The sequence below is a fragment of the Mesoplodon mirus genome (genome assembly GCF_964341445.2).
Source record: "Mesoplodon mirus genome assembly, chromosome: 15".
Classification (NCBI taxonomy): domain Eukaryota; kingdom Metazoa; phylum Chordata; class Mammalia; order Artiodactyla; family Ziphiidae; genus Mesoplodon; species Mesoplodon mirus.
In genome coordinates, this window is record NC_138991.1 from 25191782 (window position 1) to 25263870 (window position 72089).

Consider the following 72089-nt stretch of genomic DNA (forward strand, 5'->3'; position numbering starts at 1 on the left):
GGGCTAGAGCTCCCTAAGAGCAACCATTGCTGAGAAGTAGCTAAGAAGTTAAGTAGCTAAGAATTCACCACAGACCCCACCCTTCCCTATCGTCTCATAGAATCTGAGGCTAAGTAGTTCTGTTGTCAGTTATTGTTGCCCTTGCAATGATTTCTACATCCCACACCTTTATCATAAAGGGTAGTCTCAGAGAGTCAGAGTTCAGTGTTTCAAGTAAAAGAAGAGAGAATATATCTTTGTAGATGCCAAGACAATTCCTTTGCCTTTAATAGGCAGAATGAATCTACGTCAAAAGCCTAACCCAGGCCAGACCCTATTCTCTCATTCACAGGACCTGCTGGCAATCCCTGGCCTAGAGAGAGAAGAGAAGAGGGACACAGTGAGAGAGTGATCAGACAGGGAGAGCGACAGGGGGCGTTGCCAGGGAAGAGACTTCTAAGGAGAGCGTGATCAGCAACGTCTAATGGTGACAGAAGTTGTGTTAGACAGGCATGACAGGTCTGTGACAAGGGTTTGCGTACACAAGGCCACACACACATCCACGTGCAAAGAAGAGTGCACAAGCCCACGAGCACACAGGCACATTCATGCACACATTACACCAGAGCATGCATGCAGGCCATTTACACTCATGGTGTACCTCCCTCTGCACACCCAGAGACATGTGCACGCACACATAAAGAAGAATGTGATCAACGGGTGTGCACACATAAGCGTGCATGAGAACACACACATGCAGGCACGTGGACACATGCCCTCAGGCACAAAGACATATGTGTCTGCTCAGACACAGGCCCACGTGTGTTCCCAGAGCCTCCCGAATCTGTGCACCCTCCCAGGGATCCACGCTCACACCTAATGAAGCCCTGCCAGTTCCAAACCAGCAACTCGTAACTAAATAAATATGATAAACATCTCATCTCCCCTCCAGATGGCTCCTCACGCACACCCACTCCTGCCGCTCGGAGAGATGGCACATTCTATGCCAATAAATCCTCCTGTTTGAAAACATTTGCCTTCTTAATTGGCCCATTTATGGATAAAATATGTTTCTGGGTAGTGATCTGCCAGAACGGGATGCAGAGATGCCCGCCTGCCCAGGGCTCGGCCTGGAGACAGGCCTTGGAGCTGAGGGTGCACCTCCGCCCCGGCCTGCAGAGAGGGCCAGCTTGACCCTCTCAGAGATAAGGCCCAAAGGGGCAGGCTTCTCTCCCAGTGGCTCTTTCCTCCCTGTGCTCGAGTTCTTTCGTTGGGTTCACATTTTTTTGGGGGGGGACCACGCCGCACTTGTGGGACCTTGATTCCCCAACGTGAGATCTTAGTTCCCCAATCAGGGATCGAACCCGGACCCTCGGCAGTGAAAGTACGGAGTCCTAAGCACCGGACCCCCAGGGAATTCCCTGGGTTCACATTTATTGGGCTTACTGCACACGGCACTGTCCTTAGAAGAATACTCTGCTTCCCACTTTCTTGTCTCTGGCAGGGCATCTGTGAAGGTGTAAGGACTGTGACCACACCCCATAGTAGGGTGAAGGGTGGTTCCCCAAAAGATATGTCCACATCCAAACCCCCAGAACCTATGAACGTGACCGTGTTTGGGAAAAGGGTCTTTGCAGATGTAACTAAATGAAGGATCTTAAGATGATATCCCCCTTCGATTACCCAAGTGGGCCCTAAATCCAATGGCAAGTGTCCCATAAGAGCCAGGAGAAGACACATACGGAGGGGAAGGTGTTAAAGGGCCAGTCTGTGGCTCAGTGGCCCAGGTCAGAGTGGGTAGACAGTTTGACTCGCCCACTGTGTGACCTTGGCCACGTCAATCCCCCTCTCTGAGCCTCCGTTTTCTCATCTGTAAAATGGGGGACATAATAACAGCCACTCCTAGGCTTATTGTGAGGACTGATGGAAATAAAATGCACAAGGCCCTTAGCAGCACACCAAGCACCCAGTAAGTGCTTAATAAATGCCGGCTGGTGTTAAATTGAGCTTAGGGACCAGTGAGAGGGAGCACATAGCCTCTGGCCATGGAAGGTCACTTTATGACCAACATGAGGCCAAGATGACAGCGGAGTGGCCCGAGGCAGGCTAGTCCCCTGATAGATGGGGCTGTGGCCCTGCCCCTGTGCTCACCTTAAGCATCCTCCCCAAGGGACACCCAATCCTCTGCTCATGACACCCCAGCCGCTGTGCTGAGAGCTGAGAGGTGGCCAAGAGGGATCTGCATGGCCTGGGACAGGGAGAAGGCAGGCTCCCCCTGCTGACACGCAGCCCACCTTTCCTGGCGGGGTGCAGTAGGTGCTCAGAAGAGGCAGCCTCAGTGACTTTCTCTCCCCTCTTCATGGGCACATCACCTGGATTTATAACCAATGTGACAGCTAAGAGTTCAGAGTCTGGCTGATATGAACAGATCTTATCATTAACCACGAGGGGTTGGCTAAGGTTAAATGTAGGAAGAAAAGGAAAGTGGCAATATTGTCACCAAACCAGATCCATTGAGCTCTCATCGTTCTGCAGAGACATGACCATGTGGGACCCAAGGTCAGGGCTCTGGTCCCACCCACCGCCCCACAGCAGGCAAAGCAGCCAGCTACACTTTTATCATATAATGGGCTACCCTCATTGGACTAAATGATTCTGTTACCAAAAAAATTGGAAACCCCCTGTCCAAATAATTATTTGGACCATGAAATAATTAATTATTTCATCAATTAATTCATTTATTTAGCTAGCAAGTATGGAGACCTACTAAGTGCACGCACACAGTGGTGCTGAGCACAAGAATACAGTGGCCTCTGCCCTCATGGAACTTAGGGTATGGAGGGAGAGACAGACATCAGACAAGTAAATGTAATGCCTCTAAGATGATGAGAGTGAGGCGGGACTTGTGTGGAGTTATGAGAATATGGAGCTGGAGAGCCAGGGGTGGGAGAAGCAGGCCAGGCAGAAGGGCCTCCCCACTCTTAAGGATAAGAGGCAGGCAGGGGAGCTACCACACCTGGCCTAGATATTAAGAGGTACCCCTGGCAGCTGAGTGGAGAATGGTTCGTAGGGGATCAGGGAGACAGGGAAGCCAGTGAGGAGGCAGCGACAAGCAAGCGATGCTGGTGGCCTGGACCAGAGCCAGGGCATCTTCGTCGGTGTGCAACCTGTGCAACCGCACAGGGCCCTCACCCGACGGGCCCCACACTTGGTTTAATACTCTGCTGTCACTGTCTTGAAAGTGTTAATAATGTTTGAACAAGGAGCCCCGTATTTTCATGTTGCATGGCCCCTGCAAATTACATAGAGGGTCCTGACCAAAGCAGAGAAAGGATCTTTCTTAAATACTCAGAGTCATAAACCTTTTTGCACTGGTATGCTGGAGCGGGCTTGTACCATCTCGGAGAGCCAATTTTTCAATTTTGAGGAATTTTGTTGTCTTGTTGGTAGCCTGAAATTGGCCTTGGTGGGAGTATTTACATCATGGAAATCAGCAAACATTACAAATCAAAGCCTTATTTTTTTGAAGACATTTCTTCATCAGCAGTTCCCAGAGTGTGTCCAAGGCCCACGTTGGCAGTGTGCTAAAAATATAGTTTCTGGGCACCCCTTATTCCAGAGTCTCCTGAAGCTGGAGGGCCAGGGCAGGAAGGCTGGGGCCCTCCACAGAGGGTCCACAAGCTTCACAGGAAGGAGAGGCAGAGGAAACCGGGTTTGTGGGGTTGAAAAAGTTAATTCGCCTGAGGTGGGAGTGTGCGGGTCCAGCTTCAGTTCAAGAACTGAAGTCCTGGGCCTGGGACCCATCCCCGCCTTCCCACGTGGAGGCCAAGCCCAAGGAGGAGGTGTCACTCATAGGGCTGACCTCCTTTACAGGACTCCTGGGCGAGGGCAGGGACCAACAGAGCGACCTCCTAGAGGACGAGGGAGCAGCGCACGCCTGCCGCACCTCCTCACCCGCCCGGTCCCTGGGGCTCAGTAGATAATGACTATTATTATTACGATGGTTGTGGTTATAATGCCCCCACCCACCCACCAACCCCAGTATCCCCGCGTCCGTCTCTCTCATCAGACCCCAGAAAGCAGGCAGGTGGGGATGGCTGGGGTGGGGGGAGATTCTAAGCCCATGCTCATCCCACCTCCCCCACCCCAGCTCCTCTCGCCCTTCCCTCCAAGGGCGCAGACCACCTGGGAAGAGCCCATCCCCTCCCAGAGGTTCCAGCGGAGCGCGGTGCCTCACTTCCTGGGAGATGGCGCCACCTGCAGGCACCCGGGAACGCGGCAGCGTCGGTCCCTCAAACCGGGAAGGAAGGGGAGGGAAGGACCCCACTCTCTTTGGGGGCCGGGGCTCCTGCGCTGGACCACAGCATCACACTGCTTACTGGATGGCGTGGTAGCAACGTTTCCCAAAAAGTGTTCGGTGGAAACTACACCCTGATCGAGAAGTTTGGAAAACGCCCCCTGGAGATTCTCCGTGCACATTCGCCCTGAAGTCTGACGAGTTAACCCTTCAGTTCCCTAACATGAACGCTGAGGCCATGGGAAAGTCATTCTTTCTAGGCCTCAGTTTCCTCATCTGCAGAATGGAAGTGAGGGTGTTACATTAGAAGAGATTACCTCACAGGCTAAGTGGGATTCTCAGACTTTAATGAAAAAGATAATCACTTGGAAGCATGTTTAAAATGCAATTTCCAGAGCCCCACTCCCCAAGACATTCTGATCCACGCAGGAGCCGGCATATGGAATTGGTCCTGGGAGATTCTGATGAATCTCTGATGAGATGTTCTGCCAACGCCAGCGGGAGAAACGCTGCCGAGAGAGTGAGCCTCAAGGAAGCTGGAAAAGCAGGCAGGGGCCTGCCAGAGCACTCCTAGAATGTGCAGGCTGTGACTCCGTCCAGAGGGCAGCGGAAGCCACAGGAGTGACGGCTTTTTTTTTTTTTTTTTTTTTTTTTTGTGGTACGCGGGCCTCTCACTGTTGTGGCCTCTCCCATTGTGGAGCACAGGCTCCGGACGCGCAGGCTCAGCGGCCATGGCTCACGGGCCCAGCCGCTCCGCAGCATGTGGGATCCTCCCGGACCGGGGCACGAACCCGTGTCCCCTGCATCGGCAGGCGGACTCCCAACCACTGCGCCACCAGGGAAGCCCCTTGACGGCTTTTTAGAAAGATCACATTGGCTCTGGCTACTATAAAGAAAGGATTAGTGGGGGTCGGGCAGAGACATCAGAGAGCTAACTGTTAAAGTTGCCCAGATGAGATTCAGTGGTGTCCTGGACCAAATGGAGCGGAAGAAAGGGGACAGATTTCAGAGGTAAATCTTTTGACTACTTTGGAAGACAGGAAGAATACATTGGAGGTGCTGATTGTTTACTTCTTATCACAGCGTTTTAAAACCTCAAGGGGTTGTACTTCCCTGGTGGTCCAGTGGTAAAGAATCTACCTTCCGATGCAGGGGATGCAGGTTCGATCCCTGGTCAGGGAACTAAGATCCCACATGCCGCGGGAGCAACTAAGCCGACGTACCACAACTAGAGAGCGGGCGCGCCGCAACGAAGATCCCGCGTGCCACAGCTAAGACCGGACACAGCCAAATAAATAATAAATCAATAAATAAAACCTCAAGGGGTTGTGTGTTTATTATGCACACAATATATTATGTACACTATATACCACTCAGTGTGTGCATGTGTATATATAGATATAGATGATACAGACATAGATAGATATAGATATATAAATATAGATATGGCATGTACTCAAAAAAATTTTCTCTGGATGGGGATTCAGAGACCGGAGGAGTTAATTCAATACCTGGCACATACTAAGTGCTCTGTGTTAGCTCTCATGGCAGATTGTGCCCCCCAAAGAGGGCCCAAATGTTATCTCCTGTGCCTCGTGCTCTATTTTTCTCTTTTTCTTTTTTTAAAATTTTTATTGGAGTATAGTTTATTTACAATGTTGTGTTAGTTTTAGGTGTACAGCAAAGTGAATCAGTTATACATATACAATATCTGCTCTTTTTTTTAGGTTCTTTTCCCATATAGGCCATATCAGAGTATTGAGGAGAGTTCCCTGTGCTATACAGTAGGTCCTTATTAGTTCTCTATTTTATATATCATAGTGTGTATATGTCAATCCCAAGCTCCCAATTTATCCCTCCCTCCCTCCCTCATGCTCTTTTAGAACTAAGCCTGCCCTCACTGGATGGTGGAGTTCCCCTCCCCTTAAACCTGGGTGGGTCTGCAATTCATTTGTAACCAGTAAAACACAGTGACTCCGCATGACTTCCAAGACTAGGTCATAAAGGTGAGGCACCTCCACAGGACAACTACTCTTAGAGCCCTGAGCTCGGACTACATTGAGGTCTGCATGCTGTGAGGAGGCTCAAGCCGCATGGAGAAGCCACACATACCATGCCACTGAAGAGGCCTCCAGACGGTCCAGCTGTTGACGTCACCAGCCTCCGGGGCTTTGCAGGTGAAGCCCCAGTTACCATGGAACAGAGACAAGTCATCCCCATTGGGCCCTTCCTGTATTTCTGACCACAGAATCCGTGAACATAATGAAACAGTTGCTTTTCACAACTAAGTTTCAGGGTGGTTTATGTGAAGCAATAGATAAGCGGAAGTGCCATCGAATATACCATGGGATCCCTGTCCACACTTTCTGCAAGGGACCCAAGTGTCCCCCCCATAGCTGCCCAAGTGGAGGAGGAAGAGAAGGAAACAGAGGTAGTACTGGTGAGATGGTTTGGGGGAAAAGAGGTGGGGCCTCGGGGTGGGAAGGGAAAGCCAGCCCCAAAGGAGTCCCATCTTCAAAGCCCCTTGTGGAAGGAGCTTGCAGCCCAATTCCACTTGTATGATTCTGACCCCACAGCTCCATTCCAGGTCACCTGGATGATTCTAGATCCTGTTGCCTATGGCCTTTCTACTCTCAGTAGGAAGATTTCCAAGAGAGTTGGCCTCCTCTTTGGACCTCAGCACTTGGTCACATTCAGAGTGGCACCTTCTAAAGGAGACAGGGGAGTCCCTGCGAACCTACCTCTCCCCCACCAACATGGCAGGGAAGGGCTTGGGGTCTGGACTCTTGTGGCTCCGCGGCTCGCCAGCTCTGTGACCTTGGGCCAGTCACTTTATCCCTCTGAGTCTATTTTCTCAGCTGTAAAATAAGACAATGAGTGGTCCAGCCCTGAAACAGTTCTTGTGTGGCTTAAATGAGATGAAGCAGATTAAGCACCTGGTCTTAGTAAATGCTCCCTTAATGTTTGCCATTCTTTCAAGACTGTTGTTCTTGTTGAAAACCAAAAAGTCCAGGCAAGTAACATCAAGTAACATCACTGTGAGAAGGAGAACACACGTCTGCTTTCCCCTACTGCAGCCTAAGTTGTCCGGTGGGAATTTGGGTCCAGTTCAGCATGAGCCTCACAGAAATCTAGCCTGGAATGGGTGCAGAGTCTGGGCTGCGGGACCCAAAGATTTATGCTTCTATCCCAGCTCTACCTGCTTCCTCTGTTTATTGGGTAAGGCCAGGATGCAGCTTAGCAGGAAGGAAGGAAGCTGTTTCTGCAAGGTGGGTACCCAGGGCAGACAGGAAGAGACCTGGATGGGGAGACAGGGACTCAAGTCAAGTTCATGTCTTTTAGCTCTGCCTGTACTTGCTATAGGACTTGAAGTGCCTTGGCACCTCAGTTTCCTCATCTGTAATTCATTTCATAAATACTTACCAAAAGTCTATTGATTCTGTGTCATTGTCCCACTCAGACCCACAAGCAAGCCCAAGGTGGCCTCCAGGCCTTTGCACATGTTCTTGAAATCTATCCTCCTGGCTCTCTGTCTTTCACATCTTTTCCCTTGCTGAGTCCTTAGCACCCCTCAATCTTGGCTGAGAGAGTGCTTCCTCCCACAAGCCCTCCTGGGTCAGGTGCCCTCTTCTCAATTGGTTTCACTGCATTGATTATCCAGCCTGTGCTGGCAATGATGATGAAGAGGAGGATGGCGATGGCCAAATTTTCCCACCAAGAGCTTTATGAGAGCCGGCACAAAGGTGCCCAAAATACAGCTGTTGAATGAATGGCCTTCATAGCACAAGAAATTCATTAGCTTCTTCTCTCTGTCACTTATTAGCAGTGGAACCCAAAGCTTCTCTAAGCCTTGGTTTTCACATCTAGCAAATGGGGCTTGTAATACCTCACAGAGCTTCCAAAACCCTGCTGGGTGCTTTACAGGCCATGATCTCACAGCTGTATGAGGCAGCACAGTGGGTTGAATAGTGTCCCCTAAATTAATGTCCACATGGAACGTCACAATGTGACCTCATTTGGAAATAGGGTCTTTGCAGATGTAGTTAAGGGTCAAGATGAGATCACATTGAATTAGGGTGGACCCTAACGTGATGACAAGTGTCCTTGTGAGTGACAGAAAAGGACACACAGAGACAGGGAAGAAGGCCATGTGAAGATGGAGGCAGAGATTAGAGTGATGCAGCTATAAGCCAAGGAATGCTAGGAGCTACCTGAAGGTGGAAGAGATGAGGAAGGATCCTCCCTAGGCCTCTGGAGGAAGCGTGGCCCTGCTGATACCTCGATTTTGTACTTCTGACCTCTTGAACTGTAAGAGAATAAATTTCTATTGTTTTAAGGCACCTAGCTTGTGGTCATTTGTTACACCAGCCCTAGGAAACTAATACAGGCAGGTGTGTTATGATTTGCATTTTACAGATGAGAAAAACTGAGGCTGAGGCGTGAGGTCACCTCCCCAGGCTCACACAGTCCCTGGGCACTGCAAGGGCAGGATCTGAAGCTTGTGTGCCAGACTCCAGAGCCCTGTCCTCTTGGCATCTATAAACCTTGGCCTGCTGCTGCGGTGGTCTGTCCATACACCCACCCAGTGTCCAGAATTATACTCCACGGTACCGCTGCTTCTAAAAATGCCACACTCACTTCACTAAGGGAAATGGGAGGCAACCTAGAAAGCTTCTTCTCTACCCCTCCTCTGGCCCCCAAATCATTGCCTGAGCAACTGATTTTCTTTCCTCCTTTTCCCCTGCCCTCCCTCCCCTCCTTCCTTTCTCCCTTCCCTGCCTGATTCTTAAGGGCTGTGTAGACTCCTTACTCTCAGACACTCAAGATCCCAGTCCAGCCCCAACCTCTCCACTTCTACCTCCCACCTCTTCCCAAGCAAGCCCTTCCCGGAGTCAAATCCTCCTGAGGCAGCCCCTCAGCTCGCTGCCCCCTCATCTCCCTTCACAAGCTCCCCTGGGTCTAGAACTCCCCATGCCTCCCAGGCACACAAGCCCAAGTGCAAATTCCACCCCGTCCTGGCTAGGCAGTCCTCTCTGACCACACACATCATTCACACAAACGCCTTTGAGTACCTGACCTGTGCCAAGGAGATCCAGGAGGCAGGAAATGCAGTGACCTCACTGTCTGGGGAGTGAGTGGGGAATCACAAGAGCCGGGGTGGGGTGGGGGGGTGGGGGGAGCAAAGGAAGCAGCAAGCCCGCGCAGGATGAGGCGGGCTGTGTGCAGAGGAAGGCCCAGGGGCTGGAGCCTGCATAAAGGGGAGACACCGGGGGAGGTGAAACGGGGGCAGGTCACGGAGGGGCCACGTAAGCCATCCTGCCTTATCTCGTCCACTTGAGTGCTCCAAAGTGTAGCCCCAGCCCACCTACATCAGAATCACCCAAGGCGTTTGTTTAAATGCAAATTCTTGGGTCCCCACCCACCTCTGGGGATGGGGCCCAGGAGACTGAATTTTTAACAAGTTCCCTGGGTAATTCCAATATACGTTTAGTTTTCCAACCACAGAAGAGGAGAGGGTGGAGGCAGATTGAGGGGTTTGAAAGGAACCCGTCAGGATCCAATCTGCTTTTTAGAAGAAACTGAAGCACGTAATCTCCCGTCTGTCTGGTTTTAGGTGTCTGCCTCCAAGGCGGATACTTGATGCCACTTACTCAGCAACCATCCCCTCTTCTTCCTTCCTGGGTTTCTGGAGAAACCCACTTTAGTCCAGATATCAAGCGGGCAGTAACGGGCTCTGGGAAGGGAGGCCCCCAACTGCACCCCGAGTGGAGGATCCTGATTGGACCCCTTTGTCTGGTCCCCACTTTCCCAGATACCTTTGCAGCAAGAAGTGGCCATGTGACAATTATGGCCCATGAGACACAGGGGTAGTTTGTGTAGAGTCTTCTGGGAAAGGTTTGCCTCCTGCTAACCTGGGCGGAGGTGAAAGAAAACCTGGCTAGTGCTGATCCTCCTGCTTCTAGACCCCAGGTGTGTGATAAAGGACCATCTCATGACCAAGAGGCAGCAAAGCCGGATAAGGAAAAGCTAATGTTCATGGGGAACAGAGTAGAAGGATACAAAGAACCTGGTTCTTGGGCCTCCCTGGTGGCGCAGTGGTTGGGAGTCCGCCTGCCGATGCAGGGGATACGGGTTTGTGCCCCGGTCTGGGAGGATCCCATGTGCCGCGGAGCGGCTGGGCCCGTGGGCCATGGCCGCTGGGCCTGCGCGTCCGGAGCCTGTGCTCCGCAACGGGAGAGGCCACAGCAGTGAGAGGCCCGCATACCGCAAAAAGAAAAAAAAAAAAAAAAAAGAACCTGGTTCTTGAGGACACGGTTGAGCCACTGCTACAAATCCAGACCCCCCCCATGCCCCCACCACCCCCATCCAAACCCCCGGCCAACATAAGACTTTGTGTGTGTGTGAGGCCACACTACATGGCACGTGGGATGTTGGTTCCCCAACCAGGGATCGAACCCATGCCCCCTGCAGTGGAAGCACAGAGTCAACCACTGGACCTCCAGGGAAGTCCCCAACCTAAGACTTCTTGCCCTGAGATTATTAGAATATAAACATCTTGAGGGCAGGGCCTTGGTCTGTTGCACACACTCCCAGTGCCTTGAACAGTGCCTGGCAACAGGAGGTGCTCAATAAATAAGTTTTGAATGGATAAGTAAATGTCTTTACTGCTTACATCAGTTGAATCTTCTGTAGCTTGTAGCAAAGGAATCCTGATATGGTCGCTTCTCTCTCCAGCCTGAGAACCTCCAGAGAGCAGGAAAGGGACTGCGCATTACTGAACAGTGCATCCCACAGGCCCGGCACAAAGCCCACATCTAGTAGGATTAAGCAGCTGTTTCTCAGAGGAGCCCCAGACACTGCCCAAGAAGTAGCTTCAGGCCTGCCAGAGCTGGAGGCTTGGATGTGCCAGCTCCCCTCACCTATTCCTGGGGTGAGAAGCCCCTGAGGCGGTTGACGAGAAGAGCATAATGTCCACTCTACATTTCCCACACTAACTGATGCCTCTGGACCACCAACTGCAGGCTGAGAAGATGGAATCTGGCAGCAAACGTTGCCATTAGATTCTTGTTGAGGTGGAAAGAACTTCTGAGAACGTCCAGACCCAACATCCAGACAAGTCATGAATTTTCAAGCTACTGTGGTCAAGTCCTGATTCTAAGTGTGGCAGCCCTGGGAGGAGGACCAGTGAGGGGTGAGGGGCAGGGCAGGAGCAGCTTCTCAGACAGGACATCTGAAATGATCTGGTCCCACCCCGCTGTCTCACAGATGGGAAAATGTGATCCAGGGCAGGTGGACAGCTTGGCACCCAGTGAGCGATGGCGTGTTTAATTGTGAACTCAGGTTGCCTCTTTTTTTTTTTTTTTTTGACTTTTTTTTCTTATTTTTTTATTGAAGTAGAGTTGATTTACAGTGTTAATTTCTGCTGTACAGCAAAGTGACTCAGTTATACACATATATACATTCTTTTTTATATTCTTTTCCATTATGGTTTTTCCCAGGATATTGAATATAGGTCCCTGTGCTATACAGTAGGACCTTGTTGTTTATCAGGTTGGTTTTAATCTCAAGAGGTTTGGGGATGGGTACTGGAGGGCGATCCTCTCAATTCTGCCAATTTGCATGCAGAATTAGGGATGAATAGGCATAGATCCACTTTTCTGAAGGAGGGGGCCCACAGTGTTCATCAGATTCTTAAGGTAGTATAAGACTAAGGAAAACTAGAGACAGTGGAAGAGGCCGGGTCACAGTCACAGGGCAAGTCACAGCAGACCTGAGACTAGGACTTGTGCACTAGATTCTCAGTCACTGCCCTACGCTTCCACCCCACAGGAAAGGCACCAGATGGGCCTAGTCAGTGGGCACACCAATTTTTCCAACAGGTGGAGGGTCTGTTGTCCTGCTGGCATTGCCCATGGATGCTGACAGAGAACTAGGGAAGACCTTGGAGCCACACAAGAACAAACTCACTCCTGAACTGTGCCCAGAGGGTCCCCAAGCAAGGTGAAGGTCACAGATCCATGGCTTCTGGAACCTAAACACATTTCTAGTAAGACACGCTCTGCTCTTGGTTCAAATTGTTGATACACATCATGCTCAAGTTTTCCATGTTTCTACAGACTCCACTGGATACCACGCTGGCTTGCAAAGGGCCAACTCCCAAAGCAAATGACAGAATGATTAAACACAATGGCAAAGTATGAAAATTAATCGAGATATTTAATAGATGGTGCAAACCATAACTTCATCTGAATATAAATGTATGCACATGTTTCCAATGAGTTATCTCTCAGTTATCACAAACAGCAACAAGGACCTTAGAGCTATGTTAGAAAAATGTATAGCTGGAATTTAACAATCTCACACGCTCTCAGAAGAACACCATCCATTTCAAATCAGTGTCACAAACTCCAAAAAGACCAGGTGAGTGGGAGAGAGGAGTGGGCCAGGGTGGGAAACACGGGGGCCCGTACACACGTGATGGACAGAAATACAGCTCTTGAGGAACCAAAATCAGATGCATTATTACAACCAAGGACAAGGAAAAGCCTATGGCCTTAAAAAAATGATTCTTCTGCCAGTACCATACAAGACTTACAAAGAGATGTGCGACAAGTCAGCTGACATAAAAGGACAGAGGCTACATTTTCAGATCATTTCAACTGCAAACGGTCGACCCTTTCCATTGAGGTTCAGCAGTGGAGTTAGCGTAGTCCAGAAGCTCAATGTTGGATTTGCAAATACAGTTTATTTTACAGAAATTCAACATTATAAACAGCAGGCACCTCCCAGCCCCCCACCCCGCTCCCCCCAACCCGTACCGCTGGGTGCAGACCATGCTATGCAGAGTGAGCAGTGATGCAGCCCTACTGCTTTGGAGGGAGATTCGAGAGCGATGGAACCTGCCTGCACCACGGCCTGCCTGCCCCACACACGCATGTGCCTGCCCGCCTCGCAGGCCACCAGAGTCTGTCTGGGCCCAGCCCGCGCTGGACCAGTTAAATGGATCCAGCCCAGGTCTCCAATTCCTTCATGTCGTCGTCTTCCTCTTCCTTCTTCTTGGCTGTGTGAAGAGAGGAAAGGCTGTTTAGTTTAGGAAGGCTGGCTGCAGTGCTCGCCACACACTCTGGCTGGATGCCAGGGCTGCGCTACATGGTGTCTACAAAACAGCCCTGCCCCTGCAGCCAGCCTCATCTCCAGGCTATCAGCAGACTGCTTCTCTGTGCCTAAAAGCTGCAACATACAACTCCAGATAACCAGGCACACTTTCCCCAGCACCTCCCCTCCCCTGACACTGGAGCCAGACAAAGCGGGGAGGACTCTACACTGAGAGTCCATCAGGCTCCATGCATGGCCTCAGTCCCAGAGCATGCAAGGTCGGGGAGAGCGGGAAGAACCCCGGAAGAGCTCTAATCCCTGCCTGCCACCCGCTTCCACCTCAAGGGCTTAAGCCACCTCTATACACTGCTGGCAGCTTGCTGGACAGCCTCCGGACCCCCTCTGCCCTCACCCCACCCCAGGCAGCTGACTTGACTAGAGGGGCCACTTCCCCTTGATCTCTGGGAGAGTGAGGTGACACAGCCTGGTCACACCCCGCTCCCTGGCCTCTCTCTCCATGCCAAATCAAGCAGCTTCACCTTTTCTAGAAGTTCTGTGTGGAATACTTCTACCCAAGGGTGAAACAGTGCGGGGCGGCGGGAGGCGCGGGCAAGGAAGAAGGAAGGGAAGGTTTTATAGAACCAGGTTTCTAAAAAAGCCAAAGCTGTTTCCTTCCTACCGTGGCAACCTCTGAGGCCCCGGCTTTTACAGGTGTGCACAGCACAGGATACTAGACGGGGAGCAAGAGCTGTCAAACTCTCCCCTTGTTTGGTGACACAGGGAAAGTAATTCTACAATAATGGTTCTCAACTGGCTGTGACCCGCCCCACCCCCCAACATCTGGCAAACTCCGGTGACATTTTTGGTTGTCAAAACTTGGGGAGGGGGATGCTACTGGCATCTAGTGAGTAGAGGCCATGGGTGCTGCTAGACATCCACAGAGCACGGGACAGGGCCCCCTCCCAGTCCCCACCCAAAGAATGGTCTGGCTATGTCAACAGTGCCAAAGTTAAGAAACCCTGCTCTACAGAGAAACTAGGAAAGAGCAGGTGACACTGTCTTTAGGGCTGTCACAACAGATCCTATCTGGTTCTCAACTCTGGGCAACTCAGGACCCAAACTGAAGCCAACCAACCACAAGATTACCCACCACGTGGGTCATGGGTATGTCATGACCATGGCTAAGAAGTACTCACTGGGTTTTGATGGTAGGGATATAGAGGGAACATTTGGTAGAGGGACTGTTTCCGGTCCACTGATTTCCAGCAAATTCTTGTCTAGTTCCTCCTGTTCTAGTTCTTCTAATTCTGCCATGAGCTCATCCTGGTAAAAGCAAACACAAAAATGAGAGACAACCTGGGAATCCCAGCCCCTCCAGTGGTACCTCTTAGCTGATGGCTCAGCGGATGGCTCATTTTTTAAAAGCCCCACAGCCCCTCTGAGAAGGTCAGAGGGGAGATGAACTCCAGGTCCACACTCTGTGACTCAAACATCCTAAACATACTTCTACTGGTGAACGTAACACACTATGAGCTATTATTGCTGTCTACGTCTGGGGTCCCTGCACCAGGCTGTGAGCATCCTGAGAAAAGGGATTGTATTTTATCATTCCCATTTCTTTATCTCAGAACTGGGCGCACTGAGTGAATGTTCAGGAATGTCTGCTGAGTTGAAATGAACCTGACTAGTCCATCAAACTCCAGTCTGAAAACATGAAAACCCTGGTGCTGGGAGCCAAGGGTAAGAGCCACAGGCTGTTTCCTCAGCTATACAGTGGGAATCAGCACAAAGAATTAGGTTTGATGAAGAGAGCGTGACCTTCAGTGGACTCAAATCTAAGGCAGAATGAGGTACAGGGCCTGTAACTGTATTTTAAAAACCTAAGAGACCCAACGTTCTAATTGCCACAGCAGAAATTGGTAGGTGGCCAAGTTCCAGACGGATCCTTCAGGGGGGATCAGGTGTAAATGTTCCTTCCTTGGCTTCACCTTTATCTCCCATCAGAGTTGTCTGAGGGCAAATCCTGTAAACTTCTCCAGGGCATGGTGACCTCAGCTGTCCCAGCTCTGAGCCCAGGACTCACCATGGAAAGGTGCAGGTAACTACCTGTTGAAACCAATATTGACCTGAAGTCTGCTGAGGGGTCCCAACAAAGGTTCCTTTACTCCACCTAAGCTCCCCAAACAGTGAAAGCAGCCCTCAAAACCCAGAATTAGGGAGGGTTAATACCATGCCCTGTTTATGCTCAAGTCTCTGGAGGGACGAGAACTGGTGATTTCCAAACCACATATTCCCTGCCAGAGAGGCTTCAAGAGCACATCAGAGGCAGCCCAGGAATCATTTGTGAAGCCTGTGTGATCTGCACGAAACCACTCACCTCGTCAAACTCTTCTCCAAACCCTACAGGTTTTGAAATAGCTGTTGAAATCTCTTCTGCAAGTTCCTGCTGGTCAGCAATGTCCTGCATTAACTCATCAACTTTATCGATGTCCCTTTAAATGAAACAGACAGATGTCATGTTGGACAGTCTGTGTAAAGAGGGCCTGTGAGGCAGAAGCAGAAGCCCTGCTCCCCGCAATCTGCTGCCCAGCCCCAGTCCCACAATTACTCCCTCTGAGGAATTCCTTTTTTGTCTCTACTTTGTCTTCCTCCTCCTCTTTAAAATAGAGGATCACAGAATCAAGAAGATGGAAGCATCCTTAGACATTGCCTAGTCCAACACCTTAAGGAAATAAGGCTTGGCAAAGTTAGGTGCCATTGTCAGGGTCTCTCATGCAAGCTGGTAAACACATTGGATGAGACCATGGGACTTGAACTCCTGGGCCAGTAGCTCTTCAAGCTCAAGGGCAACTCTGCACCGGGGGAGGTAAAATCACAAATCATAAAACAGAGCCACACCATTTGACAGGCCCTTCCCATCTACACAGATCCACTTATGGCTCCTCTACTAGGCCCCAAAGGAAAAGCAAACAATGCAGAATTATTTTCTGTAACACTGTCAATCATATAAACTTACAATTAATCAATATAATATACACATGTATACTTCAAGGCATGCACAGTATTCACTGAGACGTGCTGTGCGCCAGGCATCTTGGAGAACATGGACATGAAGCAGACATGGACCTCACTCAGGAAGCTCAGTCCAGTGAGCATCCCCTCAGACGATAGCTCAGTTATTTGAAGGCTACTTTTCCTGCAATCCCACACTTCTAGAACAGGGATCAGCAAACTTTTTCTGTAAAGGGCCAAACAGTAAATATTTTAGAATTTGTGGGCCATACAATCTCTGTCACAAAAATTCAACCCTGCCATGTGCCACAAAAGCAGCCACAGACAATATGTATTAATGGACACAACTGTGTTTCAATAAAATTTTATTTACAAAAATTGACAGCAGGCCCACAGGCTGCATTTGGCCAGTCACTGTTCTACAGCGTGGCTGAGTACCCAAAGGAAGCAAAAAGGTGCTCCAAGCACCCCCAAATATACGATGCCAAGTTCAAGCACTAAAACAAATGCAGAATTTTGTTCTGTTTGGGAGAGGCCCTCATTTGGGGCCTAGTGTTACCCTGGCCTTTAATTACAAATATAACAGGCTCAGTTATCTAGTTTCTTCGGCCACTGTATATAAGAAGTAGCCACATAAAGGAAGGAATGCTGAGGTCAAGAACACTGTCAACATGATAGCCAAAGCCCAAGAGCAAGGGGGGAGGCAGAAAATTCCATCAAAAACAGACCTAAGAAGAGAGGGAGTTAAAGCCCTCAAATGTACCACATTTTTCAGGACCCCTGACAGCATGAGGCGAAAGTCACAGGCATTGATTCTAATCCCAGTTCTATCCAAGTTTACACAAACCCAGGGCAAGTCACCTCCCCTCCCTGGGACAAACTTCCCCACCTTGATGATCAGAGGCTTGGCTGAGAGAACCTTCTAAGGACCTTTCCAGCTTGAAACTCTACATTCATCCCAATAACCCTGAATTACTCAGAAAACACTGCTTCATTCCATGAGATCTGCTTCCGAGGGCAGCAGGGCACATAATCCATTTTAGAAGGAGTTGCAAAAAAGAATGCAAATTAAAACAAACTCAGGTGCTTGAATGGATAAGTCAAGGGGTCTGCCCAAGGCCATGGCCCGGGATTGAGGCACTCCAGGGCCAGCACTGCCCTTCCACATGGGTGCCCCCCTCCACCAGTGGGTGGCCACGTACATGTTGTCGTGGGCAGCCTTCATGGCTTTGGCGGCATAGCCCATGTTCTTGAGCACCTCGGTGTTGGTGTTAGCGTTCTCCAGGGCCTCTCGCTGGAACTCGATGGTTGACAGTGTGCCGTCGATCTGTGCCAGCTGCTTTTCATACCTCTTCTTGCGCTTCAGTGCCTGGAGGGCAGCTGCAAAGGGGGAAGAAAACAGGGTTTTAGAGAGCCCAGACACAGGGCAATGTCCTAGAGTTCACTGAGTCTTCTCCCTAACTGTGATGGATGCACTTCAATTTCTGCTTCCACTATAACAGAGGGCTAATAATCTCTCCTACACAAAAAGCACATTCAATTTCCTAAGGAAACTATACTAGGGACTTCCCTGGTGGCACAGTGGTTAAGAATCCACCTGCCAATGCAGGGGACATGGGTTCGATCCCTGGTCCGGGAAGATCCCACATGCCACAGAGCAACTAAGCCCACACACCACAACTACTGAAGCCTATGTACTCTAGGGCCCACGTGCCACAATTACTGAGCCTGCATGCTGTAACTACTGAAGCCCACGTGCCTAGAGCCCGTGCTCTGCAACAAGAGAAGCCACCACAATGAGAAGCCCGTGCACCGCAACGAAGAGTAGCCCCTGCTCGCCGCAACTGGAGAAAGCCCATGCGCAGCAACGAAGACCCAACGCAGCGAAAAGTAAATTGTAAAAAGAAGAAAATTATACAAAATTCAAAGACTTCAAAATGCAGCCAGGCACATAAGCAAAAGTTCACACTCTTTGGTAACCACACACACACAAATCAAAGCATGGAGGGCACCCAGAAAAAGAATGCGCTTTGAAGTCAAATTGCCTTAGGTTCAAACCCCAGCTCTCAGACTTAGTGAGCTACTTAGCCTCCCTGATAGGTTCACTGTGAATGAGATAACATAACAGAAACACTTAGCACAACATTAAACACAGTGCACACCCAAAAAACCAGCAGCTCTAATTATTATAAGGCAGCTTTTTTTTTTAAGTCCTCAGAAGTCATTGCTAAGGTAAAGTATCTTTTTTAAAAAAATTAATTCATTTTTATTTTTGGTTGTGTTGGGTCTTCGTTTCTGTGCAAGGGCTTTCTCTAGTTGCGGCAAGCAGGGGCCACTCTTCATCGCGGTGCGCGGGCCTCTCACTATCGCGGCCCCTCTTGTTGCGGAGCACAGGCTCCAGACATGCAGGCTCAGTAGTTGTGGCTTACGGGCCTAGTTGCTCTGTGGCATGTGGGATCTTCCCAGACCAGGGCTCGAACCCGTGTCCCCTGCATTGGCAGGCAGATTCTCAACCACTGCGCCACCAGGGAAGCCCAAAGCAGCTTTAAAGTATCATTTTATGTCAACTAAATTACAAAATAATAAATAACGACTATAGCAAATACTGGATCATTTGGGGTTAAAATGCTATCTCACACACAGCCGACAACTGTAAATTGTTATGTTTCTGAAAAGTAACATGGCAACACACAGCAACAGCCATAATATTGTTTCTGCCCTCTGACCCAGTAATTTCCTTCTGGAAATGTATTCAACAAAAGCCAAAAGCCCCATGCCTGAAGATGATAACTATAGCATTCCCTATCATAGAAAACAGCACAAGTGAAATAAAGACAGAACTCCCTGTCAGGGACTAATCTAGAGTCTGACCATTTGGTCAAATCAATGCCATCATCACTCTCAGCCTTCTGGTGTGTTAAGGCTATAGGAGATAATCTTGTTTTAAGGTTCAGTCAGGGCAAGTTTAAGGTTCAGTCAGGGCAAGCAATTTGATCAAGATGACTTGGTAGCAGAGCAAGGGCCAAACCACACCTCCCGACTCAAAACCCAGGCTTCCCTCCCCTTACTATTTTAGTTCCCCTCTTTACACTGAAAAGCATCTTTAGCACACATCTTAGCTGGGCATCGAAGCCAGGAAGGAGGCTCTGCACAGAATCAAGCAGAAGGAATGGGCTGCCGGCACCTGCCTCGGCCTGGACAGCACTAGCCTCACATACATATGTAGACACATATGCACCCACGCACTCGTGCCCCCCCAGCTCCATACCAAAGCCACCTCCTGCAGGCTGTAGGCAACAGTCAATCACCTCCCCAACAGGGCTGTGGTTTCTCCATATGTCCCCTGAATAGGTCCCGTACTCCTTCCACTAAAGCTCCCTGTTAGCCTAGGATAGCACCCTGAGAATCATATGCTAAGGAAATAGGGCCTTGGCTTGTATGTAAGCAGTCCATAGTTCCTTCAAAAGCAGCAGACAAGGGCTTCCCTGGTGGTGCAGTGGTTAAGAATCCGCCTGCCCTGAATGCAGGGGACACGGGTTCAAGCCCTGGGCTGGGAAGATCCCACATGCCACGGAGCAACGAAGTCCGTGTGTGCCACAACTACTGAGCCTCCACTCTAGAGCCCACGAGCCACAACTACTGAAGCCCGCATGCCACAACTACCAAAGCCCGTGTGCCTAGAGCCCGTGCCCCGCAACAAGAGAAGCCAACGCAATGAGAAGCCCACGAAGCCCGTGCACCACAATGAAGAGTAGCCCCTGCTCACCACAACTAGAGAAAGCTCGCGTGCAGCAATGAAGACCTGGTGCAGCCATAAATAAATAAATAAATAGATAGATAGATAAATAAATAAATGAAAATGAAAAAATAAAAGCAGCAGACAAAAACCACCAGGAAAATTCCTCCAGCCAAAGGATAAAGCAGGCTAAAGAAACACTGCTAAAAATCTGAAGAACAATGAAATGTGCCTCATTAAAAGCTGAAAAGCCATTCAACCTGTTATCTCCCTTATTCTGGTATGAATGGCCAGATGGCCTATGACTTCAAAAAATCCAACCTGCAGTCACACCCAGGGGTCCCCAAGACCCTTTACTGAATGTCTTCACCTTCCGCTAGTCCTAAGCCATGCCTGCCAAGTAAGTACCTCACAACAGCAACCCTTTAAGGTAGAAATGACCACCCTTCTTAGCAGATGAGGAAACAGGTTCAGAGAGGTTCTGTAACTCAGGTTACCAGGTGGTAGGCAGCAGAGAGGGGATTAAGCCAGGTATGGAACTCCAAAGTCCATGGGCTGCCATACTAACTGTTATGCCTCCCAATGAATGAAAAAGACAGGACCCTGCCCTGGAGGCACCATCCAGTGCAGCAGGGAGCGCCCAGGGAACTGTGGGATCACAGAAGAGGGAGTACATATTCAACCATGCCATTCCTTTGCTTAAGAACCCGCAACAGCTCCCTCTGCCCACAGGACAAAGCCTCCACATGGTTTAACGTGGCCTGCAAGCCCTGCGGGAGGCAAGGGACTGGGATTCTCGCCACAAGCCTGGTTCCGGGAGCCTCAGCACCAGTTCCGAATCCCTTTGCCATTGACCATCATGGCACATGGAAGGCATCCGGGGAGAGTCCTGGTATACAAATGCTCAGGGCCTGGGGCTGCTTCCTGGATACTGTGTTGCTTTTCCACAGAAACCGACTTAGACACACCCTAATCAACAAGTGATTCTCAAGCCTTCTGAGGCCAATGTCCCACACGTACCCCTTTCCCAGGTCCTCCTCAGCCTCCCCCATCACCCACAACATAGCCCAGCCTATAACAACTTGTTCACCAGTCAAGATTCAGTAGGTGTTCTGAGCGCCGGCTGCATGATAAGCAAGCAGGGCGGCTGCTGTAGTCCTGCCCGTCTCCTCATTCAATCCTCCCGCATGGTCCAAGGGCACAGATCCCAGATCCACACCAACAAGACTGGGGATCAGAAAGGTGGAGTGGGGACTTCCCTGGTGGCACAGTGGTTACGAATCCGCCTGCCAATGCAGAGGACACAGGTTCGAGCCCTGGTCCAGGAAGATCCCACATGCGGCAGAGCAACTAAACCCGTGCGCCACAACTACTAAGCCTGCGCTCTACAGCCCGAGAGCCACAACTAACTGAGCCCACGCGCTGCAACTACTGAAGCCCGCGTGCCTAGAGCCCATGCTCCACAACAAGAGAAGCCACTGCAATGAGAAGCCTGAGCACCGCAACGAAGAGTAGCCCCCGCTAGCCACAACTAGAGAAAGCCCTCGAGCAGCAACCAAGACCCAACGCAGTCAAAAGTAAATACATAAAATCAATAAATTTAAAAAAAAAAAAAAAGAAAGGTGGAGTGGCTCATCCTGCTGTTATGAGAGGAGGGGAAGGCTCAACCACTAGTCTGTATAAACCCCCAGGCCTCTGCTCTTCCCACACGGGCTCGGGATGATGGCAAGTGACACTGGGGCAGTTCTCAAGAACGAACAAGAAGATGACATTTGCCTTGCTTCTCAGTGTCCTGAGTGTAGCGGGAGCCTTGATTTTATACAGTTAGCTAGCTACGTTCTGATTTTTAAAACCATTCCTTGCCTGTTAACATCATAGGTTTAGAACTGCTTTAACTTTTGATCGAATACATTTTCAATTGGCAGTGACTCCTTGCATGGCAATCTGGCATTTCTCTGATCTACACCCCGCTGCTAAAATCCCCCAAGCAATAAATTATCTGGAAGCAAACACCCAAACATACCAGGGAGGTAAGCAAGAGTCCCCCATGAATGAAATAATGTTTATATTATTCATCTTTACAAACTATCATCCAGCACAATGACTGGTACACAGCAAGTGCTTAATACATATTAAACTGAATCTCCAATTTCACCTGTTTTTTTTAAGTTTTTCATATACTCTGCAGTATATGAAAATACTGTGGGGTACACCCATATGTTATCTCCTGTGTACCTCTTACTCAATGGAGAAAAGATAACATCTCATTGAAACACTGGCTAAAACAGTCATTGGGCAGCATTCTTTCCCTGCCTTCGTCCTGGTCCATAAAACAGGAACTTTTGCAAGGACCCACCTTTCCCCCTGTATCCTCGCCACGAGGTGTGCCCTGTCTGAGGGGAGGAAAAGGTCCCGAGTGAACAGCCTGGCCCTCCAGGGCTCCCCTTCCTGCCTGCAGGGTTCACACGGTCTCTTCCCCTCCTTGCAGTGAACTCTCCAGGACCGCCATTTGTTTACCCCAATCTAAATCCTGTGTGTATTTCTCAGCTAGTTGAGAACCTCAAAGTGAAAGGGTATGTGATTTGTTTCCCCCTTTCCATACATGGTTCATGAGTAGAGTAACCTTGAAATTTGACATGGGGTCAGCCTTTGGGCTGCGAGGAGAATATGTGTAAACATAAATATTCAGAGCACTTGAACCACCCCGTATCTTACAAACATGTGGCACACTGGTGAAGTATAACTTAGGGCAAGCTAAATGAGTAAAAATGCCTCTCTTCCTGCAGACCGTTCCACTTCAACTAAAACAGCCTCCATCCCAATCTTATTGCTGACCACAAAAATTTGCTTCTATATATAGCCAAAGCCTAAAGGGCCTGACCCAATGTCTTTCATAAATATGTACTAGCTCTTAGTATCTTGCCTTATACTTCTCCAAATTCCTGATGGTTGGTTTAAGAAAACAAGTACTTAGTTCTCAATACAAGGTTTAAAAAAAATGTAATCATGTGAGGTGATGCACGTTAACTGAATGTATTTTGATAATCATTTCACAATATATACATACATTAAATCATTACATTATACACCTAAAAATAATATAATGTTATATGGCAATTATATCTCAATAAAACTGGTGGGGGGGAATGGGAAAAAAATAAAAACAAGTACTGGGTTAACAAGGAGTTCACCTAAACCAAATATTCAAAGAAGGTGTCCAAATAAATCCCTTTTCTGCCAAAGAACCCTGCCCCCCCACCCCGCCCCCGCCCCCGCCTTATCATTCATAAACCCAATGCTTTAACAACTGAAATCTACCCCAGGCCAATAGAAGTTTAAAAGGTTGTTTTTAGATGGAAAAAAATAGTCCTCGGAATCTCCATATTTAATTATGCCTTTGCTGGTTCCAAGAGAGTAATTACAGCGGCAATTACAGAATCTAATAACCAGCTTTATTGGCTCTGAAAGCTGAAGCAAAAACAACTCCAACCATGTTGAAATAAACATTGGTCTCCAGACAGTTGCTTCATTAGAAACTCTGAACAGCTATTTGAAGCAAAAATACAGAAGAGATACCCTAAGAAGCAGAGAGACCAGTGGAAAAGACATTCACCCAGGACCAGAAACTCCTTCTGCAAGGCATCTGTTAGTGACTGGTACAGAAACCATTTTCAAAGAATGCATCAGTTCGGTACAACTAGGTCGGGCATTCCTTTTTCCTGGGCAAAGGCAGACGTAAGACTTATCTTTGAAGAGTTGCTGAGGAGGGCAAGTTTGCCTGCCCTGATCTGGGGGCATTCAGAATAGAGGCCATTAGCCCAGGGCATCTCAACAGATGCTAAGATCTCATAACTGTACACTAATGACTAATACATTGAGATTCAGGCACTGGGGAGAAGGAGGGTCCAGTATATCCTCTCACTGAATGAATGATGATGTCTAGAGTCCTTTCAAAGACTCAAGATTCTACATCTGAATTCATGCAGCAGAAGGTCCAAGGGCTGGGAGAGGAGGAGAGCGCTGGTTCTTTCCCACCCTCAGCATGAACTACATAGAAAACACAAACACACTCCAGGGGACACTTACCCACAAATGCAAAGCTAAGTGAGAATTCGGAAGAACTTTCAGTGGCTTGGTCACGGCAGAGCTACTGGCGGGCAGGGAGCCGGTGAAGCTGAGGGAGCCCTGCTTTGCCCACCTCCAGCAATCAGTCAGATGCTCCTTGCTCACTGCGCCCATGAATAAACCTCAGATGTTCAGTGTATCCTCAGCCAGGAGAACCACACCTGGCCCTCAAGCCACTAGTTGCTTTGCTGGGGTCACCTGTCATCTGCCCTGTGTATGGGCAAGAAAAGACCTAAAGTCAAAACTACAAAGTTCACCACCAATGTCAAAGAAACCCATCCTCCCACAGGGACGGTTATCAGTAAGCATCCCTGCACCACATGGCACTGGATGTCCTGCCAAACCCTGACCAAATGAGAGTTACAATCTTGGCATCAAAGGTAGAGGGGGCTTGAAGGACTCTCGGAGATCCCAAAGTCCAACCCATCTCATTAGAAACTGAGAAAAAATGATGCCCAGAAAAGGTGACACGGCCTGCAAGGATCCCACAGTGAGTTAGAGGAAGAATCAGGACTAGAACCCAGGTCTGCAGCCCAGGGCTCTTTCCACCACCTCAACTCTGTTACCTCCAAATTAAGTCGCTATAAATAAATCAGCAGCTCCCCCGGCATAAGGAAAACGGTCTCCTAATACTCTTTCATCCAATCATAAACTCTGTCTTTTGCAAACCCTATTTAAAAGCTCACGCTGGGACTTCCCTGGTGGCGCAGTGGTTAAGAATCCACCTGCCAATGCAGGGAACATGGGTTCAATCCCTGGTCCGGGAAGATCCCACATGCCATGGAGCAACTAAGCCCGTGCACCACAACTACTGGGCCTGCGCTCTAGAGCCTGCGAGCCACAACTACTGAAGCCCGCGCGCCTAGAGCCCCTGCTCCGCAAAAAGAGAAGCCACTGCAATGAGAAGCCCACGCGCCGCAACTAGAGAAAGCCCGCGCGCAGCAATGAAGACCCAACGCAGCCAAAAATAAATAAAAACTAAAACTAAAATAAAATAAAAGCTCATGCTGACACATCAAAGAACCGGAAAGCTACCTGATATGCTCTCCTAAGTCCCCATTTAGAAGAAAAAGAAAAACGAACGGAAAAGAGGTGCTGGTCTGCCTGGTTCCAGAGGACTCTCCCCAGAATAGGTGCTGCTGATCCTGCCTGTAGTTTCAGAAGGCGGGGGCAGGACTGGGCTCTCACTTCTCTACCTTGTATAAAGGTGCCAGGAACCTACAGAAAGGTCTCCAAAACCAAAATGCCCAGAGTCGATTTTGTGTTCATCGTCACTCAGTGTCCCAGGCTCACCTGTAGAAAAGAGGGTCTCATCCTGCCAAAGCCTTAGAATGCTGTCCCTGACACTGCTGTGTTTATTCCCCCACAGCTGGAGAGTTCAGGCTAGAGGTGCAGACAGCATTTTTCAGAGCAGCCTCCTTCTCTGTGTTGTATCTCCCAGTTCCCCTAATTTGCTCTCCGTGGCCTGGAGCTAATACACTCCATTTAGCAATGATAAAATAAGTACTTGTGTATGACCAGGAAAGCAGAGCCTGAAACCCTGGCTGTCTTCATCAGCAAACACACAGGGAGTATAGTACTCCCTGCGAGGGAAAATTCTAGAGAGAAAGAAAAAAGCCCCTTAACTGTTTAACATGGACAGAGATGAAAGAAATAAGTCCCACTCAATTAACAATCTAACAAACTGCCTCAAAGTCATTTAAACAGCAAACAGAAAGTATGTTCTGTAAAGAAAGGTAAAGCCAAGATAAGACACGGTCAAATAGGCTTAGGAAATGCAGGGTCACATCAAATTACAATGGTCATTTACGGAGTCCAGTTGTCCAGCTGTGAGTTTCAGCTGCACTATCAAGTAAACCCTAAGCAAATTACTTAACCTCACTAATCCTCAGGTAATAATAAAACCCACCTCATGTTATTGTGAGGATTAAAATGAGACATGTATGTGAAGCTCCTGGCACTGGGCCAGACATGCATACGTGTTCAGTTCATGTTGGTCACTGGTATTACTACCTGCAGGACTTCTCAGAGCCTATTTTAGTAGAAAAAGAACCAATACCACTACGAGTCCCTGTGCCACCCCCCCCCAAAAAAAAACAGCTTGGGAAAAAACAATTTAAAACCACCTTGATTATGTACCCAACACAAGCTCCATCAACCTCTGTCCTGGTTGACTTGTACCAGCACTGGGGCACAGAGAAAAGAGCACAGGGCTTGGTGTCAGAATCCTGGCCCTGGGTCACACTGGCCTGGGGTAAATTATTTCACCTCTTCATCAAATGGAAAATGGGAGTGATATAGCTACCCCAAGGACAGGTGAGAAAGATAATCTCTGAAAATACTCGATAAACGTGAGCATTTTCCTTTTCTGCCTCTCTCTTTCCTTGCCCGTGTCTGACATTCTCTCTGAGGAGCTCTGTATCTTCCTGTCCCTCCCGCAGCCCAGCGTGTCCCTCCAAGAAACAGTATACAGCTGAGGCACAGTGGAGAGAAATATATAACAGCAGCTAACACCTATGGGGGGCTTCTTGGATGCCAGGCACCATGGCTTGTGCTTTATGTGCTCACTGGTCCCCCCAAAAAATCCTACCCTACGTGGTAGGTACTGTAGTGTCCCATCTCAAGATGGGGAAATTGAGGTTCAAAGAGTTTATCGCCTGCCCAAGTCATACAGTTAAGCAGTGGCAAGCACGGGATCAGTGCCAGGCTGCCTATCTGTAAAGGACATGTTCTTACTCCACGAAGGAACGTCTACCCTGCACCAGCTGGCCTGCTTCTGCCTGAGTCTGGGGATCTGAGAGCCTCTGTGCTTCCCCACCCAACAGATTCTACAAGCCAGCAGTCTAGCACCAAAGGCATCCAAGGGGCAGCTCAGTCTGCCCAGAAACTCTCAACTGATCGATAATCCATGAGAGTAGGCAGTAAAAGCCTCTAACAACAACAACAAAATTCTAGTGGATTTTAAATTGGTTAGACATACACGTGATAAAATCCAACCATTCAATCAACCCCTCTGCATTTGGGATGACAATTCTACATAGTTAGGGAGTTTGTAGGGAGGCTTTTGGTTTTGTTTTAAAGAATAAATGTCTTCTTTCCTCGTGCTTGCCTTATCTCTTCCCTAGACCACAAGCTTCTTAAGGTTCTCAAGAGCCGAACAGCACTGAGACAGGGAAGGGGGGGGCATTCCAGAAAGTCCAGCGTTGCCCTGTCATTTCTTCTGAGGCCAGTGGGCTGGGCCCTCTGTCCTCTCTCCCAGTAATGGCCTCCAGATCTTTTCCAAGACTGAAAATGACCTCCCCTCTGTATTCTAGAGGACCCAGAGACCACAGCTGTAAGAACTTGGTAAGGTTTCTCAAACCCCTGTCACTTGTCCACTCTTTTTTTCTGTGTTAACCCTGACTGGAATGCCTAGAACTCTAAAACCAAAGGGTCCAGGGCTTGTTTAAGGGACAGCGAGTCTGGGACCTCCTCTGGGACCTCCCCTGTGACTACATTTGGAGAGAGGTGGCAGTGACCCAGAGTAAACAGCAGATGATTCCAGAGTGGGCCAGTGGGAGTGGCCTGGGCCATGAGGAGGAAAAGAAAATGGCCAAGGGGAGTCAGGCTCTCCCGGGGGAATAGCGCAAAGGCCTGTGTGGCTGCATCCTCTTGTCCCCGAAAGGACAGATGATGGCTTCCCACGGCTCTGCTGCAGCTGGGTTCAATTTGGGCAGGAAGAGGAGGTGTTCCACTTCCTGGAAACAGCAGGCATCCAGGAAGTACCTCCTTGTGATAAGGGTAACTCGAGGCCAGGCTGGGGAACTAGGATCCCAGGAAGGAAAGTGGCCTGCCCTTGGTTTTTAAGGGCCACAGTCAGATAGCCTATGTTCTGGGATCTAAGGCAAGGTTCTTTCCTGTATGGCAACCAGGTCACAGAATTTCATTTAAACAGCTATCAGAGGCTAAAATTGCACACCCATACAGTCCACAGATTTGTCTTAGTTGTCCCATGTCTTAACGCATAAATTTGATTTGAATGCACATTTCACACAAAAATCCAGATTTGGGGCTTCCTTTTGAAAATGCACATTTTCCGGCAACACTGAGCCCACACTGCTGTCTGGCAACAACCGAGTGGCGCTAAGTAGCAGCAGTGCTTTTTAAAGGGGCACATACTCTCCAATTCACCTCTGCCCACCACCTTACACCTGACCACCCCGCAACATCTTAGTTCTGGAGGACAACCCCTTGCCTTCAGGCAGTTAAGGTTATGCCCAGTTTAAAGACAGGCAATGGAAGCCCCAAACGTTCAACAACTTGCTCAAGGTCACATGGTTAGAGGTAATGGCCAAGGAAGAATCCAAGCCAGGTGCCCTGCCCCTGGACAATGCTCCTTCCACTACTCCTAGGGAGACCTCTGACTAGACAGAACCTGCAACCCAGGTCCTGTGCTCCTGGATTCGGCTTCTAGATCTAACTCTGCCAGGACCAAATTACGTCACTTAGCAAGGCCCCTCATTTCTTAGGGCCTCAGACTCCTCATCAAGGATATGAGAAGAGTGGATCAGTTCCCTCCTGAGGTCCTCCTCCAGCTCTAACAATATGTGAAACTATACAGCTCTAAGATTTCCAGTGATTGGTTGAAACAAACACAAAAGGTTGTTTCTGATTGACCCTGTGTGATCCGGAAAATGTAATTAACATCAATACATTTCCCGAGTATTTAACATAATCAAGTTTTTCCTGTCCAATGAAATTAGCAGTATCTCTTTTTCACAAACTGAGTTAGGAAAATCAGAGACCACTTCCAGCCTCTGAACTCTGCTGCTCTAGCTGGGTGGAGGAAGTTAACACTCAGATCAAACCATAGCCACAAATATCAATCACAAATGTCATTCAGGGAGAAGAGGTAACTGCAGTTAGACTGCAGGCCCCGATGCCCTCATCCTCCATCTCTTTGTAAGTTCTAGGACTGCTGACATCCTCTCTCGGAATCCCTCTCTTCTGCCAGCCTCTGGGGAGATACCCTTGGCCTGAGGTTCCCCAGCCCCTACAACGATTTCTTCTTGGCTTTTTTTTTTTTTTTCCTAGATTCTTTCCCTCCTCTTCTCAATTCCTAATAGTTGCATGGAGCTCAAATCTTGGCCCTGCGTTTTTTTTCATATACTAACCTGAGCTAACACCTATTCAGAGCCTTGTATTTTATTCCTTCATTTAATCCTCACAGTAAGGAATTAGTCTTTTTAGCCCGTTTATGGATGAGGAGATTGGAGGCTGGAGAGATCCAGTAACTTGCTAAACTCTCAAAGCTTGTGAATAACTGGCAGACTCAAATCCACACTCCTGCTTCTAGCCAAGAAGAATGGTAGGGAATGGATCTACCTCCCCACCTAAAAGAAATGAAACAATGGTTTTCAAGACACTGGACATCAGGCAAAAAAGGACAGCAATTCTGGGAGATGAGAAATAAACAAGGTGGGGCTTCCCTGGTGGCACAGTGGTTAAGAATCCACCTACCAATGCAGGGGACATGGGTTCGAGCCCTGGTCCGGGAAGATCCCACGTGCTGCGGAGCAACTAAGCCCGTGCGCCACAACTACCAAGCCTGTGCTCTAGAGCCCGCGAGCCACAACTCCTGAAGGCCGGGCACCTAGAACCCGTGCTCTACAACAAGAGAAGCCACCGCAATGAGAAGCCCGCACACCGCAACGAAGAGTAGCCCCTGCTCAACACAACTAGAGAATGCCTGCGCAGCCAACTTCTTGGGGAAGACCCAACACAGCCAAAAACAAATAAATAAATAAATTTATTTTAAAAAAGAGAGATAAACAAAGTGAGCCCTACAATTGCCCCAGTTTTTTGCTTTGAGTTTCCAGACTTCAGTGCAAGGAGAGAAAACCCAGGCTGAACCTGGCAGACTTCCTGAGTTGAAGAGATAAGAGTCGAAAGTCTGGGGAGACCAACACTGCTAGAGTTCACAGGAGAGAGTACCAGAGAGGAGAGAGCTGCAGAGAGAGAACAAACTCTAGAGATCTGCAGAGGGTCCCCCTCAAGTATTCAGTAGAATACTGATCAGTACGTGTGTATGAAGAAACTACCTGTGGCCAGGGAAAGAACCACTTGAAAGGATTAGAGAAAACAGTACCAGGTAGGTGTTCACATGGGGCTAGATATAGTGCCTGCTCCTTAGCCATACTGGAAAAGTCATAATTCACAGGACTTTGGGTAGAGTATTCAGAAGGGTCTTGTCTCAACAGCAGGAAATAACTAGCCTTATACAAGATAAACATTGCTGTGGGCCCACCTAACAAATCTTAAAAGCAAGACCCAAAAGGACAAACTGTTACCAAGGAAACTATGCCCAAACAAAGCTTGAGAATATTTATAGGAATACAGAAATATCCAACACCCAACAAGGTAAAATTTACAATATTTGACATTGAATCAAAAGTTACCTTCAAAGAAGCAAATGAACACTATCCACAATGCAGAGAAAAATCAATCAATTGCAAGTAGCCTAGAACTAATACAGATGTCAGAGTTAGCAAAGACTAAAGTTAAGGAGACCTACAGAAGATATATTTTTAAAAAAGATGTAAATTGAGCTTCCAGACATTAAAATTATTGGATGGGACTAACAGCAGATTAGAACTGCAGAAGAAAAGATTTGTAAACTTCAAGACATAGCAATAGAAACTATCCAAAAATGAAACACAGAAAAATTTTTATTATTTATTTATTTATTTATTTATTTATTTATTTATTTATTTATGGCTATGTTGGGTCTTCTTTGCTGCTCATGGGCTTTCTCTAGTTGCGGAGAGCAGGGGCTACTCTTCACTGCAATGTGCGGGCTTCTCATTGCAGTGGCTTCTCTTGTTGCAGAGCACGGGCTCTAGGCGTGCAGGCTTCAGTAGTTGTGGCATGCAGGCTCAGTAGTTGTGGCTCGGGGGCTCTAGAGCGCAGGCTCAGTAGTTCTGGTGCACAGGCTAGTTGCTCCACAGCACATGGGATCTTCCTGGACCAGGGATCGAGTCCCTGTCCCCTGCATTGGCAGATGGATTCTTAACCACTGTGCCACCAGGGAAATCCCGAAAAAAATAATTTTAAAAATGAAAAGAGCTCAGTGAGCTGTGGGATGGCTGCAAGCAGCCTCTGTAAGTGTAACTGGAGTCCCCAAAGGAGAAGAGTAAATAAAAAAATATTTCAAGAAATAATGGCCAAAATTTTTCCAATGTGATAAAAACCAAAAATCCACAGATCCAAGAAGCTCAACAAACCCTGAGCAAGAGAAAACTATACCAAAGCACATCATAATAAAACTGCTCAAGGGACTTCCTGGTCCTTCCTTCCTGAGCAACTAAGCCCGTGTGCCACAACTACTGAACCCCCATGCCCCAACTACTGAAACCATGCGCCTGGAGCCTGTGCTCCACAACAAGAGAAGACACCACAGTGAGAAGCCTGCGCTCCACAACGAAGAGGAGCTCCCGCTTGCCACAACTAGAGAAAGCCCGTGCGCAGCAACAAAGACCCAACACAGCCAAAAACACATAAATAAATAAATTTATTTTTAAAAATAAAATAAAGTAAAAGATCCAACTATATGGTGCCTACAAGGAATATACTTCAACTATAAAGACAAATAGGCTAAAACTAAAAGGATGGAAAAAGATATACCTTGGTTACACTACTCAAAAGAAATTCAAGTGGCTATATTAATTAATATATCAGACAAGCAAATAATATTTCCAGGGACGAAAAAGGTCATTTTATAACGATAAAGGATCCATTTATCAGGAGGATATAACAACTGTAAATGTTTATATACCTAATAAGAGTTTTAAAATACATGAAGCAAAAATGGATAGAACTGCCAGGAGAAACAGACAAATCCACAATCACAGTCAGATTTCAATACCCCTCTTCAACAACTGATAGAATGAGTAGACAGGAAATCAGTAAGGATACTGAAGGCTTGAACAACAAACTTGACCTAATTGCCATTTGTAAAACACTCCACTACAAACAGCAGAATACTCATTCTGTTCATGTGTATAACAAAACATTTACCAAGATGGATCAAAATTTGGGCCATAATACAAGTCTCAATAAATTTAAAAGGATTTAACTCACACAAAATATGTTGTCTGACCACAATAAAATTAAATGAGAAATCATAAACAGAAGATCTCTGGAAAATTCCCAAGTATTTGGAAACTAAATAACATATTGCCAAATAACCCATGGGTCCAAAAAGAAATAAAATAAGAAATTACAAAGTATTTTGAACTGAATGAAAATGAAAACACAACATATCAAGATTTGTGGGATGCCATTAAAGCACAAAGGGAAAATTTTATAGCACTAAATGCCTATATTAGAAAAGAAGAAAGACTTCAAATCAGTGACTTCAGCTTCCACCTTAAGAAACCAGAAAAAGAAGAACAAATGAAAACCCAAAGAAAACAGAAGAAAGGGAATGAGGATCAAAGTGAAAATCAATAAAATAGAAAATAGATAGATGTTAACTACACTTATTATAGTGATCATTTATTGGGTCACCACTTATTGTGGTTATCATATATACACACCAATCAGTACGCTGTACACCTAAAACTAATACAATGTTATATGTCAATTATATCTCAATAAAAATTAAATAAATAAAATAGAAAACAGAAACAACAGAGGTCAATGAAACAAAAATCTGGCTCTTTGAGAAGATGAATAAAATTGAACTTCTAGCCAGACTGATCAGAAAAAAAAAATTACTAATATCAGGAATGATAGGTGAACATCACTACAGATTCCACAGATGTTAAAAGGAGAAGAAGGGAATATTACAAACAACTTCATGCCAGTATTCTGACAACTTAGAATGACAAATACCTTGTACAACCCAAATCCATGCTCCTTCTACTATATGAGGAATTACACTTTGCTCATGACACTGCTACAAAAGCAGGGACAAAAATGATACAGTCCCAAGGCTGAGGGCGCTCACAAACCAGCAGACAGATGGACAATGCGATATGATGAGAGGTACGCACAGGGAACTGTGGGCGCCCCAAATAGGAGAACCTAACGTTTGGAGTTACCACAACGTTTTAAAGAATGATAAGAGATAGCCAAGAGGCACCTATCCCAGGCAGGAAGAACAGAGGGCAGGAGAGAATGAGGGAGGGAGGAAACAGAAAAGCCCAAGAGAGAAACGCAAGAACAAGCTTTATGTCTTGTTAATATCCCAGAGTTAGAGGGAAGCCAGTGAAAAATTTGAAGCAGGCCAGGAGCTGATCAGATTTGCCCTTCACAAAGCCCCCTGGCTGCTGTGGAGAAAAAGGACTGGCAACCCACTACAATAACCCAGAGGGTTTGGATTTAAGGGGCTGAACTAAGGCCACAGCAGAGGGGCTGACCAGGGGAGGATGAACTTGAGAGATACCAGGAGGGAAGACTCCATGGGCCTATATCACTTGTTTGAATGTACAGGGGAAGGAAATGGAGAAGGAGTCAGGAATGACTTCCAGGCTCCCAGCAGGGGCAATCAGGTGATTGAGATACCATTTCTCAGAGAGACTAGGGACTCAGGGGAGAGAAGATGAGGCAGGAAGGGAAAGACCATTCTCAGCAGGTCTTTCTGTGGAGATATGAACTTCAAAATTCAAAGTAGTGCCTGAAATTTGAATTAACTTTCTCTAAATCCATACGGCAAAGACAAAGAAGTTCAGGGACTTCTGGGTGGGTCAAATCTAAGTAATTTCTTACAAAACTGTAAAGAGCACAGGATTCAAAGGTAACCTGATTGCTACCATTTCTGCATGTGTGTCAGGAAAATATATAGGTATATGTCTGTAATTTGCACAGACTATCTCTGGGCTTTTTAATCGGTTGCCTCATGAAGGGACACTGAATGGCTGAGGCAGAGGAGGCACTTTAAAAATTATGGACCCTTTACATGACTATCTAATCAAAACAAACAAACAAAAGTAACTTAAATAAAACAGCCAATTTCTTCCCCATCCGCAGATATGAAAAGGCAGTTCTATTTAAAACAGCAAACATTTACTAAGAACAACTTAACAACGCCCGGCACTGCCACTGTGGTCTGGTACCACAGTGGAGTGAAGGCCCTGACTGAGCTCCTCCCAGTACCCGCCAGGTCCAGGGCTTACTTGGGTTGACCAGGTTCTTGGCTGCAACAGACAGGAAGCAGAGCCTGCCCTTGGTTTCCTTTCCCAGGCTGGAATGAAATGCTTCTTTTCCAGCTGTCTTTTCTTCCTCTACTTCCAGCTGAATCCATGCCAACAAGAGCCCCCTTCTGCCTGAGCAACCATGACAGCACCCTGGCAACTTAGATGACAACAGAGGTCTGGGGGCTGGGGTCTTTAGTGGGGAAGTGGGCGGGGGGGAATGCCAGCAGAAAAACACTTTTCAGGGTTTCTCCAAAGTAAGAGAGAAAACCAAACCAGCCTCCTCTCCTTTAGAATCAGAGACACATGAGAGGGCTGTAAAGACAAACCACCTTCCTTACCCAAATGGCAACAAGGGATGGAGGACAAGAGGAGCCACAGGAAGCTGGTGCCTTTCTGGAAAAAGACAATCTTGCCTTAGTCCACAAAAAATGTGGGCACAGAACCTCAGAGTCCTGGAACCCTATCGCATATCTCCATCTTCACAGTGCCTGTAATTTAACTAGAATGTGAGCTCCTGGGAGGATGGACTGTGTCTCTCTATCTCAGCATCCTTGGTACACAGTAGGTGCTCAGTGAGGGATGGTTGGCTGGACAAACACACTCTTGGGGAATAAATCCAACCTTGTTTGTACAGAGGAGGAAACTAAGGCCCAGGGAGGTTCAGGCACAGAGTAAGTGCTCAGTAAATCCCTGCTGAACCAAAGCCTGGTGGAGGGGTGGGCCTAGGACCAGAAACCAGGTCTCCAGTCCTTTTCCACAGGCCCTACCGGGGCTGAGAAAGAATGGATGAGCAGGAGCAGTGAGCTCTACCAGGGACGAGGAGAAAAGTGCAGGGGCAATTGTTTTCCTAAGGACCAACCCCCTCAAACTCCAAGCCTTTGCAAACAGACCCTGCCTCCCTGGCCATAGGGGTGGAGTAGGCTTGTGATGCAAGCTGGGCTGCAGAACAGCCCCTCCTCCATAAGTGATTGGTCTAGTCATGAGCACATGACCCAAGCAGCCAATCAGATTCCTTCTCCAAAATCTGCTAGGAGATTCCAGAGGAGAGAAATGGGGGTAGAAGGAGGCAGCGATTCTTTTACCCCCAGGCTCCAAAGCTACAAGCCAGAGCAGCCTGTGGCCATGGCCCAGACCCACGGGCAGTCAGTCAGTAAATCAATAAATGAGCAGAAAGAGACCAGCTCCTCCCTGCCCTTTCCCACAGTCATGGGTCAACAAGTCCCCAGTCACCTGCAACTAAAACCAAACTGGCCAATTCAGAAAATGAGGTAGAACAGAAAAATAGCAAGGGAGAGAATCTGGAGCAGGGATTCTCAACCTGGGTTCCAGAATCCCTAACACGACATGCAACATCTCCTATGTACTGTATGTGTAGTTTTCTGAAGCACTTACTGGATTTTCAAAAGGATCCATGACCCCCGAGGAGTTAAAAATGAGGGAGCTAGAGCAAAAGGAGACAGATATTCCCAAAGCCAGAACCTCCTGGATCTAGCAGGAGTTCTTGATTGGTCCACCAAGTTCTGCAGGTCAATTTCCTTACTATTTCCATCTCCCAAACCGGCTGCCCCGAATTTCCCCCATGCCTTTACCACTGCAACAGCCTCTGCACAGATCTTACTGCCTCTAGAAAGATAACAACAGAATTGACATTTTCTTCTAGCTATCCTCTGCCCTCAGCACCTTTTTCTGTGTGTGTGTGAACTGGGTTACCCCAAGTTCTCAGTAGCGTGACCATACATCCTGGTTTTCCCGGACAGTCCCAGTTTATATCTGCTGTACCAGGGTAAATATTAATGGCATCTGCTTCTCCTCTCGTAAGTGTCCTGATTTGGATGATATAAGGTCACCCTACCTCCCAGGACGGGAAGCTCTCTGTTTCCTTTTCTTCCCAGTCACAGATCCTGTCCCATGGTGGGGAGATGCATACAGGGAAGTTTCCGAGGCTCTCAGAACAAAAGGAAAGTGAAGCTGAAGTGCATCTCAAGAGGACAGGGCCATTTCCTCCCCTACAAGCACCCTGCCAGCCACCTAGGTCAGGGGGATAAGGTGGGAGTTTGGCTAAGGTCCTGTTTCCTGCCTCTTATTTCTACACTCATTCTGAGAAGCAAGTGGTCAGCAATCCCCACCTCCTCTCCCGTAACCACTTGTCACCCCTCTCAATTCTGGCAGACCTGGATCAAGGCTGGAACATGAAAGGCAACTTCAGACTCTCCCTCCTTAAGGGCTCAAAAAGCCTCTCTACCCACACACAGATCATCGGCCTAAGCCGCAGCTTCTAGCTCCTCAGCACACCGAGAGAAGGCCCCTCCCAGCAGCTGGAGCAATGAGGACCCAAGAGCAAGAGGACTGTGTCCAGGGTAGGGTCCTGTGGGGTCAGCTGGGTGTGTGTTCTTGGGGGCAAGGGGACTGTGTTGGGTGCTTGCTCACTAGGCTGCGGACTGGGGGGTGTGAGCTGGGGAAAGGAGGGGGAGGGGAGTGTGTGATGGGGTTAGGGGTTGCCCCCTCTGGTCCCTTCTCCACTTGTCACCAGTGGTCTTTCTTTTTTTTGTTTTCTTTTAAACTTATTTATTTATTTATTTATCACTGCGTTTTGTCTTCATTGCTGTGCGCAGGCTTTTCTCTAGTTGCAGCGAGAGGGGGCTACTCTTTGTTAAGGTGTGCGGGCTTCTCATTGCGGTGGCTTGCAGAGCACGGGCTCTAGGCGCGCAGGCTTCAGTAGTTGTGGCTCATGGGCTCTAGAGCGCAGGCTCAGTAGTTGTGGCACACGGGCTTAGTTGTTCCACGGCATGTGGAATCTTCCCGGACCAGGGCTCGAACCTGTATCCCCTGCACTGGCAGGCAGATTCTTAACCACTGCGCCACCAGGCAAGTCCACCGACTTTCTAAACACAGACTTTAACATTTCACTACCCTGCCAAGAAAACACTCTACCGACTTTCATTCTCTGCAGCTTCATTAGGCTTCCAGTTCTCCCCAAATGCTCTTCTCGTGCTTCATCTGGCTACCTTCCACTGGTCTTGCAGGGCTGCCCAGGCAGTAGCTTCTTGATCACCCCACTCCCCCAGGCCAGGCTAGGACCCTTCCCCTGCATGCTCCTGCACAGGCCCTCACTGAAGTGCCCAAAAACACTAACACCGTGCTGTAGCTGACATCCCCCTAGACAGCCCAGTGAACCTCCTGGGCACAGTCCCTGACATAGATGAGGTATTCAAGCCCAAGTGTCATTTGAATGAATGAGGGGGAAGTGATGTCTACAGTCTGGTCCGTCACTCTGCCTCAGCCAGCGGTTTTCAAGGACCCCTGGGCTTAAGGAAGATGTTTTAGAGGTTCTTCAAACAACCAAACACTTTCTACCAAGCCAGAAGGGTTTAAACTGCCCAAGGACCTGCCATCATTGCTTCTCCACAAGAGTTTATTTGAACCATGTCTAGCTGCTAAAAAAGTTAGAAAACTACCTCAATGGACTAAAAACCCCCAACAACAGCCTGAGATCCTGACAACTTTGGGAGAGAGCTCTAATGAGATTTTTGTCCTTGCCAGATCTCCACAGGTCTACCTCCAGGGTCAATGCGAGAGGAAAGAAGGAAATTGTTCCTGGCTCCAACCTCCTGAGAATATAATACAAAGAATGATAGCCTCTCTATTTCTGGTCTTTGCAAAGCTTCTGAACAGATGTGCTAATAATGGCCGAGAAGGCCTCTTCCTTATACCCCACCCCCCACCCCGCACTCCAATACCTTTTATTATTTTGTGATTCAAGTCAAATATCACTGCAATTAACTTCTTGGGACTAGCCAAATTCTAATGCTGGAATGAAATTCATTTTTATCAACAAATGCTTCAGACAACTGGGCCACAATCAGGTAATCCTGATGTACCATAATGTAGGAGTCAGGCAGACCTGGGTCCATATGCTGGCTCTATTGTTTACAATCTGGGTGAGCCTTAATTTCCTCATTTATAAAATGGTTGGGACTTCCCAGGCAGTCCAGTGGTTAAGACTCCGAGGTTCCACTGCAGGGGGCGCGGGTTTGATCCCTGGTTGGGGAAGTAAGACCCTGCATGCCGCCCGGTGTGGCCAAAAATTTTTTTTAAATAAATAAAATGGTAGTAAGACAATATCCTGGCATGAACTACCATGCCTATCACCTGAGAGAGGCTCAGCAAACATTAACTGAATCAGAATTTATATGAGGGGAAAAAAAATCCCATTTCAGAAAGTACTATAACAGTCACTCCTAAAAGGCTTTTCCCAAGACTTATTAAGTGGCTGACCTTGGGCAAGTCACTTAACCTCTCTGAGGCTCACAATCCGTATGTGTAAAATAACATCTGCATCTCACGGGGCAATAAGGCAGCACATGCAAGATACTTATGTAGCACAATACATAATAGTGGATGCTCAATAAATCTTCATTCCTTTCCTCTTCAAAATGGACAGAGTAGCAACTGAGACTCAGAAAGCTAAGTAACTTCCCCCAAGATTGCAATTAGAAAGTAATGGAGCCTGAATTCAAACCCAGTTTGTCTGACTCCAGAGCCCTTATTATTACTCCTCCCATTTTACAGATGAGGACAAAGGCTCAGAGAGGACAAATAGCTTCTCTTAATGGCAGACATCAAATTTAAGCACCTTTCTGCTCAATGGTTAATCCTGGCCCCCCAAAATTCAAAGAGTAAAAACAGATCAGGCACAACAATGTGAATGTACTTAATGCCACAAAATAGTACACTTACAAATGGTTTAAATGGGGACTTCCCTGGTGGCGCAGTGGTTAAGAATCTGCCTGCCAATGCAAGAGACACGGGTTCGATCCCTGGTCCGGGAAGATCCCACATGCCGCGGAGCAACTAAGCCCGTGCACCACAACTACTGAGCCTGCATTCTAGAGCCCGCGAACCACAACTACTGAGCCCACGTGCCACAACTTCTGAAGCCCGTGTGCCTAGAGCCCACGCTCCGCAATGAGAGAAGCCACCGCAATGAGAAGCCCGTGCACCGCAACGAAGAGTAGCCCCTGCTCGCCGCAACCAGAGAAAGCCCGTGCACAGCAACGAAGACCCAACACAGCCATAAATAAATAAATTTTTAAAAAATGGTTTAAATGGTAAATTTTATGTTATATATAATTTACCACCAAAAAACCCCCAGATGGGTTCATAAGCTTGCTATCTGGTCTTCCCTCTTGAACACCGTAGCTTATAACCAAATATGCGAGTGAGAATAATAAAACTGGAGGCCTAACTCAAAAGTGCACAGAATTAGCAAAAACTGAAAATCACCTCTATTCCCTTAAACAATACACAACAGTGCTAGACTATATTCTGATTATTTAGAAAAGAATGTAAAGAAAGGAATGTCAAAAAGCAGGCTTCCTATCAAGGAAAGCAATATGTACCTCAAGTGTCCCCAAGTAGTCAATTAGAAAACAAAAGGGAGGATAAACACTAAAGATTCTCCAGCCAATTAATATCCTTAATCATGGCCACAGCCGCCCCCAAGCCCCCTTGCTGTGGGGCTCCCAGGCCCTCCCCTCAGATGACTGGCCGCCTTCCCTGCCTCTCCACTCTCACCTCCGCATCTGCCTTGGCACTTTGGTTCTCCTGCTCCAAATGCGGGGAACCATGCAATGCACGGGCCACTCGGTTCACTGCCTCACCACCACTCTCTCCCAGCCAAGCTTCCTTCCAAATCCTGCTGAGCACTCACTCCTCCAGAACATCTTTGTAGTCCACCAGATATGAGACCTGGTTCTGGTTCCAGCTCTGGTCAAATCAAAGTTTTAGTTTCTCCATCTGTAAAATGAGGGTGGGGAACAGACCCAGATGATCTAAGTCTCTTATGTTTCCAAGATAGAGTAGCTCATCAGATGCTGAACAAAGTTCAGCCAGACTAAGGCATCTGCCCCTCTTTCTTTCCTAGCTACTATTTACACATGGACCAAGACAGAGCTCTGTCATGTTCAGATATCTTCATGATGACCTTGTCTCAGGTATTGGTCTTCACTACTTCAGGAGACTCTTTAAAGAAAGAAATCACCTTGTGTCTACTTTGGAACGGCCTTCTCCCCTCCTACCAACCAGAGCCATATGACTTTATTAGTAATTAAAACAAAACAAAAACTTGTTTCTCACACATGAAAAACGATCAGAAAAGTCCGTCTTGGGTCTGTTTTCACCTAAGAGACAGAAAATTTCTATGTTTTAACTATTCAACCAAGGGGGGCAGAGAAATTCAGGCCAAAATTAACTCACAGAAGACTTGTAGCCTTATGAGTCTTAAAACCCAAGAGAGGGGCTTCCCTGGTAGCGCAGTGGTTAAGAATCTACCTACCAATGCAGGGGACATGGGTTCGAGCCCTGATCTGGGAAGATCCCACATGCCGCAGAGCAACTAAGCCCGTGAGCCTGCGCGTCTAGAGCCTGTGCTCCGCAGCAAGAGAAGCCACGACAATGAGAAGCCCGCGCACCGCGATGAGGAGGAGCCCCAGCTCGCCGCAACTAGAGAAAGCCCGCACACAGAAACAAAAACCCAACACAGCCAAAAATAAATAAAAAAAAAAAAAAAAAAAAAAAAAAAACCAAGAGAGAAGGGAGGTCAGCTCCTAACAGCCTGGGGGCCAAAGAAGTGGAGCGGGGAGTGCCTCTTGGTTTTGCTTTCCTCCACGCTGCCGAGCTCTCCCTGGCTTCCCAGCAGAGAAGGCAATGCTGAGCAAACCCCATAGATGTGGATTTTCAGCTGGGCCTGCACCTCTCCAAGTTCCCAGCACGGCCTGAGAATGCAAACAACGGGCTGAGAAGAGACTGAAAATCCATAATCTGGCCCCTTTCCTGTATTTCTAGACAGTGAGGGAAGTGGGAAAAATTGTGTGTCTACATAAATACACACATCCTCTCCTCTCCCAGCAAGAGGCAGCCTCTCTCCTCCAAGCTGCCTCTCACAGCCCTTCTCTTTCTCCCTTGGATTCTAGTCCTAATCCCTGACAGGTTGTGAGCCAAGATAGGCCAACACTTACCCGTTTCTGTACTCCCAGCACAGAACCCTGCACTACTAGGTGTTTAGGAAACATACGTTGAATGAGTAACAGAAGGAAAATATAATGACCTCTGAGACTCTTAAAGAGGCCAGAGTAGACAAATACCACTCTCTTCTCAAGTCCTGAGATACTATAAAAATCAAGACTACTAGAGAGCTGGAAGTGTCCAATATCTTGATCTGGGCGGTGGTTACGTTTGTAAAAATTCACAAAGCTGTCTAATTAAGATTTGTCTGCTTTACCATAAACAAGTTATACCTCAATAACTTGAAAAGAAGAAAAAATCAGGAAGCACCAAAAATTGCTATTTTTATGCCAACTCTTTCCTAGATCTCTTTATAGACTTCCTAGCCCTCCAGAGTCCTGTGAAATGGGCCAGAAGTAGGAATCATTCAGACCCCTTGCACAGGAGGATCCTGCGAGGCAGAGAAAGACAGCCTGGTTACACAGAGTGTCAGGAATGCAGCAACAAAAAGGCCGTGAGGTTTGGATCCTCCAGGCAGCCCACAAAACCACCAATAGCCAGTTATAACTCAAAAGAAAACAACCCTCTAAAATAGTAGCTGTCTACTCCATCTCTCCTGTCAGCCGGCTTTCTTTCACGGCAACTTTAATTTTATTTTCAAAACCATTCTGGCAGGGCTGGGAACATGACACCACAGCATTTGTTGAGAAGCAGTGAGGCACAACTCACTGGAATGAGGCGATAGGAGCTATGGGTTCCAGTCCCAGGTTGGCTTTCATGAGCTGTGTCACTTTTAATAGGTCACCAACCTATCTGGACCTGGAATTTCCCTCTGTACACAGGACAGATGAGCTCTAAAGTTGTGTGATTTTCCAGAACTGTTTAGGAGACAGGAATGTAGTGTGAAAGTTAATAAAAGGGACAGAACTGTTTTAATGGGCACTAGTAGACACTTGAAGTTTTTTTTGTTTTTTTTTTTTTAATTTATTTTTGCTGTGTTGGGTCTTCGTTTCTGTGCGAGGGCTTTCTCTAGTTGTGGCAAGCGGGGGCCACTCTTCATCGCGGTGCGCGGGCCTCTCACTACCGTGGCCTTTCTTGTTGCGGAGCACACGCTCCAGACGCACAGGCTCAGTAGGTGTGGCTCACGGGTCTAGTTGCTCCGTGACATGTGGGATCCTCCCAGACCAGGGCTCGAACCCGTGTCCCCTGCATTAGCAGGCAGATTCTCAACCACTGAGCCACCAGGGAAGCCCGACACTTGAAGTTTTAAAGGCCTTAATTTAGAACCAGGTGGGTAAATGTCTTACATATCCCTAAGAGACTTAGCCACTCATGGTGGTGCCAGATTTACATTAAGCACAGGAGGCCTTTGCAGCGAAGGCCATGGCTCTCCCTAAGACTACAACTACATCTACAACTGCCATCCTAAAGAGTAACTTTTTTTTTTTTTTTTTTTTGCGGTACGCGGGCCTCTCACTGTTGTGGCCTCTCCCGTTGCGGAGCACAGGCTCTGGACGCGCAGGCTCAGCGGCCATGGCTCATGGGCCCAGCCGCTCCGTGGCATGTGGGATCTTCCTGGACCGGGGCACGAACCCGTGTCCCCTGCATCGGCAGGCGGACTCTCAACCACTGCGCCACCAGGGAAGCCCCTAAAGAGTAGATTTAATTAAAATGACTCAAGTCAGGCCAGCCCTTAGTAGCTGGTTCCTTTCTCCACTCCCCTTACACAGGAGACAAATCCCCTGTGTCCCCAAAGGTGGGTCGGTGAGGAAGTCAAGTCCTACCACAAGGAATCACCTCCGGTATGCTTAACTGGTCAGTGCTGAGTTTTTGTCCAGCGGGGCTTGAACCTGCTCAGCCCCAGCAGAAATCTGTGTCTCTGATTTGCCAAAAGGCTGGCAGTCTAGTCAGAGACAGGCTACTGATCCAAACGAGGAGATGCCCTCTGGCATCTGTGCTGTTCGCCTGGATGGAGGTTCAGGGGAGCAGCTAAAAACCATTATTCAGCTCCGGCCTCTGAACCAGGGAATCAAAATGGAAAATGTCCAGCACCTTCTACAAAATAGTCTGTGGCTTCCCCGACTTTTACAATGAGCAGGGATGTACCCAAAGTGTTAACAGACAAAATGAACGCTGAGCTACTCCATCGTTTTACACAGAAAAACTGCTTGGAGCAACACCTGGTTCTCTGGTGGATCACTGTAATATGGCACTTGTTGACTCAGAGAATGTTAGAGCAGGAAGGAATCTTAGCATTCTTTTAATCTGTCCTTCTCGTTTTATTGTTGAGAAAACAATTGCCCAGAGTTGGGCAGGCACTTGCCCAAAGATACCAGTGGACAGAGTCAGAACTAGGACCAGGCTGCTGCTGAAGTCCTAGGGCTCTGTTCAACCAACCTGCATGCAGGGAGCACCCAGGGAACAGGCAAGATTAACAGGAGGCCAGGAGCTCAGGAAACAGGGAGGAAAAAAAGAGTGAGTTCTCGGATTCTTGTGACTAGGATAGGAGAGTCCAGGCTAAACTTGAAACGTATGGCCTCAGAAACAGAGGTCCTTGTCATCAGCAAAGAGAGTAACTAGTTCTCTCTTGGCTCAAAGATAAACAAAGGAAAGATTAAATAACCACAAAAATCACAACTAATTGAGTGAGCCAGCCAGGCAGCTGAGGGTGAAATGCCCAGTATGAGGCAGCAAAGGACCTTATGAGGCTGGGTCAAACTGGTTTAGGTAGGAAATATTTATTTGCCTGCTTACCTTTGGCATGTAATCTGAGATACTCTCAGAGTGGAAAAAAGTTGCCATTCTGCCTCTACCCAGCTGTCCAGGATGTGCTGGCCTTCGGAAAAAGCAGAAGGGGAACCAGGAAGAAGTAACGAGAAAAAGGGTGGTGAGCCATGTGTATTCCCTTATAAGGAAACAGCCCCTATACCTACCTCATTCCTTCAAGTAATAATGGGTAGAAAGCCTACCAATGGGAAACCTCACTGGGTGCTGCAGAAAGATGGCTGCTGGTCCCCAGCACACTGCTCTCTAGACAGAATGTGTCTATCTGGTATGTGCCTCACTAAATTCAGCCTAACACAGATTCCTCAGCTTGGCATCCAGTGCCTCCTCAGGGAGGCCACAGCTTACCTTTCCAACTCTTCTCCACCTGAGCCACCACCGCCCCTCTCCCACACCCCATAATGCTCCCACCCCTCCCATATATACACAGTGTACGCTAATCTCAGTACCTTGGCTCCCACAATCCCCTCTGCCTGGAATGACCTTGACCCCCTCCTCTGTCAGAAATCCCATTCATCTGTGCCCCATTCAGCTGTGTCCTATACAGTCCCTTCACATGGAGTCTATCACAGCAGGCACTCAAAATGTTGGCTACATTGGGTGGGACTTAATCTAACAACCCTTTTCCTTTTCCACCGTCATCGGACAGAAACAAAGAGCTCCATCCTGGGATGCCAACTAGAGTCCCAGCTCCTAAACCTGAGAGTAGCTGGCTCTCTTTCAGGGACTATTTGTGTGGCCTGGCCTCTCTGCCCCTTATCTCTGAAATAAGAGTAATAGTTCTTGTCAGAGAAGCTGAGTGCCTTGAGACGAGAGGCTTTGGAAACACAGATTCTCAAGTTCAAGGCCATTATTTTAAACTCCCCTTAGACCCATGCACCATTTACCAACTAATGCTAGGAACTTAAAGCTTGTTTCCAGCCAAATGCCTCTTCTTGTATCACAGATGCCCCAGTGTACAGCTGTTCAGAGAGCTACAGCGAGGACTCTGAGTAGTCTGTTGGCTTTTTATTTCCACAGAGTGTGAAGACTTCCATCTCAAGTGTGGCGACAGTTCATGGTTTCAAGAAAAGCCTGGAGTTTTAGGCCTGTTGTTCTCTCAAATCTCATGGTATAATTCATCAACTGGTTCCCAGTCTATGATAGTGAGTCCATGGGGTTCACAGTTATCACTCCACTGCTCTGTGAATGCGCCGACCCAGCACCACCTCCACTAAATGATGAATATATTGCACAATAACAAACACAACCGCCACTTGACCACGTACTACTGTTCATGTCAGACACAGTCCTAGGACGAAGACACAAAATAGTGGGTATTCAGTAAATACTGGTTGAATGGAATAACGTACCTCTCAATTAATGGGTACTAAAAGCACAACTATTATCACATGATTGTACCAAATATTTTTTGGATCTAGACAAGGGTCCTCCAACCTGAGAAGACTGAGGGCCTCTGGGATGATGAAAGAAGTCTTGGATGGGAAGGATTCAGGTCTGGGCACTGTTACTAGTTACACTCCCAGAAAGCAGAGCCAGGATGCCCTGAGCTATCTCTAGACCTTGGTTTCCTCAGCAGAACAACAAAAAGGTAGGATTAAAAGCACTCTAACAGGAAATGCAAATGAAACTACAATGAGGTACTACCTCACACTCGTCAGAATGACCATCATTAAAAAAATCTACAAATAACAAATGCTGGAGAGGGTGTGGAGAAAAGGGAACGCTCCTACACTGTTGGTGGGAATGTAAATTGGTGCATCCACTATGGAGAACAGTATGGAGGCTCCTCAAAAAACTAAAAATAGAGTTACCATATAATTCAGCAATCCCACTCCTGGGCATATATTCAGACAAAACTATAATGCAAAAAGATACAATATACAGACTACTATGTATAAAATAGATAACTAATAAGGACCTGCTGTATAGCACAGGGAACTCTACTCAATACTCTGTAATGGCCTATATGGGAAAAGAACCTAAAAAAGAGTGGATATATGTATATGTATAACTGATTCACTTTGCTATACACCTGAAACTAACACAACATTGTAAATCAACTATATTTCAATAAAAATTAAGAAAAAAAAAGATGCACGCACCCCTATGTTCACAGAGGCACTATTTACAATAGGCAAGACATGAAAACAACCGAAATGTCCATCGACAGATAAATGGATAAAGAACATGTGAGATACACACACACACACACACACACACACACACACACACACAGGAATACTACTCAGCCATAAAAAAGAATGAAATAATGCCATTTGCAGCAACATGGACAGACCCAGAGATTATCAGGTCAGGGATTAGCAGATGCAAACTATTATACAGAGAATGGATAAACAACAAGGTTCTACTGTATAGCACAGGGAACTACAGTCAATATCCTGTGATAAACCATAATGGAAAAGAACATATATATATATATATATATATATATATGAATCACTTTGCTGTACAGCAGAAATTAATACAACATTGTAAATCAACTATACTTCAATAAAATAAATTAAAAAACAAAAATAAAAAAAGCACTCTAACAGGTCCTCCCAGCTCTGCTCTTTAAGATCCCTTACCCTTAGGCCAGCCTCTGAAGCTCTAGAGCTGTACCTGTGTGGCTTCACTAACCCTAGAATAGTGGTCCTCAACCCTAGGAGCTTTTGGCCCCCAGGGGACATTTAGCAGTATTTGGAGACATTTTTGGTTGTCACAACTGGGAGATCAGGGGGTGCTATGGACATCTAGTGAGTAGAGGCCAAGGGTGCTGCTAACCATCCTGCAATGCACAGGACAGCTCCCCACCACAAAGAATTATCCAACCCAAAATGTCAATAGTGCCGAGGCTGAGAAAAACTGCTCTAGAGACCACTGAGAAAAGGAGCTTACTGCTGTAAAAGAAAGGCTGGGGAATGCACAATGCCGATGTTGTAGCAGCCTGTGAATGAATGAATACAGTGAATAAGGGCTCTCAAACCATTCCAGACACGTATGAACAGTCTCCTCTCCATCTTCTCTCTGGCACTAGTCCCACTGTGTATAAGATGATTCAGTCACTCTAAGAACCTGAAACCTTATCCTCCTCCACCGACCCATACCCATTACTGACACACAGCCTTTTGAGATTGAGCATAAATAAGAGGGAGCCAGAATGGTGCACGATGTGGCAGGAAAGCACTAGACTTGGAGCCTAATGAAGGCTAGCCTTGGCTCAGGCCCTAGGGAAACCACTTAATTGCTTTGAGCCTTAGTTTCCTCCTCGGCAAAGTAGGTTAAAATCACTTTGCCCCATCTGCCTTTTAAAGTTTCTCTGAGTTTCAAAATAAGATCATGGATGTGAAAGTGTTTTGGAAGCCACAGAACCCAGCACAAATGTGAAGTACCCTCCTGCAGAATAACAGGTGCTCATACTCTGGAGAGAATATTGTAAAAATTAATTTCCAATAACAAGATTTTGTCCACTGGTGAGTTATAAGCACTCCAGGTTATGGAGTCCTGCCCCTATGGAACACCAAAGATACTAGAGCCCACCATGATGCAGCCCACCTCAGGATGCCCAAGGTTCCTGGGTCAGCCCGGTGACTCCAGTAATCTGAACCTCAGCTTTCTCGTCTCTAAAATGGGGGATGGGGGGAATAACACCACTTAATACATGAGGTTGTTGAAAAGATCAAACGTGATCAAGTTTGTAAAGTGCATGGCATTTCCCAAAGATGGGGGGGGAATATTTTCATTTTCTGAAGATTTTTGTCCTGAAAAAAATTTTTTTGCTTCAAAATACTTTTTTAGAATGATGAAAATAACTTAAGGTGTTTTCTACAATGCTATTTGTCCTTTATAGCTCCAAAATTACCTCTAAAATCTAAGCATAAGAAGAGTTGTCAGGAACTTGCCTGGTGGTCCATTGGTTAGGACTCCACGCTTCCACTGCAGGGGCACGTGTTCGATCTCTGGTTGGGAACTAAGATCCCGAATGCCTCGTGATGAGGCCAGAAAAGAAAAAACGAAGGGTGGTCAGCAGCCACCTGCCCTTCGGCCCTGCCTCCTAAGAGCAACAAGCTGAATGCCAGGCTGATACCAGCTCCCTCCTTGGCTATGGCCACAGAGGGCTATCAGCACCCAACTCAACACCCAAATCTTCTAAGCAACCTGCAACCACTTACTGCCCTTGTGTAAGATTCTAAAAGGAGAAAATGCTCTGAAGAGGTGAAAGCAACTGATCCAGCTGATGGAAAATTAAGAAACTAGTCTAATGAATTCTGGGGACACGGAGCTGATCAAACTCCTCACCCAAATGGGGAGCCTTTCAGATGGCCTCATCTGAGTAGCAACTCCTCTTCAAACCTCTGCAGAGAACAGCAGCCGGGCTACACACGTGCACAAGTCTTGTGTTTGCTTTTACAACGATCAGGTCTTAAACATATTACAAGTCTTACACAGATTACAAACAAAGAACTTACAGTTCCTGCTTTAGCAGACAGTAAAGAACCCACTCCTCAGGTTTATTAGTTCCTACTTCCTTTTGCAGGAAGTAAGACAACTGTAAAGCAAATTTGTAATAATCATCAGAATAAGCTGCACTTTAAATTTAATATTCTAAAGCTAATTATTTTATGACTAAACTAAGTTAAACATTTATCCATTCTTATGTCCCCACCAGAGGGGCTTCTGATTCAAATAAAGTACTTTTTAACAGTACTGCATTGGGCTTCCCTGGTGGCACAGTGGTTGAGAGTCCGCCTGCCAATGCAGGGGACACGGGTTCGTGCCCCAGTCCGGGAGAATCCCGCATGCCACAGAGTGGCTAGGCCCGTGAGCCATGGCCGCTGAGCCTACGCGTCCGGAACCTGTGCTCTGCAACAGGAGAGGCCACAACAGTGAGAGGCCCGCGTACCGCAAAAAAAAAAAAAATTCACTATCACCTTAAAATCCAGAAAAATGTCATTTTATAGAATCAAATAGGGCAAGTTTGATGATGAAATTTCCTGTTTCACCATCTCACCTCACTCCCTCTCCCCTAGCTGAGAAACTCCTTGCATTTTCTAGCTTTACTTTATCCATAAAGAAACACTCCTGAAACACTTTACCTAGGATGGTTCTAAGACTCCAGTCAGAAAATGTATGGGCTGTTTAGTCATGATAACTTTTTTCTCTGAGAGAGCCACAGATCTGTCCAACAGTAGGATCCATTGCACCAGGCTGTGTCTTTTTCACTGCCTGGAAATCCACATGGGATCTCAGATGGCTCCTAACACAGCACAGACACTCAGAGAACATCTGTTGCTCCTGATGCAGGAAACCAGTGGATCAGAACAGTATCAATGCCGTATAAACAGAACAGGAAACAGTCACAAAGCCACTGAACCAAGAAAGCAGAACTCACTGAAAAATAATTTCTGGTGGAAAAAGATATGACTTTAAAAAATTCACTTCCTAGCCCACTCCAGGTGGAGTTATCTCCTCACCTGGGGTCCTCATGGCACTCTACACAAACTCACTGGGTGAAAATTCTTTCTTCACCACCCCACCAGGCAGTGGTGCTCCCTGAGGATGGGAACTACCCCTAACTTATCACAGAGTTGTTGGTGCCTGACAACCAGTGGGTCCTCATGACCGACAGCTTTACTGAATGCATGTCAGTTATCTAGATGGCTGGCTTCTTTCATGAAGAAGGCTGCTACCCCATCAGCAGGACATGTGTTCACGTTCTTTTCCTTTTTCATTTTTAATATTTATTTATTTATTTGGTTGCACCAGGTCTTAGTTGTGGCAGGCAGACTCCTTAGTTGTGGCTCGCTGGCTCCTTAGTTGCAGCACGTGGGCTCCCTACTAGCAGCATGCGAGCTCTTAGTTGCAGCATGCACACTCTTAGTTGCAGCAATGCACTTGGAATCTAGTTCTCTGACCAGGGATTGAACCCGGGCCCCTTGCATTGGGAGCGTGGAGTCTTAACCACTGCACTACCAGGGAAGTCCCTCAAGTTCTTTTTCAAGGGAAGGAAGGCAGACTTCCACTGAATTCTCCAACCATTCTGTGGCCTCATCAGATTACTGAAGGTATTTGGGAATAGCCTGAGCTGGATAAGAGTTCAATCTTTGGACCGCAAAATAAGTGAGCAAATTAGCCAGGTAGACAGCATCCCTGAGTATCCAGGAAAGAAAGAATACTGGCATGGACATATGAAAAATGCCCAACATTCTCACGTAACCCCTACAATAACTATAGAGAGGTGTCTCTTTAATGTGCATACAAACAACCTAGAGATCTCATAAAAATGCAGGTTCTGCTTCAGTAAGCCTGGGTGGGGCTTGAGAGTCTGCATTTCTAACAATTTCACAATGTTCCCACAGACCACACTTTCAGTAGCAAAGTTTTGTTGTTATTACTTAACCTTTTTAAAAATTGAAGTATAGTTAATTTATAATGCTGTGCTGCTTTTTGTTCTTTTAATTGAAGTATAATTGACCTACAACACTATATTAGTTCCAGGTACATATATAGTGATTCAATATTTCTATAAATTACAAAATGATCACCATGATAAGCCTAGTTATCATCTGTCACTACACAAAGTTATTACAATATTACTGACTATATTCCCCATGCCGTACATTTCCACTGACTCATTTATTTTTATAACTAAAAGTCTGTACCTCTTAATCTCCCTCACCTATTTCACTCATGCCTCCCACACCCCTGCCCTCTGGCAACCACCTTTTTGTTCTCTGTATAAGTAGCAAAGTTGTATAGTAAATAGTGTATCCTGTTTTTGCAGCTGAAGAAGCTGATGCTCAGAGACAGGAGGAGACTTCACTGGCAAGCAGAGGTGGAATGTGAACTCAGGCTTTCTGATCCCAAACCCAGAGACTTTTCTACCATACCATTCCACTAATCTTTTCAGCTAAACATCCAGAACCATGAAGATGTGTAGCTTTCCCGCATCCCTCAAATAAGCCCTCCCACCAGCTTTGCCATGTAAGGAAGAGGGAGGAGGGAAAACTAGAAATAGAAGCTATGGGAGAATCAAGCCAGCCAGATGCTCTTGTTTAGAACTTAAATCATTCAGTCCTTCAGCTAAGACTCCTTAAGAAGGACCAAACAAACTTTAGGCGCTCCTAGATGCTCATTCCTTCACTAACGAAAGGCCACAGGGAAGTGTAATTGTTTAAAAAAAAAACAAAAAAACCAACTGTGTCAGTGATATGGGGATTATCAGGGCCGTACAGCACACAGAACCAAATTAATTCCTAACAAACGGCTAGTCCTGTGTGTGCTGGGCTGTGCTGCTCAGACCTCAGCTGGCATATTCAGAGTGGTCAGCTTTGCCCACTCCACACCTTAAGAGAAAAACTGATGAACAGGAGCCCACCCAGAGGAGGGTAACAAGGAAAGAAGAGAAACACCAGGCAAGGAACCGTCAATGGAACACAGAAGACCTGTTGAGACGTAAGCCCCATTTTCCTTGATCTGTCTTCCCAAAGGGGGATTAGACCTGTTCTCTGCGGCCCTTCCAAGAGGCAGAATTAGCAACCTGTCTTCCCAGTGAAGAAAACAGTTCACCACTGTCTAGTGTCAGAGCTGGGATCTGCCCGTAAACCTTCTAACTCCAGATCCCACATTCTTTCCTCCAGCCCAAACTGCTTCCCTACAGAGCTACCACCCCAACCTGGACCAGAGGTAGGCAGTACAGGAAGACAGACCTCAGTTCCAAATAAGAAAGGTGATTTCATAGTCAGAGCTGTCCAAAGACAGACTATGCTGTAGCATGGGAGGATAGAGCACCTAATACAAATCCTATCAGCAGAGAGGTTCAATCAGAGGTTAATCACTTGGCAGGAATACTGCAAAGGGAATTTGGGCACTGGATGGGTGACCGGGTGAGATGAACCTGCTGCCCCTCAGAGACGAATTAATCTCTTCCTGCTGTATTTTCCCCTAACCCTTCATTTGTACGTAGTTTGCCTTTCATCAGTTACTTGTGCATGTGTGTGTCATCTTCACTGAACTGTAAGCCCTTGTGGAGTCTTATCCATCTTTATATCCCTTATTGTGCCTAAGACTATACCTGGGAAACCAAGGAAACATTTACGTGCCTCCTCTGTGCCGGGCACTCTGGTATGCATTCTGTACATACCACCTTATTCCATATCCTCACAACAACCCTAAGAAGTATTGTTATTACTCCCTTTTTATAGATGGGGAAACAGACTCAGAGGATAACTGCCAAGGTATTGCTGGTGAGTGGTGAAGCTGGCACTCAAACTGGGAATCCTCTACTTAACCATCATGCTGCCTTCCTCCTAGAAGGAACTAAACAAACATCTGCTGACTTAAGCCAAACACCTTAAAATACAGGCCAGTACTATATCCAGCTAGGTCTGTTGTTGTTTTCTGTTGTTATGCTCAAATTTTCCTTCTAATTATAACCATCCATTCTCAAAGTGACCAATATAAAGTTGTTGTTTTTGGATATCCTCTCTCTCACTTTTTCACAGACAGTGGCAGAGCAAGAGGACCAAGTTTTCACAAACCTTTCCTACCCAAAGGAATCCCTCAAGGCCCCGAGAACTCCACCCCCTCCTCCCAGTAGGCCCTAGCTCCATCTCAGGGCTCTGGACCACTGTAAACAAATCGGGTCCTGGCTTTCTGCCCCAGAGGTATACGGCTCACACACATCTTCACAGGCTCTTCTCCAGAACCTCGTTCTCCACACTCAAACCCAACTCACGGCAACTCAGAACTTCCCTGAGCAAAACAGTCTAGCTCAAAGGTCCTCACATTTAGCTAAACTGCCAAACAAAATCTATCCTGAATTTCAAATCACATTAGAAACCTGCTGGCAGGCACTTAAAAATATTTAATCTTCCTGCCAAATGGGGCAAAAAGAGATTTTGTAATTTGAATCAGAGGCGCCAGCATGTTTGGACAGCCAACGCATAGGTTTCTCTGACACTCCATCTGTCTTCAGAAGTAAACCAAAGCCAATCTGGCCAACCATCATCTCTTTAAACAAGAAACTTAAGCATCACCAAGGGAAATCCTCATTGCTCAGTTCCCTGGGTGGGTTTCGGGTTTTCCATCCCTGGGCCTCTGGGATAGAAGATCCTGCTGGCACATGCACCATTAAGATGCTGTGCTTTTCAACCTGACACCTTGATTGCAGAGAACCAAAAAGCCACATTCACTATAAATTTAACTTATTAAGATGTCTTCCCATGTGTTAACATTTTAGAGCAACTTTATTAAACATCAGAGAGCCACCCCGGCTCCAGCAATAAGCAGGACTTAATGAAGATATATTTCCCATCAGCGTCTGGCCTCTCTGCATCCATCAGACATTTTCAACTGAACCTAAATTAACCTGTAAATGAACTGATTTGCATCCATAAACCCAACAGAAATATACCAGTGTAGGGTGAGATATCCAATCTCCATTTCCCAATCTCACACAATTCTCTTGTTAAACTAAAATATGATCCTTTCTACAACCTGGTTTCATCTTTATTAAAATGGGAAAACAGGGAAATCTGAACCACCTAGGGTAGATATTTCATAACTAGTTACAATGCCTTAAGAAGAAAATAATCTTTGATATATGATCATCTTTCTTAAGGAGACCACCAACTGGACACTGTTTGGAAAGGTACCAAAAAAGACCTAAGCTGGGGAGATTTTCATCAGTTCACCTATACTGCAATCCTGGTTCCCATCTAGTTCTCAGTGAAAGAACTTTTCCACTTGACCAAAGAGGTTTGATCAACAATAACTTTATCAGAAAAGGAAAAAAGTATACTTACTCAATATCCACAACGTGCCACACTCTTTCATATACTGAATATTATCTTAGTTAATCCTCATCACAGTCATGTGAGATGAATATTATTTCCACTTGATAGTAAAGGAAAAATGACAATATTTAAGTGCCTTGGATGGCAGGGCCTGTGTCTGGTTTCTCTATATTCCCAGCAGTAAACTCCCGGCACTGAGCATGGGACCTAGGACACAGTTTAAGAGCCTGCCACATGCTTAAGAATGAATACATCACTAAAGGAAACAAAAAGAAATTTGGAAAAAATATGCAATCCAAATGTTGCTTTAGGCCCCTAACTGAAACCACTGCCTGGAACACACCTGCCTGACGCAAATAATCTACTTGAGCAGCAGAGGTTTGTTTCAAAGGACAATTTATCATCTTTCCAACATCTACATCACAAAAATAGCACCCACATTTGGCTACACACTTCACAGGGCAGGACCTAGTCCTGTCTCACTTCTTTTTCCCCCCGACTCAGCACCACACCTTGCACAGGTGGGTGTTTAATGATCTGAGTGATGACAAGGTCATGAGGATGCCTTCAGCCATCATGGGAGTAAACAAAACACAAGATGCCCACAGCCACCAGAAGAACTGGTCTCTGAGTCAAGTTACATCCTCTCTCCAGCCTCATTTTCCTCTCCGGACACTGTGAATAACAGAACATACCCCCAAGACTGTCTGCAATCATTTAATAGATACTTACTGAGCGTTAGCTACATGCCAGCACCGTGCTAGGTACAGGGGACACGGCAATGAACAGGACTATCACATCCTGCCCCATGGAGCTCAAAGTCTCGGTGGATATCATGAGACTCTTAAGAAAAAAGGAGTTTTACAAACTTCAAAGGACTCACAATTATGAAGAACTGCTCCTCCTCTGTGTTTCTGAAGTTGGTTAATGGCATCACCATCCACCTATTGTCCAAGCTGTAAACTTGGGAAATGTCTTCAACTCCTCCCTCTCCTTCATCTTGCCCACAATTCTGACCCATCACCAACCTTCTTCTGATTCTCCTTCCGAAAAGTCTCTGATATGTATTACTTCTCATCTAGTTTTCCATGCTTCTACTCTAGGCCCTCTGTTCCCACCCGAGGAGTCTCCTTGTAATAATGACAATGGCAACCATTTATTGAACACTTACCAATGGCAGGCATTCTACTAAGAGCTTTGCATGCATAACATCATTTAATCTAATAAGGTAGGTACTAGTACCCCTATTTACAGAGGAGGAATCTGAGGTACAGAGTAACCTGCCCAAGACACACAGCTAGTGACAGAGCTACAGCTCAAGTGCCTTGTCCATGAGATTCCGCCCATACCCCCTACTGGATTCCTGCCTCCAGTCCCTTCTTGGTCAGCAGACACTCCTTCCTTTATTGCTACTGCTGCAGTGCTCTTTCAGAAATCCAAGCTCGTCTGTCTCTTCTGCTTTAAGACAGCCAGTGCGCCTCACCATCTCCAGGTCAAAGTCTAAAGGCTACAGGTCACTCCCCAGTGTTAACCATCTGCTGTCCTGCCCCGCCGACTCCCACCAGGAGATGCTCTCACTCAGGGCTCCCCACACTCCTTGCTGACCCACTTCACATCTCCCTCCTCAGCCAAGCCACCTTTGCCCTTTCCACTCCAGACAAGAATATTCTCCTCTGCAGCCTGAGCCCCATGTACACACTCATGTTTCAGCACTGACTGGTATGTTTCCTTCCCTCTCTTCCTCCTCCCTCCTCCTCCTCCTCCTCCTCCTCCTCCTCGTCTTCCCTCTCTCTTTCTCTCTCTCTCACACACAGACTCAAAAAACAAACAAAACAAAACAAACAAACAAAAAACCCACCATACACACACTTCCAATCCTGAGTCCCTGGAGGGCAGGCACGGTGTATTTTCATCTCTGATCCTCCAAGTCCCAGCACAGTTCAAGTCAGTAAGTAACTAAATGAATGGTATGTTGTGGTGTTAACACCTCTGAGCACTATCCCTACAAGCAAATAAGACCTTCCCCCAGAGGACACTAAAAAGAACGGCAGTAGCTCCTGTCCTCTCAAGCAAACTCAAGAAGACAGACTGCTTTCCAAAAAGTTATTACAACTAGCTGAGATTGGTCCGCCAGTCTGCTGGCAGCCTCTCTCCAAGCCTCTTGAAAGCCAATTCAATCATCTCTAAAACGGTAGAGACAAAACTGCTCCAGACCAAAAGACCACAGGAGAATTGGCTTTCTCAGTTCGGAGATGATGTAAACTGATGCTCTCCTCCACCCGGCAATGGGCAAAGCATTCCCCAAATGCAGCCTGGTCAAAACACTGACTCTAAATTACCTCTGTGAACAACAGAGGATCCTGACTGAGGGAGAGTCATCAAAGAAAAATGCCAGAGACAGCAAAATCTAACCCTGCTCTCCATCTGCAGAGCTACAACTGGACTCCAGGCCACAAATGCATGGCTGCCTCTGTCCTCACTGGTCTCCCAGCTCCCATTCTCACCCCCCACAGCTCTACTTTCCAAAGAGAGGCCAGATGGTGTTTTTTAAAACTATGTGAATGATAAGGACACGCATAACACCCTCCAACAGCTTTCCATCCACTTGGAATAAAATCTAAACTCTTTACCAGGAAGTTCAAAATCCACCCCACACCCACTTATTTTATACCACTCTCCTCTTCAATCACTACATTCTAGAAACACAGGTCTTCTGTTTCTTAAAAGAGGCCAACCTCTGGGCGTTTTGCTATGCTGCCTGCTTGCCTGGAAGGCTTCTCCCCTAGATTCCTACAGAGCTGGTAAGTTCTCAAGGTTCAGTTCAAACTTGACCTTTTCAAAGAGGACTTCCCAGACCACTCTATCTAAAGTGACACCCCAGACCACCCTATCTAAAGTGACACCCCTTCCCACCCCATCACTCCCCATCCAATTTTTTGTTAGCACTTTTCAACACTAGACAAAATTTTCTTCATTTATTTCCCTGTCTTCTCCCTCATTAGGGTGGAAGCTGTGTTTTGTTCACCCTGTGAATACAGTGCATGCAGTAAGCCCCCAAAAAGAATGTCCAGAGTATCCACTGACTATCAGCAAAGGATCCTCAGGATGGGTTATTTTGTTCTTCTGTTAAAATGGAGAAAACATCTATTTAACCCCTACTGTATACTGGACACTGTAAATCCATATTTTCTTTTCAGAGGTAAATTCACTAGCTCGAGGTCACACAGCTAGTGACTTGCAGACTTCTGAGTTAAATACTTGTTTGTAAAGCTCCTAAACCCCTCTCACCTTTCCTCCTTCTCAGGGGGAGGGTTGTTACGCTATGGCTCACTCTCATATTGCCATAACAACGAGAAAAATCAAATATTCCTAAACTACTTTACAGTTACTAAAGCGTTTTCACATTCACCTCACTTAAGAAGAATACAAAGCACTTGCCCAGAAAGCCATACAACAGTAAGTAAAGTGCCTCAGAGTTCAATATCCCTGCCCTGAACCACAGTGGGGACTGGAGGAGGAGTCGGGGCCAAAGGAGGAATGGAATCCTTATTTCTGGTACACAGGGACCAGGAAGCGGTGAGTCACCGGGTGAAGGCTTGCGCTACGTGAAACTCTGATAAGGCAACAAGAAGTGAATCACAGGGCTGGAAGGCACTTTAGGCCTCATGGAGTCCAAAGCCCGGCTGACGGATGGGGAAAATGAGGCTCAAGAAGAAAAGGAACTTGCTCAAGTTCACTCAGCAAATGAATAGAGCCCAAACCAGGGGGTCTCCTCTCCCCCAGTCCCCTTTTCTCTCCATCCAGGCGGCTTCTTAAGAAGAATTCTGAGTCAGGGGGATGGGGAGAGACCAAGGACTGCTCATGGACTCCACAGAGGGGTCGGGAGAGGGTAGGGGTGGGACCAGGAAGGACACAAGTGTTAGGATGGAGGGCAGAAATGAGCCAAGGAGGCGGCGGCAGTATCTGGGAAGGTGGGTGAGCGCAGGCCAGAGGAAGGAGGAAAAGGCGGAAGAGAAACAAATAGAGTGAGGGCGGAGGAAGAAGTGCTGTGAAATTAGAGTCGAAAGGGCCTGGCAGGATGGGGAGAGCCTGAGACGAGACGGCTGGAATAGCAGTCTGACGATGGAGGAGTCTAGGGCTCCGGGAGACACTGAAGGGAGTCAGACGGGGAGGGGTCCCGGACCGGGAAAGGCAAGGAAGGGAGTCTGACGGGATAAGAGTTCCAGAATCAGAGCAAACACTGGGGCAAGTCTCACGAAGGTGGAGTCCGGGTCAGAGGAGTCTGAGGGGGCCGGGCCGACTCACCGCGCTTGTTTTTGGTGCCGTGCTTCTTGGCGGCTGTCAGCTCCTGCTCGATCTTCTTCTCCAGGAATTCCTGCTTCTTACTTAGCATCTCCTCCGTGTCCCGAAGCCTCTGGATGGCCTCCTGGGGGGTCGGGCCGCCCTTGCCGGCCTTACCCCCTCCAGCCCCGAACAGCTTCCCGAACACCGACATGGTTGCTGCTCGTCGCGCCGGCCTGCGCCGCCCGCTCCGGCTCGGCTCGGCTTCGGCGCCCTCTCCCCGCTCCCCGTTCCGCCGCTCCCTGCCGCCGCAGGCCTCTCCGCCACCTCCGCCCCGCAGCTGGGCCCAGCCGCGCCACCTACCACAGGCCCCCACGCCCGGCCCGGCCGGCGTCAAGTTAACACGCCACTGACTACAACTCCCGGTGGGGAACGCGCCGGCCGTCCCTCAAATCTAACGGAGGGTGGCGCGCTGCATGCCGGGAAGCTATAGTCTTCCTGCTTAAAGCTCTCTGCGGCGCACTTTTAGGTCTAGTTAGGGTCAAAGGGCGAGATCGCATGCTGGGAAATGTAGTCTCCTTGGAACCAGTTCTGTAGCGGTAGAAGAACAGGAAGAGAAGTAAGAATATTTTATAAAACAGTAATTAACGTTATGCACATTCTATGATCCAGGCATTGTGGAAAATGCTTTACATGCATTATCACATTTAATTCTCACAAGCCTGTGAGAGATAATACTGTTACTATTTTTGTAGTTGAGTAAGCAAGACTCAGAGAAATTGAGTGACTGACTAGCTTAACTTAATAGCCTTCGCATATGCTGTTTCTCTACCTGCAATGCCTGTCTACTCCGTATTCACCTAACACGTTCTTCGAAACCTAGTAGAGGCTAACAGCAAAGCTAGACTGCAAAGGTTCAAAACCCACTTTGAATACGTACTTGGGCAGTTACTTCCTCTATTCTGAGCTTCCCTTTCCAAAACTGTAAACTGGAGATAGCAACAGGACCACCTCCAACCTTGTGTGAGATAGGGAATGTAAGATGCTTACTTAGCATAGGCCTAGCACAGTAGGTGCTCAGAAGTGTATATTTTATTCTGGGTCATCATTATGCACGATAGCAATTAAACCGGGAGAAGACTCAAAACTTTCAAAAGTAGCACAATTGAGGATTTTTTTGCCCCTGCATTACAAAGGGCCAACTGGTTGTGGGGTCACATTTCATTGTTTTTCCTTGTCTTTTGCTGTCAAGAATCACTTCTCCGGATTTCCTTGGTGGTCCAGTGGTTAACACTCCGCGCTTCCAATGCGGGGGGCGTGGGTTAGATCCCTGCTCAGGGAACTAAGATCCCACATGCCGCGCGGTGTGGCCAAAAAATAAAAAAATAAAAAAAAAATCACTTCTCCATCTATTAGCACTGAGGCTGTGTCTAGTAGCCAGTACTTCGCCCAAGCCCACCAATCTAATTTGCTGCTTCCAATCTTTTGCATTTGTTAGCCTTGCATGAAAACAAAGAGTAAAGCAGTTCTGAGTAAACCAGTTCTGAAGTGCTCTCCAATGAAGAAAAACTTGGCTTCTTTTTTATCCCTTCCTGGACTCTGTTGCTTAGGAACAGTTTCAAATAAATGAGAGTTTAATGGAACTTTTCCTCTATTATTCACATATATGAGTCTTGTCTCCTCCCCAGACTATTATCTACGTATAGACAAAAATATGCCTTGAATGTTGTCCTTGTCATTGTGGTTGTTGTAATCTGCCACAACCCCAGCCTGCACCTAAAGGTAACTATTCCCAGAGGATGAGAGATTTCATTTCACCCAACTTTCCAGGTTGGAAGAAATTTTTCAAATGTGAGAGACATACTAGAACTGTCAAGAACTCACAGCAGTATAAATTGTGAAACATAAATCACACTTCTGTTTGTTTTGTAATTGAGACATTGCAATGTTTTTATCAAAATAAAAAACAAAAACGAGGTGGGTTCCATCAAGCCATCTAATGGGTACAGCAACCCCTCCATATCTAAGAAATCTGCCTCTCCCCCCTTATCTAAGTCATGCTGCAACCAGGCACACAGGTAGCAAAACATTTGCTGGGTTTGAGCCATGGCCCAAAGACTATATGAACAGTCTGACTCTGCAGACCTCACCAACATCAGTCTCATATTGCTGTGGGGTAAACCGGGATGATAGCAGAGCCCCTCATGTCATAACTCTGGGAGCCCAGAAATACATCTTGGGAATATGATAGCAGAACATTCCGATTTAATCCTTAGTACCAACACCAATTAATTGGTGTGTGGGTCACTCAGATTACTGGGTTAAGAAGAATTCTGAGTGTGCATCAGGACATCTCTTAAAAATGTTCTGAGATCAATTCATGATGTCTGCGGACTTCCCTGGCAGTCCAGCAGTTAAGACTCTGCACTTTCAATGCAGGGGGTGCGGGTTCGATCCCTGGTCGGGGAACTAAGATCCCACAGGCCACGAAGTGTGGCCAAAAAAAAAAAAAAAAATTCATGGAGTCTGCCTAGCATGTGGGATGGGAGGTAGTGACAACATGGGCAAGGTAGCTGGCATCCTGGATTCAACTGCCTTGGTAGAGATTCACAGGGTGTATTGGCTCAATACTGGAGAGCCCTGGGCTTCCCTGGTCCTGATTTTTCTGGTCTCTTGGGCAAATATGCACAGCTTTTCAAACTGTGACCGACTGGTGTTAACTCATTAAAAACTTTGTGAAAAGAATGAGCTACCAGTACTTGCAACAGCTTGAATAACTTGCAGATATTATGCTGACTGGAAGAAATTAGACACAAAAGCCTGTATGATTCCAATTATACAAAGTTCAAAAACAGGCAAAACTAATTGATAATTTGTGGTGATAGGAGTCAGAATAGTAGTTACCTCCTGGGATAGTACAGACCAGGAAGAATGACCATTGTGGGGTGCGGACGGGTTCAGTATCAAGATCGAGTGGTGTTCACATGGGTGTACACAAATTTATATTTTTATACTTAAGATCAGTGTCCTTTACATACCTTATGTACTTAACTAAACACGTTACATTGCAATGTTAAATATCTCTGGTAAGAGCAGCAATAGAAGCATGCAGTTTTGATTTGTTTCCAAGTACCCTGCCTTCAAAAATCTCATCTTATTTCCATCCACCACAGCCCCATGAAATAAGCATTACTATACCCTCTACATGTTATAGCTGAGGAAACTGAGAACCATAGAAGTAGAAACTGCCCAAGGTCACATGGTTAAAGATACCCTGACATATATTTGTAATTTTCTTTAAAAATATGTCAAGGAGGGAATTCCCTGGCAGTCAAGTGATTAGGACTCTTCACTTCCACTGCCAGGGGGCCGGGTTCGATCCCTGGTCGGGGAACTAAGATCCTGCCAGCCGTGTGATGCAGCCAAAAAAAAAAAAAAAAAAAGTCAAGAAAAGCTGAATTAATAAAGCCTATTATGAAGAATGGGTTTTGAATATGAATCATAAAAGTTACTATGATTTGGTCTCACATAATTATACCAAGTCAAATACAGAGGACTTTGCTAATTTTTAGCTATAAAAACCAAGCATAGTATATCCAACACCCTTTCCTGATAAAAAACACTCAACAAACTAGGAACAGAAGAGAAGTGTTCAACCTAAAAAAGTCAAGTCTTGTACACTGAGAAGTACAAAACTTTGTTGAAGGAAATTAAACATCTAAATAAGTTGAAAGACATCCCATATTCATGGATTGGAAGACTTATTATTGTTGGGTCACAAAACTCCCCAAATTTATCTACAGATTCAATACAACCCCTATAAAAATATGAGCTGCCTTTTTTTGAAGAAATGGATAAGCTGCATTTTAAAATTCATATGGAATTTTAAAGGGCCTTGAATAGTCAAAACAAAATTGGAGGACTCACACTTCCCAATTTCAAAACTTACTGCAAATCTACAATAATCAAAACGATGTAGTCCTGGTCACTCTCACTTTCTGAGATGGACTGCATTCTGTCAATGGAATGCGTATATTTCTAAAGAAATCTGCTTTCCCTCTACTTGGGCTCACTCTTGAATTCCTTCCTGAGCGAAGCCAAGGACCCTTACTTGGTGGCCCGTCCCAGGAACTCGCCTGAGACCTGGAATGTGACCATCCTCTTGCACCCCATTTATTTTTTTTTCCTGCAACACAGCTGGCAGAACCAGGGAAGGAGGTAACTGGGGGAGGAGGTAACTGGGGGATCTCGGAGTAACTGGGCCCAGGAGTCACGCTTGGGTCTCTCATCACAGCAGAGAGAAGCTCTCTCTGGTCCAGGAGCTCAAGCAGAGAAGCCAAGTCACGGCCTGGCCCTGGGGATGAGGGCGAGGGTAAGATTGGGTTAGCCACTTGCTCAGGGTGACAGTTTTGCTCCTTGACAAGCAAATGCACACCTGGTGGCAGGAACTTTCAGGAAAAGGCAAAACCCAGATGGGACCTTGTAGGCATCATTCTGGCAGGGAATACAGACCTTTGGTTCTGCATCAAAACCCACACTTGGCCTTCTCAAGATGGCCCCCAGTGGTAGGGACAACCTCCTGCCATGCCTTTCGCTGGGCTCCCTTGTTGGAATCTCTGACCTACTGTGACAATGTGTATCTGGTGCACGACCACCTGGATCTCACGGACCAGAGGGACACACATCCCCACGCCTCGTGCTGGTGACACCATCTCCCTGAGGGTCTCCACGTTCAGCCTGGGAGCCCACCTCTCAGTCCCATGTTCTATATGCCTGTTCACGGGGAGACCTGCACTGGCCCTCAATGTTCCAGCCTCCTCCCAAAGCTCATGAACATCCCATGACCAGTGGCAGCTATCTGGTCGTTATTATTTACCCCGAACAATGCCCTGGCAGTCACTCTGCTGAGCATGCTGCCCTGTGACTCTCCTTCCAGAAGAGAATCTGTTTTAAAGTTCAAGTACACATTCCTCAATTCAGAGCGGAAGTTGAGCGACCTTAAAAGTGAGCCACCGGCTTGGTTTCAGGTGGTTCAGACGGACTAGGTGCCCATGAAGAGCAATGTGGGGGAATTGGATTTAGGTGAGGGATTTTTTTGTGGGGGAGGGAGGGTATCTGGGATTGCTCCTTAAAAATATCTTCAGCACACACAAAAAAACCAATTTGTAGCTACATATGGTGAAGCATGTTAACCAGACTTATTGTGGTGATCATTTCACAATATACACAAATATTGAGTCACTATGTTGTAAACCTGAAACTAATATACAGTCAGCCCTCCATATCCACAGGATCTGTATCCATGGATTCAACCAACTGAGGTTTGAAAGTAGTAACAACAACAAAAAAAACTCAGGAAGTTCCAAAAAGCAAAACTTGAATTTGCTGTGCACCAGCAACTATTTATATAGCATTTACATTGTATTAGGTATTGTAAGTAACCTAGAGATGATTTAAAGTATACTGGAGGATGTTACATGCAAATACTACACCATTTTATAATAAGGGACTTGAGCACCCTCAAATTTTGGTATCTGAGGGGGATTCTGGAACGAATCCCCTGAGGAGAGCAAGAGATAACTATAATGTTATATGTCAATTATACCTCAATAAAAAAATGCAAAAAAGCCCACCCCCATTAACAGATACAAACTACTATACATAAAATAGATAAGCAACAAGGATTTACTGTACAGCACAGGGAATTATATTCAACATCTTGCAATGACCTATGATGGAATATAATCAGAAAAGAATATATAATCGAAGCACTATGCTATACACCTGAAACTAACACAATATTGTAAATCAACTATACCTCAATTTAAAAAAAGTTCTCAGTAAAACAACAAAACCCAGACAAAACAAAACAGAAACAGTGTGGCCCTGACATAAAAAGAGATATATAGATCAATGGAATAGAACTGAGAGTCCAGAAATAAACCCATACATCTATGGTCAATTGATTTTCAACAAGAGTACCAAGACCATTCAATAGGGAAAGAACAGTCTTTCAACAAACAGTGTTGGTACAACTGGATATTCAGATGCAAAAGAATGATTTTATATCCCTACCTCTCACCATATACAAAAAAGGACTCAAAATGGATCAAAGACCTAAATGTAAGAACTAAAACTATAAAACTCTTAGAAGGAAACATAGGTATAAATCTTTGTGACCTTCAATTAGGCAACAGTTTCTTAAATATGACACAAAAAGCACAAGCAACAAAAGAAGAAAATAGATACCTTGGACTTCATCAACATTAAAAACTTTTGTGCACCAAAGTCCATTATCAAGAAAGAAAGGACAACTCACAAAATGAGAGAAAATACTGGCAAATTCCATACCTGACAAGGAGTTAATATTCAGAATATATTAAAAAAAATTTTATTAATTTATTTTATTTTTGGCTGTGTTGTGTCTTTGTTGCTGCACGCGGGCTTTTCTCTAGTGGCGGCGAGCAGGGGTTACTCTTCGTTGCGGTGCGCGGGTTTCTATTGCGGTGGCTTCTCTTGTTGCGGAGCACGGGCTCTAGGCGTGTGGGCTTCAGTAGTTGTGGTGTGTGAGCTCAGTAGTTGTGGCTCGAGGGCTCTAGAGTGCAGGCTCAGTAGTTGTGGCACGTGGGCTTAGTTGCTCCGCGGCATGTGGGATCTTCCTGGACCAGGGCTCAAATCTGTATCCCCTGCATTGGCAGGCAGATTCTTAGCCACTGTGTCACCAGGGAAGCCCCAGAATACATTTTTTAAAAAGGGACTTCCCTGGTGGTCCAGTGGTTAAGAATCTGCCTTCCAGTGCAGGGAACACAGGTTCGATCCCTGGTCGGGGGACTAAGATCCCACATGCCGCAGAGCAACTAAGCCCATGCGCTGCAACTACTGAGCACGCAAGCCACAACTAGAGGGAAGCCTGCGTGCCCCAAAGAAGAGCCCGCGCACCGAAACAAAAGATCCCGAATGCCACAACAAAGATCCCGTGCAACCAAGACCCAACGCAGCCAAAAATAAATAAATAAATATTTAAAAAAAAATTATCTTAAAAAAAAAGCTATTACAGCTCAAAAACAAAAAACACAAACAACCCAATTAAAAAGCACTGAATTGTACACTTTAAATAGTTAAAATGGTGAATTTTACATTATGTGAATTTTAACTCAAAAAAAAGTGTGTTGAAGTAATGAAAAGAAAACATGTTTTGGGGTAGGGGATTAAGAGGTACAAACTATTATGTATAAAATAAGCTAAAGGATATATTGTACAACATGGGGAATATAGCCAATATTTTATAACTATAAATGGAGTATAACCTTTAAAATTGTGAATCACTATATTGTACGCCTGTAAATTATGTAATACTGTACATAAACAAAAAGAACATGTTTTGGTGCCTACCACACAAACCTAGTTTAAAACTGGGGCTATTCCATTCAGCCATATGGCAAGGTGCGTCATCTGCCTCGGTTTCCCCATCTGTGAAAGAGACACTAACTTCCATACCAGGCCACATTCTGAGGATTCATTGAGAATACAGGTAAAGGGCCTGGCACAGAATATGCATCCAATATATATTTACACAATAAATAAACAATAATGACAGGAATAATAGTCAATAACATCTATTGAGCCCTCATGCTGAATCAGATGGCTTACATAGAATACTTCATTTAATCATCCCAGCTATAGCTTGATGAGGTAGGTACAGCTTACAGCTGAGGAAATAGAAGCTTTGAGAGGTTGAATGACTTGCCCAAGGTCACACCATTATTAAGTAGTGTGGCTGGCATCTGATACCCCAGCAAGTAATAGAAAATCTTTATTGAGCACTTTGTTCTAAGCAAGACACCAAACTGAGCATTTTGCAAGAAATAGCTCATTTAGCCCACACAACTGCATGAAATGAGCATTATTATTGTCCCCATTTTGTACATTAGATACTGGAGAAACAGAGAAGTTGAATAGCTTGCCCAAGGTCACACAGCTTGTAGGGGCAGAGCTGGGATTCTTACTGTAAATACAACCTGCTTAGCCACTATGCTTATACTGCCTACATCCAAATGAATAAATGGACAGAGAGATACACATGAAACCGAGCAAGAGCTCGTGTGCCCGTGAAGCAGAAAGCTAAACTCTGACAGCGTGCATTTGAGCAAAGTAAGGATTTATTTGCAGGGCATCAAGCAAAGGAATGGGAGACAAGTCTCAGATCCACTTCATCTTGGTCTTTGAGTTAGGGATGTTTTAAGGGGGAAGAACAAAGGAACTAGGATTAATCATCGTCTTGTGACATTTCTTTTTTTTTTTTTTTTTTTTTTTTGCGGTACGCAGGCCTCTTACCGCTGCGGCCTCTCCCGTTGTGGAGCACAGGCTCCGGACACGCAGGCTCAGCGGCCATGGCTCACGGGCCCAGCTGCTCCGCGGCACGTGGGATCCCCCCGGACCGGGGCACGAACCCGTGTCCCCTGCATCGGCAGGCGGACCCCCAACCACTGCACCACCAGGGAAGCCCATCTTGTGACATTTCTTAATCATGGTTTCAGGAATCAGGAGGTCTCCTTTTTATAATTCTCTGTCCAGGAGGTCCATGGCTTGAGGATCTGTGGGCTCATCTTGCCCTAGAGAAACAACCTGAGTTTGTAAGTTAATGATGACGTAGTAGCAATTTTAGTACATTGATGATGTTATCAGCAATAGCTGACCCTGGTTGATTAGTGTTCAGTTAGCACAGGATTGAGGCCAGAGGGGACAAAAAAGGGATTGAGGTCAGAGGAGACAAGCAGGGGAATAAAGTTTTGGATAGAGAGATTAATCATAAACTCAGTACGGGAACTCGGTTTTAGGGAGACTCGGTTTCACACATAAACAAACACATAAATAAAGTGTGATGGACATGGGAGCAAGTGTGACCTTCCTGGGGAACAGGCCAAAGTTAGCAATAAGGGTAGGTCAGGTCCAGCAGAACCTGGACAGTGGGGAGTCGGGGGAGATTGTGCCCTGGAGGGACCCCTGCACTTGAGCTAATGGTGGGTTATAAGACGTACTTCATACCCCTTCAACTGAGCATGTGCAGGCCATGTGACAGGCACCAGGCCCTAGGGAGCCACATAGTTTCCAGTAATGGATTGATGACTCCTTGGTCCTCATGCCAGAGAAACCCACATCCTCACCCAGGTGCAGGCCCAACACAGAGGTAGACTAGAAGTCCCCCTCCACTGGAAAAGAAAGGTCCACATCCAATCTCAGAATATCCTATTGGCTCTACCCTCAAAATATATCCAGAACCCCACCTCTTCTCATCATCTTCACTGATGTCACTCTGACTCATTTCACCATCATTTCTTGCCTGGATTTTTGCAGTAGCCTCCAGTGGTAGGCAGAATATTGGCCTTCCAAAGATGTCCACATTCTACAGAATGTCATCTTAAGTGGCAAAAAGGGCTTTGCAGAAGAATTAAATTAAGAATCTTGAGATGGGGAGATTATCCTGGTGGGCCCAATGCAATCACAAGAAGAAAGCAGGAGGGTCAGAGTCAGAGAGAGAATGGAAGATGCTACCTTTCTGACTTTGAAGCCAGAAAGGGGTCACAAGCCAAGGAATGCAGGTGGCTTCTAGAAACTGGAAAAGGCATGGGAATGGATTCTCCCCAAGAGCCTCCAAAAGGAATGCAGCCCTGCCAGTAACTTGATCTCAGTCCATTAAGAACCATACCAGACCCCTGACCTCCAACAGTGAAAGATAATAAACTTGAGTTGTTTTAAGTCACAGAGTTTGTAGTAATTTGTTACAGCAGCAATAGGAAACTAATACACTTCCTCACTGGCCTTCCTGTCTCCACCCTTACCTGCTCCAGCACATTCTCTAAATGGCAGCATGAGGGGTCCTTTAAAAAATACATGTCGGATCCACTGCTCACAGCCCCCCCACGATGGCTCCCCACATACCTCAGAGTAAAAGCCAAAGGCCTTTCAATGTCCCTCAAGTCCCTACATGATGTGTCATGATCCTCCCATCTCCTCACTGCCTTTCCAACTCCTCGCTTCAGCCACACTGGCCTCTCTACTGTTCTTCAAACACAGCAGGGCCCTCCAGCCTTAGGACATTGCTTTGCAAGGGCTGTGCCCTCTCCCTGACATGCTGTTTCCCAGATAACCACATGGCTCATTTCCTCTTCCTTGAGTCTTTTCCTAAATGTTTCCTTCCTAGTGAGGCTTTCCAGGCCACCCCAAATAATGCTGCAACCTGCCCCGCACCCCATACTCCCCAAACCTCTACTTGCCTCTATTTTTTCTCTTTTCTACAGTAATTTATCACCTCCTAACATATTATATAATTTGCTTATTTACTTTGTTATTTATCTTCTGCTTCCTCTACAGGGGAACAGTTCACGGTGTACCGCCAATGCCTAGAACTATGCCTGGCATATAGTAGGTGCTCATTAAATATTTGTTGAGTGAATAAATGAATGGACTGAGGTAGCTGTGACCTGGGGGTCAGGAGAGCTGGATCTGAACTCAGTTTGCCATGACAAAACCCTTTCGCTTTCTGGGCTTCAGTTTACTCTCTGTGATTCTATACAGAGAAGTTGGGCCTTGGCCTCCTGCCTCAGGTTCTGTGCCTGACCATACACCAACCACCCTTGGCCAGTAGGGGGTCACCCCCAACCCTGAGGTAGATCTACTAAACTCCCTGACACCACCACCCATCAGGTCCTGAGAATCCATGGGGCACTTGCTGGCAGCCTTGGGGGTTGGGAGCATCTGCAGCTGCCACCTCCACTCCTTCCTCCCCAGGGGTGATAAAATTGGTGCAACCGGTTCTCCTGGGCCAGACAGGATACCTGCTCTGTCAACTGAGACTTCCAAGCCACTGCCTTTGTCATTTGTCCCAGATATTCTCAGCTCCCTTTTAAGACAAAGGAAAGAGTCCTTTATACCAGACATTACTGCCCAACTCTTTCTCAGCCTATGTGGCGGATTCTTACTGGGGGAAACTTACCCTTGGCCTCTGTGAGGTGGGAGGAGGGGATGTGTGGAGGGGACCTTCTTCATTCAAAATGTCTCAAGAAATATTGATCAAGCAATTCCTGGGAAGTTCTAGGCGCTGTAGATATACCAGTGAATAAAACAGAAAAAAGTCCTTGTCCTTGTGGGTTTCTAATGAGGGGAAGAGACAATAAAGAAACGTCTAATATAATGTCAAGGGTGATGAATAAAAATGAAGCAGGGTAAGGGACTAGAGAATGATGGGAGTGGGTGGGGGTTATTTTAGACAGATTGGCCAGGGAAGGCCTCTCTGAGGGAATGACTTTTGGTCAAAGGTGAATAGAACGAGGGAGCCAGCCATAAAAAATCTGGGAGAAGAGCATTCTAGACAGAGGGAATAGCAAGTGCAAAGGCCCCAAGGCAGGAACTAGTTTATATGATGGAAGAACAGCTAGGGGGCAGGTGTGGCTGGAGTGGAGTGAAATAAGAAAAGAGTGGTAGGAGGGCTTCCCTGGTGGCGCAGTGGTTAAAGAATCCGCCAGCCAAAGCAGGGGACACAGGTTCTAGCCCTGATCCAGGAAGATCCCACATGCCATGGAGCAACTGAGTCCATGCGCCACAACTACTGAGCCCGCGTGCCACAACTACTGAAGCCTGCATGCCTAGAGCCCGTGCTCCGCAACAAGAGAAGCCACCACAATGAGAAGCCCACACACCATAACGAAGAGCTGCCCCTGCTCGCCACCACTAGAGAAAGCCTGAGCGCGACAACGAAGACCTAACGCAGCCAAAAAATAAACAAAAATAAACAAAATAAATAAATTTAAAGAAAAAAGAAAAGAGTGGTAGGAGACGAGGGCTGCATGGTATAGAACCTTGAAATCTGTAGGGAAAACTTTGGATTTCACCCTGGGAGGGATTGGAAGCCACTGGAGGGTTTTAAACAAGAAAGTGGCATAATCTGATCAGGCTCTAGAGAGATCCTTTGGGCTGCTGTCAAGAGAATGGATCATGGTGGTGGAAGAGAGAAAGCAGGGAGACCAAAGAGAAGGCTGATGGCCTTCCCTGGTGGCACAGTGGTTAAGAATCCGCCTGCCAATGCCGGGGACACGGGTTCAAGCCCTGGTCCAGGAAGATCCCACATGCCACAGAGCAACTAAGCCCGTGCACCACAACTACTGAGTCTGCGCGCCTAGAGCCCGTGTTCTGCAATGAGAGAAGCCACCGCAATGAGAAGCCCATGCACTGCAATGAAGAGTAGCCTCCACTCACCACAACTAGAGAAAGCCCACGCTCAGCAACAAAGACCCAGTGCAGCCAAAAATAAATAAAATACAATAAATTAATTTAAAAAAAAAGAGAAGGCTGATGATATGGTCATCCATGCAGGAGAGCCTGGTGGCCTGGACAGGGTAGTGTGGCCAAGGAGATGAGCTGTGGCTGGAGCCTCAGAGAAGTGGTTCCAAAAATAACCATCTCATCAGAGCTGGTGAGAGCTTTAGAAATCCTAAGAGTAGGCAGGAGTTCTGGAGTCTGTCAGTCCTGGACTGGAGGCCCAGCTCCACACATTCCAGCTGTGAGTCCTTGGGCAAGTTGTTATACCTCTCTGAGCCTTGGTTTCCCCACCTGTAAAATGGACATGATAAGAGAACTTGCTTCCAAGGGGTGTCTTGAGGACTCAGTAACATATAAATAAGGCACAGAGCACAGGGCGTGGCACTTAGTATACAATCAGTAAAGCCATGACTCAACTCCCCACATTTATTGATAGAGAAACTGAGGGCAGCTCTGGCTTAGAGGCAGACAGAGGACTGGACAAAAAGGAAGCAGAATTTACAGGGTTCCTCAAAGTCATATACCCACAGAGTCTATAAATAAGATGAATGAGTAAAGTGGGCCAGGGACATAAAAATCATGTGGCCCTGCCTGGCCATCTTGCTTTTCCACTTTTCAGACACGTGTAATATATGTGCTCATCTAAAGGGCTGGCTAGCCCAGCTCCACCTGACTACTGCCCCATGGTACCAGATACCCCATTTTTCTTATCTTTTTTTTTTGTGGCCACGCCGTGCACCTTGCGGGATCTTAGTTCCCTGACCGGGGATTGAACACACGCCCTCAACAGTGAAGGGCCGGAGTCCTAACCACTGGACAGGGAATTCCCCCCATTTTTCAATAGAAGTCAGAAACCCAGATTTGTATGTGAAGTCTTCCAACTTTAAATTACATTTTCTAATTACTTGTAGAGTATAGGAACACAGTAAATTTTTATATATTGTCTTACTATTATTTCAGCATCCTTGCTATTATTTCCTCCTTTCCAATCCTTACAGCATTTATTTTTCTTGCCTTGATCCTTTGGCTAGACCTCCAACATAATGTTGAAGTCATGATAGCAGGCACCATAGTCTTGTTCCTGACACAGAAGGAATGAATCTTACTTTTCATGATTGCAGTCCTCTAATTTCATTATTTTTAAATGTTGGCTCATTTTTCAAACATTGTGAATGCCAAAGTCTATCAACCTGTGGGCTGCCAATTTGTGATCTCTGCTTTACCAGAATTCTCTCCCTCAGTTGCAACAACAGTCTCATTGGGTAGGTACTATTATTCTCCCCATTTGACATATGAGGACCCCAAGGTTCAGAGAGGTGAAGTGATTTGCCAGAGTTACAGAGCTGGGAAGAGGCAGAGCCAGGATTCAAACCCAGCTCTGCCTGATGCTCAAATCTGTGGGACCCTGGATGCCCAGCTCAGTTCCCCTTTTTACTACACCCTGTCCTGCATCTAGGGGCTGTGGGGTCCTGGAGAAGCTCTGT

General features: G+C 46.7%; 1 protein-coding gene across 1 annotated transcript; it reads right to left on the bottom strand.

The window, feature by feature from the left end:
- Nucleotides 1-12474: 12474 nt before the first annotated feature.
- On the bottom strand, nt 12475-58672 carry CHMP4B (charged multivesicular body protein 4B). Its single transcript, XM_082643393.1, has 5 exons — nt 58315-58672; nt 17587-17764; nt 15750-15864; nt 14569-14695; nt 12475-13337 (listed from the first exon to the last, which is right to left on the bottom strand). Exons 1-5 carry the CDS (start codon nt 58502-58504, stop codon nt 13273-13275), a joined length of 675 nt encoding a protein of 224 aa, XP_082499519.1. The 5' UTR covers nt 58505-58672; the 3' UTR covers nt 12475-13272.
- Nucleotides 58673-72089: the final 13417 nt, after the last annotated feature.

What these genes read in the sequence shown, in the direction of transcription:
- CHMP4B (XM_082643393.1), bottom strand. Translation starts at nt 58,504, where the DNA reads ATGTCGGTGTTCGGGAAGCTGTTCGGGGCTGGAGGGGGTAAGGCCGGC. An exon ending in TTGGAGAAGAGTTTGACGAG is followed by an intron (nt 14,696 to 15,749) that starts GTGAGTGGTTTC and finishes TGCTTTTACCAG; the next exon opens with GATGAGCTCATGGCAGAATT. An exon ending in ATCCCTACCATCAAAACCCA is followed by an intron (nt 13,338 to 14,568) that starts GTGAGTACTTCT and finishes CTCTTCACACAG; the next exon opens with CCAAGAAGAAGGAAGAGGAA.